The following is a 69,811-nucleotide window of genomic DNA, read 5'->3' on the forward strand; positions in this document are numbered from 1 at the left end:
AACTTCTTCTAATTTCTTGTTGAAGCAGTCAGTTGACGAGAGGAAAAGGCGGCCTAAAACAGCAGAGAACGGCAGTGTGAGCGGACGACATCATGGAGCCCCGGCGGCGGAAGGCATAAAAGATGACAACATAGGCTGTGGAGGAGGAGGAGGAGGAGGATGTGGATGAAGAAAAGAGATGCGACATGGAGCTGCGAAGGGGGTCGTTAAGATTGGCGACCAGGGACCTAAGAGAGCAAAGAGAAAAGACCGGTAGAGGGTCAAGCATCGTAGCGAGGGATTGTCTTATGCTTGGAAAGCACCCTCGAAATATAAGTGGAGAGAAATCGGTAGATATCGAGTTTTGAGAGAGAGAGAGAGAGTACGCGGGCGCACGGCACCAAAACCACGAATATGCGCAATCTCATACCTAAAAAAGGACTAACGACCAACAATGACAACTCTTGTTTTCTCCTTGTACTCAACCATCTATACTCCCAAAACGGGAAAATTACCAAATAGTTATAAACTTATTGCAATTTTTCTAATTCAGTCCTAAATTTTTATTTTTGTCAATTCAATTATAAATCTTTTGTATTTATGCAAATTCAATCCATTCAGCCAATTTTATCTGACCATTACTAACATAGACACCATTAATGCCATTTTGTCCGACCAAAGCTGACATGTCAATATTTAATACTTTTTATATTTTTATATTTATTTTTCATCTCTCTCTCTCTCTATCTCATTTCCTATTTTCTTCTTCCTCTCGACGATCGCGGCAACCAACCAAAGGCTAAGGTCGCAAGGTCAATCTCGCTGGCCATTAGGGAGGCTCATCCTTCGACAATCTCTCTCTCTCTCTCTCTCTTTAATTTCCTCTTTTCTTCTTCCTCTCGCCGATCTAGCAACTGGCCAAAGGCTAAAGTCAACAAGGTCAACCTTGTTGGCCATTAGGGAGGCTCATCCTTGCTAGCATTGCCGAAAGTGAGCCTTGGCCACCCGTGGCAAGGACTCGCCGTCACAAGTGAGGGCAATTGGCGCTGGTTGAGGCTCGCCCAACCCAAATCTAGCGAGGGCGAGGGTGAGCCTCATCATTCGCAAGCCTCAACCACCCCAAGCAAGGAATCACCGTCACAGGTTACGTCAAGCTACGTTGGCCAAGGCTCACCTAGCCCAGATTTGCCGAGGGCAAGGGCAAGGACGAGTGTCTGTGAGCCTTGGCCACCCCTGGCAAGGAATCACCATCCTAGGCGAGGGTGAGCGACATTGGCTGAGGCTTGCCCAGCCTAAATCTGGTGAGGGCGAGGGCAAGCCTCAACCACCTCTGACGAGGACTTGCCATTACAAGCAAGGGTCACTAGGCGAGGTGGAGCTTGCCTAAAGCCATGACAACAAGGGCAAGCAACGCTAGGTGAAGGCGAGCCTCATCGTCCATGAGCCTCACCATGGCTAGGCAAGGTCATTGGGAGGCTCACCTTCGCCCAACCCTCACTGTTGCGGCACTGGGCGAGGTCAACCTTGCCCTACAACCTTCACTTGCAACGGCAAGTCCTCACTAGGGGTGGTCGAGGCTCGCCCTCGCCAGTGTCAGCAAGGGGGAGCCTCCCCCTCTAGCCGATTGTTGGATAGGCCAAAAGAAGAAGAAAAGAGAGAAAAAAAAGGAAACAATAAAAAAAAATTGAAAAAAAAATATTAAAAATTGACACGTCAACGTTGGCCAGATGGCTAGCGCCAGCTAGTGTCCACATCGACACCGATCAGCGCTCACGTCAATGCCGGCTAACCAATATTAACCTGATGGACTGAATTAACACAAATACAAAAGTTTTAGAATTGGACTAGCAAAAAAAATGTCTATAATTGAACTAAAAAAATTGCAATAAGTTTAGTACTATTTTGATTGGTAATGTTCCCCTCCCAAAACCCCCTGGTCCATTAAGAACAGGAAGTGATCATTGAGACAAAGAGGTCCAAACAATGAGGGGTTCTTAATAGCATCTAAGATGGTGAAAAAAATAACTCGAATTGCACACCAAAACACGAAGAAGCATTCTATGATTCTATATGCAAAATTATAATTTATTCAAAAAATGTGCATTTTGATATAACAGCATCATTTAGCGTTAGAACTTTCATGCTAAGCATGCTTAGATGAGAGTATTATTACATTGGAAATATTTTAAGAAACTACTTACCTATACGCCAAAAAATTGTGAGACTTGATATAGAACAAATCAAAACGGATAATACTACAAGTGAATGACTCCAAGAATGTCCCAATAGATAATAGAGTGGGATCATCTCTAATAGGTGTGTGGTTTGAGAATGAAACATGCAAAAGTTGGTGAGCCTATAACAACTCGGTTGAACAAGTGCGGGAAGTGATTGTTGGGGCAGAGGATCTAGACAAAGAGAAGCTTCTGGTAGCCTCTAAGGATGGCAAAAAGGAACCAAATTGACACCAAATATGGGGAAATGCTTCTAAATTATTTATAAAACTAGAATTGACTTACATAAGACGTTTTTTTAAAGTAAGGACATTGTTTAGCTTTGAAAATCCCATGCTAACTATACTCGGGTGAAAGCACTATTAGAATGGATAACCTTCTAAAAAAGCGCTTACATGCATGCCAAATCAGAAAATTGCAAAACTCGATTTGGAATCGATCAAAATGGATAATATCTCTATTCAATTGATCTAGTGATGTCATAATATGATATCAAAGTTCAACTCCCTCTAATAGGTATATAGGTTTGAAATGAACCACACAAAATCTAGTGAGCTATAATGACCCCATTCGCTAAGGGCAAAGAGTGATCACCGAGGTGAGATGGCTTAGACAAGAAATGGATCCTAGAAAACCTTTAGAATGGTGATTGGAAGGGAAGCAGGAAGAACCAAATTACACACCAAGCAGGAGGAGGTGTTGCTAGATTATATATGTAAAACTGAGTCGGCCCACAAAAGTTGCCTTTTGACATAACAACATTATTTAGCATTGAAATTCCAATATTATGCATACTTAGGTGAAAGCCTGGTTAAGATCGATAACGTCATGAGAAAGTACAATATCATGAGATTCAAGATAAGAAAATCCAAAATGGACAATATTTCAAGTGAATTAATTTAGGGATGTCACACTCTTGTTGATGGACGTTCATGATTGCTTTTAGAAATATACTCCATTCATCTTCAAGTAATTTCGCTTTTAAAACATATATTACCAGTGCAAACACTTCAACTACAATATGGCTACAAGAGTAGCAAGCAGGTAGAGGTCTTGAAACGCACTTGACACCTCAAGAGGGACTATGACCTGCTTTGGACTTTCAGCATTCCAAATGCTAGCATTCCCCCAAGTATACCTCCAAATGTTGAACCAAATGATTCCACAGCATTCCAAATGCTAGCATTCCCTCAAGTATACCTCCAAATGCTGAACCAAACGGCTGAAATTTTTCCAATGCTGAACCAAACAACCCCCTTGTCTTCCTTGTTTCTTCAAGATCAAAGCTCAGCCGGCAGAGCTCAACCAGCTAGAGCTGGTCGCCCACGCATCGCCGTCGCCACACACCGCCGTTGCCACGCACCACCGTCGCCATGCACTGCCGTCGCCACGCACCACCATCGCGTGGGTTGCGGCCTCAAGTGGCGTCACCTGGGTCGCGTGACCCACGCGACGGGCTAAGCGGTGCTTAGCCGACCAGATTCGGTCGCCACGCACCACCGTCGTGTGGGTCGCAGCCTCAGGCGGCGTCGCGCAACCCACGCGACGAGCTAAGCGATGCTCAGCCAGCCAGATCCGGTCACCACGCACTGCCGTCACATGGGTCGCGGCCTCAGGTGGCATCGCGCGACCCACGCGACAGGCTCAACGATGCTCAGCCGGCTAGATCCGATTGCCACGCAACGGGCCGAGCGATGCTCAGCCGGCCAAATCCGGTCGCCACGCACCGCCGTCGCATGGGTCGCGGCCTCAAGCGGTGTCGCGCAACCCACGCGACGGGCTGAGCGGTGCTCAGCCGGCCAAATTAGGTTGCCACGCACTACCGTTATCACGCACCGCCAGTGCGTGGGTCGCACGGCCCCAAACGGCGTCGCCCTGAGGCTGCGCGACCCACGCGCGACGGTGCGTGGGTCACGCGACCCGGGCGATGCCGCGAGGCCGCGACCCACATGACGGCGTGCGTGGGTCGTCGCCCGAGGCCGCGACCCACACGACGGCGGTGCGTGGGTTGCGCGACCTGCCGCCTCCCCACCACCACAGCCACCAGCCGCCTCCCCCACCAGCTCCGATTGCCTCCCACTCACTCTCTCCTCTGCGTCAAACATCTCCTCCTCCTTTTTCCTTTTCTTTTTTTCCTTTTTCTTTTCACCTCAAAGCTATTTTGCAAAATGCTGCACCAAAATAATAGTTCCCAAACACTTCACCATTCATCAAATGCCCATTCTTCTAAAGATACTTGGGGAAATGGCTTTGCATTTCTCCAAAGTTGAACTAAACGGGCCCTACGTTTTAATATTCAACTCTAGAAGCACTTACATTGCTAAAAGTAACTACACTGATTAGGACAATTTCTGAAGTATGTACATACAATTTCTTATGCATTGATGACCAAACCCGTTTCATAATCCCAAAATCATAGCACAACACAACATGGCTGAAACGCTAAGAAGTTACATTGAAAACCCAAAGGACAAAGTTCCTTTCTGGGAAAGGGGATTGGCTTGTAAATCAAGCATTCGGGGCATGTTACCACTTTTTAATTGGAATCCGACAGTTGGGGTTTTGTCTCTTTCTTTTCTTGCCGTGATGAAGTCTTCCAACAAAAGAACTCTGCACAGTGAGATCAAGGGTGCGGCGATCTCTGGTGCCCCCATCAACGTTTGAAAAGAAAAGTAGGAAGAATAAGATGCTCCTCTAAATATAATATACAAGCTAATCGTGATTAATTAACCCTTTCATCTTTAGTCGATTACAGAATAATTAGGTCGTGTAGTAATGACAATTAGCAGCAGAATATATGACGCAAGAATATTTGATAAACAGTCTAAATAATCCAAAGTTAATCCATGCACTTTACGGGTATAATTTACCTAAATAAAGGGAATAGGGCTTTTCATTGATCTTTATTCGATGCATTTTGCGGCTGCTGATTTGGCTTTTAATTGCCTAAGAAAAGATGGAATAATACATACATTTCGTTGGGATTTCCCTAGAAAAAAAGAACATTCTTACTATTTCGTATGCAAGATATTCAACCTATCTAAATAGAAGTTAATGATTGTATTTATACTTGTCGTGTCCTTTATATGGAAATCAAAGGACAGGGGCCATTCTCTCGGCGCATACCAATGAGAATTTGATTAGTAAGCTTAAAAGTTTTGTACAACCCAATTAGGGATCCGTTTATCTCAAAATAAATCTTCTCTATTAAATGTCATTAGGTCCTTTACATCACATCTAATCTCTAATCTATCCTAATGTATCTTATACTTAAGGATGAGTGCTCGCAATATATATATATATACACAATTAACAAATATCGAAAGTTAAGAGAAATCCAACATTAAATAATAGATACAAAATACAAAGTTGACGTACGGAAACAACGGGACCGCTAGTGTGCCAAGCACTTGCATAGAAATCGACGTGCCCCCACAGAACAAATTCATGCACTATTCGAAGAAGAGAGGTTTCAATCATCAGCATCGGAGGTGATGATCAGTTAGGTAAAGTCTTCCAACATCTGTTAAATAACCCTAATTAAATAGCGTATCATAGCGCACATGAAAGCTTTATATGAAGATTAACTTTATCCTCTTCTTGTCGAGATCCTTTCGCTATTGCTACAATACAACGAGCGCCATCGCACTACCACAATGCATGTGCAAAAATACTTAATTGAACGGGCCATACTTTATACCTTAATAATGTAAAGGATATCCGTACATACATTTTCATCGGAAACATCGGATGTAGATCACTTTATAATCCATAAAGTGAGAAGTTAGGCCCTTGCCTCCACAATGGTTAGTAACTATCTTACATCGAATGTAGACAACTTCTAGTATTTTTTTCCCTGAACGAGTTCGATTAGATTAAGGAAAATGGACGCGTGGTCCCGCACCTTCAATAGGAGTAATGATGATCTACACAAAAGTTAGCTATAAAGCTAGGATAATTGTTAATCATTTTACCCATTAACCTCTATTCCAAGCTCTTGTTTTGTTCGACCGCCGGTCTAATGAAATTCTTGCATGCTCATCGTTAGAGAATCGACGTGTGTATTGAAAGATAAATAGGTAGTTCGAATCTTCCGTATGCCAATTATCCAATGGTGTGTAAATCAATCCTCACACTAAAAAGTGGTGCAAATTATGATTTGCGCACAAAGCCGATTCCTTTTATCGCTCAAAGTATAGGGGCCTTTGGAATCATTTTTCTTAAAAAGTTAATTGGTGTGAATTCTTTAATGTGAATCTCAAAGTTTTCATGTAGAGCAACCCAATTTAATTAACTCAAAAGTAATAAAAATTCATCTTAATTATTGATTAAGGTCTAAAAAGACTAATTGTTTATCCATAGGACTCAAATGAAAATGGAAAGCTCATTGGGGAGTGTACTTAAGGACTTGTTTGCAAACAAAAAGGTACCTTTTAATCCTCCATCGTGCATACAACAAGGCCTCGAGCCCACAAACCCCTTTAATCCAGGAACTGGTCCCAAAAGGCCACCATCGCAAGCAACTCTGGTCTATCAAATCACCTTTCCATCAAGCATATAATTGGTGATTAAAGAAACCAGTCCGCTCGCGTGGCTTAAATGCACGATACAGGCAAAGAGTTTCCCACGGGATCAAGTGCGAATAATTTTTAGGCTTCGGCCGGCTACTCCGGTTCGGACACACGTGGTGCCCGATCTATGGAGATAGTGAGGTATTTCATGGGCCGAAGGCATGCGTCGGGGTGGAAAACAAAATGCTCCCACTAAACATTGGCAGACTATGCTTGTGGATGAAATTGCGACAGCGTTATTCTCTCCGCCAAGCTTCCAATTTACTATTACTTTAGATGATCAGATCTTCTAACTTGTGCCGTGATAGTGCTCTCCTTCCGGCAATCAATCAAGGCAGGGATCTCCGATAATGATAGTGTTGGGAATAAAAGTCATGATCTTGTTTTTCATGTGCAATTTCCTCATTGCTCATGGCTAACTCCACTATCCGCGGATTGGACAAAAAAACACCCAAAGTACCAAAACTTTATATAATGAGACACTTAGGCAGCGTTTGTTTGTGTTCTTTTCTTCTGATCATGAACGCAATTTATGTTTTTTTGTTCCGAGGAACAAAAAAAGAACAGAAACGTGTTTGTTTAGGGGTTGAAAGTACCAAAACTTTATATAATGAGACACTTAGCGCGTTTGTTTGTGTTCTTTTCTTACATTCATGAACTAATTTATGTTTTTTGTTAGGAGCAAAAAAGAATAAACGCGTTTGTTTAGGCTGTGTTTGTTTGTGTTCTTTTTTTGTTTTTAAACACTTTTTCATTTTTTGTTCGAACAAAAAAGAAATAAACGCGTTTGGATACGTTTTGTTTTTTTTGTTCTTTTGTTCCGAACAAAAAAAAACCAAAAACAAGAAACACAAATTTTGTGTTTCTTGTTTCTGAAACACATTTTGAAGGGCCGGAAAGAACAAAAACGAAACAAAAGAACAAAAACGAAACACTTCCGTTCGTACCCTACGCAGCGACGCTCTCCCTTTTCCGGCGTCTCTCACAGGTGCACCACCGTCAAGCGATCCGGCGCCTCCCGCTTGGCTGACTCTCCGGCGCCGACAGCTGCTGCTCCTTCACCGGCTGAAGCTTCTGATTCGAGGTAGGTTTCTGCGCTCACCAGCTGCTGCTCCTCCTTCACCGTGTTTCTAAGGCTTCGGCGAGAGCCACCCCTCGCAGATCTGGGTGACGGCTGCTCGGGGCCCGACCGCGACAGCTCGCTCGAGCCAGCGCTTGCCCAGATCTGCGAGACGCTCGCTCGAGCGAGCCCTCGCGCTCGAGCCCCGAGTGATCGTTGCTCGCCCAGATCTGTGGCAGCGTCTGCTCGCTTGAGCGAGCGTGGCTGCTTTGCTCGCTTGAGCGAGCGTCGCTGATTTTTGTGTAGGTTTGCATTTCGTCGTCTTAATTTTTGTGCGAGGTTCTGCAATGTGATTGTGGCTGGTCCGCCTTAAGCTCGATGTTTGGTTTTGAATTTTATGGTCAGTTTCGTGATTGTATACGGTGTGCGGTCGAATGGGAGTGGAAGAATTTTCGGGGAGGAGCTTCCTCGGCTTGCGAAAGAGGTGCAGCGCATCACGAACATTCACGGATATGTCGGTGAGCTTTGATCCCTTCTTCGAGCCGTTGTGTTCAGTTGTTCATTATCTAGCGGCGGGATGCAGTTTCTGTTGATCTCGGAGTCATGACTTTGTTGCCAATCCGCCTTTCGAGTGATCGTGAATTACTGTTATTAAGTTCTCTGAGACTCATTCAATTCTCAATTCTGCGACTGATTGGCATCGAGGAGATTAGACTCGAGATTTTTTTTTATTGGTTGTAGAACTTCTTAAGGTTTAGTCGTCTCTAATCGTTACTTTACTAGGAAATGTTGTATATATGCTCTCTATGAAAAGCCATGACTAATTTATGGTGATAAATATTCAAGGGACTGCATTACAGCTTGAAGTGCTGGTTGGAGATCTGGAAGATTTAGTTATCTTCATACATCAGCAAGCGATAAATGTCTTGTCCAAAAAAATTTCTGCTTCATCTGTTCTGATGGTAATGACCGTAGTCTTTGCCCTTCCTTTTCATGGTAGTTCTTTAGATGTTAATTTTCCTGCAGGTTATGAACCCGATGTGATTCCTCCTTTTCAATTCAGGAAACCGGACAGAGTAGAGAGAAGTTACTTCGAGCGATAAAAACCATGAACGATATCGAGGATCTAGTTGTGAAATTACAGAAATGGGTTAGAGGTGCGGATTTATCTGCTTGCTCGAGCGAGCGTCGCTGCTCTGCTCGCTCGAGCGAGCGTCGTGAGCAGAGCAGCAACGCTCTCCTCGCTCGAGCTCTGATTCTGATAACTCACACCATTGCCCCATCCCCGATCGAAGCCCTAAGGCAGGAGATCGCCATTCTCCACGAGATGCCCAATCTGATTCAGTTAATCAAAAGAAACTAGGAACTCGCATTGCGGATCTGGAATCTCAGCTTGGCCAAGCTCAAGAAGAGCTGAAGAATCTGAAAGAGCAATTGGTCTCAGCTGAGGCTGCAAAGAAAGTAGCTCAAGAAAAGCTTGAGAAGAAAACCAAGATAAAGTTTGTACCAGACTCGGTTGATGTCCCTAAGAAGCATCATGCAAAAGAAGTTCAAGAATCAAACAATCCAAAGAGCAACCCTTTAAATGATGTTCCTGATGAGAACCAGCAGGAGACTGATGTATTTGAAGTACCAGTCAAGAAGGTTGCTTTGGAGACTCAAATAGAGGTTAGCCAACTGAACAATGAGATAGAGAAGGAAACAAAAGCAATTGACTTACCAGTAGAGCCACCTGTATTTGTGTAGCCACCCCCGCACTTGCTTCAGTTGGCTGAGAAGAAGGATGAGATAAATTTGCTTAAAGGTAAGTTACTAGAAAAGGAGAAGGAACTTGAAGTAGCTGGTCAGCAAACTGAAAACCTGAGAAAGCAACTAGACGGGGCAACAATGACGATATCTTCTGCTCGGAGCAAAGAAGAAGAAATGGCCTCAAAGCTGAGTCAGCTAGAAGAGGAACTTAAAGCGAGCAAAGAAAACAACATCCAATTAAAGGAGAAATTAGAAGCTGTGGAAGGAGGTAAAGAAGAACTAGAAGCGGAGATGAAGAAGCTGAGGGTGCAGATCGAGCAGTGGAGGAAAGCAGCAGCTGCTGTTCTTGCTGGTGGTGTTGAAATGAATGGGAGAATTCCTGGAAGATGCGGTTCCATGGATAAGCATTTCGGAGGAGTTTTTGAGGTGCCTCATCCAGGTTATGCTGATTTTGTGGGTTCACCAGGAAATATTGATGATCTAGACGATGGCTTTGGAGGTGGGAAGCGAAAGAACTCTGGGATCAGAATGTTCGAAGATTAGTGGAAGAGGAAGGGCCAGAAGTGATCCATCATCTCTGTGCTCCATTACCCTATATGGTTTTGGTGTCATTAATGGTTGAAAACGAGGAAAATTGGCGCCTGTTATTAGTCTTTTGGGTTTCGAAGTGCTAGTGCTTTTTGTTCTCTTTTGCTAGGATGAGTGGCACACTATATGCATGTATATGTCTAGTAGCAAAACTAAATCTAAACCACTAAGGCACTGCTCAATTTGTTTGAGAGTTCTGATATCCGTCTTGATCGTTTGTTTTGTTTCTAAGGTGCAACTTTGATCCACAGGCAGATATTGCTATCTGCAAGTTTAGATTCCTGCTGACTTGAGAAAATAAATTGAGACTATACAGAGTGTGGGAAAGAACGTATTCGAGAAAGTTGAACATCAAGACTTTGATATCTTGGCTATCGACATGAGCAGCTGGTTGTAGATGAAATTGCATATTCCATGTTTTAATATTCTTCAATCCTCAGTGCACAAGCTCATGTTTGCAGAATCCCCATCTAAGTATACTCGTGATGGAATGCTGTTCTAACGATCCTTTGGTTTGATTCCAAGAAACCAATCTCTCGTTATGAATGAATGTGATTCCCACTGAATAAGGCGGCAAATATCACTACCATACATATAGTTATTCAATGGGAATTACCCAGAGAAATTGGGGACAATTACTTGGGACAAGTATGAATTGTCGATGGGCAATTGTCTTCTTTTAAGTATGCACATATGATCATGTTTAGAAGTTTGTCTTCACTCATCATGAACAAAATTAAATTAATGAGCATTTCAATATCAAATTTACACTTTATTAAAAAAAAAGCATTTTTTTAAAAATTTAAAACATAAATTTTATATAGTTACCAAACGTGTTTCTATTCTTTTTTTTATTCTAGGAACAGAAATTGAGTGCGATTCCAAACGTGTTTTGTTCTTTTTTATTCCAAAACAAATTTTTTACACTACCAAACGCGTTTTTGTTTAAAAACTGTTCCCTGAACGCAGAAATAATTTTTTATTTGCATTTCCAGAACAATTTTTGAACAAACGTTACCAAACGCGCCTTAGGGGTTGCATAGTAATGTTCTTTTCTTTTGTTTATGAACAAAAATTTTATTTTTGTTCTAGGAGCAAAAAAAGAATAGAAACGAGTTTGTTTTGCGTTTTCGTTCAAAAACTATTTTTGTTCCGAGAACAAAATTGGAATGAAAAAAGAAACAAAAAAGTTACTTTTTTGTTCCAGAAACACTTCTTGAAGAACAATTCTCTCTTTTTCTTTTCTTCTCTTTTTTTCTTCTTCTTTTTTTCTTTGGCTGGTCGCCGACCTCGGCCATGGCCGGCGATCGGTCGGGCGAGGGCCTAAGCAACGCCGTCGAGGGTCGGCGACCTCGTCGGAGCGTTGCCGGCCCCCGGCGAGGCCGAGCGTCGCCAAATCTAAGCAAGGCCAAGCGTCGCCGGGGCCAACGACACTCGGCCTCGCCGGATCCGGGCGAGGCCGAGCTCGCCCGGCCAGGCGGCGAGCCTTGCCGTGGCTAGGTGAGGCTGCTAGGCCAAAAAAAGAAGAAAAAAGAAAGGAAAAAAGGAAAAATAAAATAAAAATATTAAAAAAATAAAACAAAAAATATATATAAATTTACCAAACGTGTTTTTATTCATTTTTATTAGGAACAAGTTTACCAAACGCGTCTTTCGGTCAAAAATTGTTCCCTGGAACAGAAATAGTTTTTCTATTTGCATTCCCTAAAACAATTTTGAACGAAAACGTTACCAAACACGCCCTTATATTTTTGTTCTAGGACTTATTTCTGTTATAAGGAACAAATTTGGAACAGAAACAAAAAATAAGAAAAACTTGTTTCTTGTTCCTGGAACACTTCCGAAAAATAAATTTTCTCTCTTATATTTTTTCCTTTTTTTTCTTTTCTTCTTCTTTTCTTCTTCTTTTTTCTTTGGCCAGTTGCCGACCTCGACCATGGTTAGCGACCTCATTTGGAGCGTTGCTTTGGCCCCTAGCAAGGCCACCAACCCTCGTTAACCGGTCGCCGGCCATGGCCGAGGTTGGCGACTAGTGAAAAGGAAGAAAAAAATAAATAAAATAATATATGTTAAAAAATTAAAAGAAACATAAAAATTATACAAGTTTATCAAACATGTTTTGTTCTTTTTCTATTCCAGAATAAATTTACCAAACGCGTTCTTGTTCAAAATTATTCCTCGGAACAAAAATATTTTTCTATTTATGTTCCTTGAAACAATTTTTGAACGAAACGTTACTAAACACACCCTTAAGTGCCAAAAATAAGGAAAGTAATACTTAAATGCCACTTTTTTTTGGAAAATTAGACACTTATGATGCATATGACAAAATTTCTGGAACAAAAATTGATTTCTAGCTAGAAATGAATTTCTCAATTTCTATTTCAAAAATTGAGAAGTTAAAAATTTTAGCTTTTGACTTCTTCTTCAAATCTATTTCCATAATAAAAATCTATTCCAGAAATAGAAAAATCAAATTGTGTTATCAAACAAATTTATGTTCTAAATCTGTTTTGGGGAACAAAGAAATAGAGAAATAGAAAAGTAGAAATTTTATCATAAGCGTCCTTAAGTGCCACGTCCGGCGAACCTCACTGGAAATCTTATGTGACAATTTTTTATTTGCTCGCTTAAATGGCTTGCCAGAAAGCTAACTCAGCCAAAAAATACAAAAACAACATCATTTTGGTACGTAATGAATTTTAATATAAATATTAATTTAATTTAATTTAAAATCAAAATTTAAAAAAAAAAAAAAAGGACAAAGATGAATAGCTGCCGGCGGCTGAGGGCTCAACCCTCTTCGTTGCCTCTCCACCGTCACTGAGAAGGTAGGGGGAGGGTCGGCTATCGTCAAGCTCTAGCCAGGGGCTGGTGACCCTAACTGATCCGTGATGAGGGCCTGCAAGCCCTCGCCTGGCCAAGCCAAGGGCCATCGCCCATTGGGGCCGACACGGCGATGGCGACGATGAGGGTTGAGCCCTCAACCACCGACTACTGTTCATCTTCCTCCTTCCCTTTTTTTTTTTAATTTGATTTAAAATTTAATTTAATTAATTTTTATATTAATTATTTACCTACGTCGGTAGTAAAACAACATTGTTTTGGCACTTGTCTTGTCACAATAACGTGCAAAACGATGTCGTTTTGCATTTAGTATGCCAGACAATCGTCACGTTAGTATTTTGGTTGAATTTTTTTGTCATTAGTACTTAATTGATCTATTTTATTTCGATTTTGACACTTAAATATTATTTTCCTAACTTTTGATATTTAAATATCCCATCGTGCCAAGTTTTAGCAATCCAAGTATCCCAGACTCTTGTAGACTATTACTCCTAAACTTTATGTTAGGGTACTTGTTTTTTTTTTTTTTTTGGTCGAAATATTAGGGTACTTTGCACCCTAAATTTCAACATAGTTTAGCTCTGAAGCTTCAAAAAATGACAATATAATGTCGTTGATGATCCATATTTGTTTACCCAAAAAATGAATGCCGTCCCTTTACTCTTCTTCTTTTTCAAAATTCAAACCATTTGTATACTTTTTTAAAGGTGTCATAGGTCGTCCATGAGGTGGTTCAGTGATTTGCGACATTGACTTGAGGCTCTTAAATACTTGCCAATGTGAACTTTTTCTTATAAAGAAAAATGAGATAATGATACAAATGTTCAATGATCTTTGGTCCAATGTATAATATGGTCCATGAATTTTTAAATTGTTTAAAACTTTAGCCTAATATTCAATATGGTCCCTAAATCTTTTTGTACATGTTTAATGTAGTTCTTGGACTAGTCCTTCCATTAATTTAATATCAGAGATAATATTAAACATTTTGATATAGTTTAGGGATTAAAATGAACATATACCAAAAGTTCATTTATTACATTAGACAAATTAAAAGTTCAAGGATTATACGACAAATTGGATTAAATTTCAAGGATCACATTGAACAAATTAAAAATTCATGTATCATGTTACATATTGAGTTAAAGTTCTAGAACCATTTATATCATTTTCCTTTAACAAAAAAAAACAACCTCTCTATGTGCAACTCTCTCATTCTCTCCCAGTGGTTATTCGAGCAAGAGCTAGCGGCCAAGGGCATCAATTCAAAGCGAGACTCCATTGGTCGGCATGTCGATGTTAGTCTCGACATCGGTGAGGTAGTCCAAGTGCCCAATGGTGGGAGGAGGGCGGTGACCAATGCTGGGAAGGATTCGGATGGGGTTGATTTAGGATTAGGGTACTATTTATTATTTAAATTTCGTATGATCTGAGACCTTTTGTAGCCCCAAATGAAAAGTTTCAAGCATATCTTGACACAGCATTTGCAATCCAACGGCCCATGTCAGCAATCCGACGATCCTGTTCAGCAAAAATAAACCGACAGCAGAGAAAGTAAAATGGAAGGACCAACAGTGGAAGCTTTTAAAAGGAAGCTCTTTTGAACAAAAGAAAAAAGAAAAAAGTAGAGATAATGTTTTGATCCTGCGCGAAAGTATACAGATCACCGGTGACGTGAACTCATGACTGATGATTGACCTGTTAAACTTTGAGGCCTAAACCATATCCGTCGAGGAATGTTTTGATTTTTCAATGAAACACAAAATAAACAGTGCATAAAAATGAGCTATTAAAGCGGGGGCCTCGACAATAGGTTGCTGAGCCAATTTCTCCCGAGATATAAAAATCGGCATAAACCGATAAGAATAGGCTCCGGTAGATTCTCGATCACAAAAATAAATAAATAAGTACATAAAAATGACAAACTTTTCTTAAAGGACACTATTTAAGTAAAATTACGCAAGTCTCTAAATATTGGCCAATATGATTTCTAAACTTTTAACTTATTTAATGTAATTCCTAAACTTTAGTCTAATATTTAATATCGTCCATAATCTTTTAATTTGTCCAATGTAATAATCGATGTACTTTTATACATGTTTAACTCTATGTATTTTGATTATGTAAAAATGTTTAATATTATCATTGAAATTGAATTAATGGAAGAACCATTTTAAACATTCTCAAATAATTCAAAAAATAAATTGAACATGTACAAATAATTTCTAAACCATATTAAACAAATTAAAAGTTCAAGAACCATGTTATACATTAGGTCAAAGTTCAGGGACCATTGATGTAATTATCATTACTTGTTAATAAGATCCTTTTTAGGATAGTATATTTTAGAACCCTATAACTGTATAGAATGTTCAAAAACTTATCACAATAGTACAATTGAATCATAAACTTTTAAAAAGTACAATCAAATCATAAAATTCGTAAATTTTGTGCTATTAAGTGTTTTCATTAACCCCAATCAATTTGATTATGTGGAAAATGCTAATGTTGTTTTTTTTCCCTATATATTTATCAATTTCTCTCTCCTACTTGGCTTTAATGTTACTAGGATTGATATATAAGATGAAAACAATGTCCTTATAGTCCAAATCATTTTTGTTTTTCACGTCAGCTACTTTCTAACAAAATCATAACAAAAGGTAAATCTATTATATGAATATAAATTTAATGTCTTTCATGTTACAAAAAAAAAAAATTGAGGATGAATGTATTAAAGTAGACATAATTTAGAGTTTTTGGTAGCTTTTTTTTTTTTACTTTTTACTTTTATGAGTAAAATCGTTATGAGATTGATTTGGAATTGAATTGGCATAATTATTTATTTTGGGTAAAAAATTGGTATAATTAGTTTTTTTTTTTTTTTGTTGGACTAATTATAATAGTTGGGTGGGGGAGAAGCGACGGCCGATCCTTAAACCCTGGACGCTCTCGAAGCCCCTGTTCTTGCATAAACCTCAGCCTCTTCCTCAAGAACACCCACCATCTTCTTGCCGCGAAGCGACCCCGATCTCCTTCCGCGCCTAATCTAGCCATGAGATCGGCTCTCCCGAAGCGCATCGGCAGATCCTCTCTCGACGGCCACCCCCTCTCGCCGGCCCCGGGCCGAGCCCCTCCCGGCGGTGGCGGCGCCGGCGACGCCGCAGCAGTAACCCCCGTCGTGTGCGTCCGCGACCGCGGCCTCGACCACGCCGTCGAGAGAGAGAAGTTCTTGATACCCGTCGTCAACCTCAAGAACCTCCTCAAGTCGGAGCCCTCGAAGTCGCTCCCCATTTCCGCCATCGCCGAGGGCAGAGACGACCTCCGCATCCCGATCCGCCCCATCGACTTCGTCCGCCGGTACCCGTCGGTGTTCGCGGAGTTCTTGCCCGGGAACGTCGGGGTCCACCCCCATTTCAAGCTCACGGATGAGGTCTTGGAGCTGGATGCGGAGGAGCAGCTGGTTTATCAGAGGGAGAGCTACCGGCAGGAGGCTGCGGATAGGGTTTTGAAGCTGCTGATGATATCGAAGGTCCTCAAGATGCCGTTGGACGTGATTGATGGGCTGAAATGGGACATGGGTTTGCCCCAAGATTTTGTCCAGAGCATAGTTCCGGAGTTCCCTGATTGTTTTCGAGTAGTGGATGGCGAGGGAGTTCGAGTTCTTGAATTAGTTTGTTGGAGCAGCGACTTGGCGAAATCGGTCATGGAAAAGAGAGCGGTTAATCATACGAAAGGTAAGCCAATCGAGTTCACTATGCATCCTTCAAAAGGTTTTGAGATGGATAAAAAGCTAAAGAAGTGGATTGACGAGTGGCAGAGGCTCCCTTACATTTCCCCTTATGAAAATGGGTTGCATTTATCGCAAAGTAGCGAGGAATCTGATAAATGGGCCGTTGCCGTCTTACATGAGCTTCTAAATCTCTTTATTTCCAAGAAGACAGATAGGGATGATATGTTTGGTTTAGGGGAGTATTTGGGGATTCGGTCGAGGTTTAAGAGAGCACTGCTTGATCATCCGGGCATATTTTATGTTTCGAGTAAGAATAGAACCCACACTGTGGTTTTGAAAGAGGCATTTAAAAGGGGTTCCTTAATTGAGCAGCATCCTTTGATGGATATGAGGAATAGATATATTCACCTGATGAACAAGGTGAAGGAAGAGAAGAAAGTGATTGCTACCTCTGGTTCTAAGCAAACGAAGAAGGTCTCTGATGGTTCTGACCATCAAAGAGAAGTCGAGGATGAAAATGGGGATGAGGATGATGCTGAAAGTATGTCAGGTTCTGAGGTCGAGGATGGTGATGAAGATGAAGATGACGATTTTGAAGGTGATGAAGAAAATGGCAATGTTAGACAGACTCGAACTAGAGCTCATAGAAATGCCTCACCAAGAGGAAATGGGATTAGGGAGTCAAATTTGTCTCCGAAGTACAATTCTAGAAGAAGTCGTCCTGGGGACAAGTCAGCTGGAGAATCGCATAGTAAGAAAACTAAAAGAGTTTTGGCCAAACTTTCTACAAGGAACATCTAAAGATGATTCCACAGGAGATCCTGGAAGAGTCAAATGTTTCTGAAGGCAGTAGCCAGTCAAAATTTCTATGAGGAGGACATATGTGCAGGTTCCCTTCTCACTTGAGTCTGCCTTCTCAAGTTGTCATATGACTAGGAATTTTCAGCTATTAGACAAATTTCTTTGTCGTTTGTTCCACCCATGGATGATTATGCTTGCTCATACTCCATCTAGGCATAGCCATTTTGTGGTTTAGGTAGTGGTTGTGCTTCAACAATGATAAATAGAGTAAAAGACAGAAACAGTTAAGACGAGAAATGGAGTTATCATGTAACATTGTGGATTTCCATCGGAGGCACATGTCATCATCTGGTTCTAGCTTCATTTATCTGGAAACTAAAGACATGGATCACCTTTGTTCTTTGAGATTCAATGCAACATAGTCAGACTCAAGTTCTTTGCTTGTGGAGCTATCGTTGCCTCCTCTGGCTCTAAGCCTTCTTCCTCTCTCTTCTTCTTCTTCTTCTTCTTCTTCTCATTGTATGTCTGCAAGAAAGTTCACAGGTGCTCTTTGGGAGTGCATCACTATCTGTCCTATTTCAGAATGCACCACTACAATGCCAATCTTGGTAATTTCCCCCCCGGGCCGCGCTGCCTTTAGGTCAAAAGATGGCAGCAGCCGTGGTGGTGGTTGCAGGTTTGGGCTCTCTCACTTTTTGGCTGATCCTCCTCCAAGTTCTCCTGATCAGGTGTATGTTGGTTTCTTGTTTAGCTTTTATGATCTAGGTTTGTGATGATTTGATCTTTGTTTCCTGTCCGTTCTGGTTTATCTGTTAGAGAATTATCTACAGTGTTTTTAATTTGAATGTTTGTGTTTTGCTTCGTGATCATGGCCATTCTTGCATCGCTGTTGTTAAGGTGAGTCCTCCGAGGTTTTGTGTGAATGGACCATTTTTGTTATCTGTGTGCAGAGATACTCTGATGAGTGTATTATGGTCATCTCTTTATGATTCTAAAACGGCATCATTATGGTCTCGAGCAGCTCCAGATTTTTCAAAGTTTCATTGATGCTCGACCCATCTGTGCAGTACTTTTGTGTGTTGAATGGGAAAAATTGACGGAAAGAACAATCTATCTTTTGGACATGTCCTTGGGAATTCTTGTCAAGGTTGCCCTCCTTGTTAGTCCGGACGCATGAATCAGTTTCAGCCAAGGTCTAACTCAGCTAATTGCAGTTCAGAAGCTTTTATTGAGTATGGATATGTCTGCTTCTTCTCCTATTTTCTCCGACATCTGAAAGAAATTATGCCAATGCCATATGAATCTGTATCACTGGATACCTGCATGCTTTTCCTCTATATTAATCATGCTTATATATACTGGTGTCGCATATACGTCATTCTCAAAAAGATTGCATCAGTTGATGTACCTTTTGGATTTGCGGAGTTGAGATGTCACATAGATTTTTCTCATAAAATTAAGACAAACAGATCTGGTAATTGTTGATCAAACTGTTCTCTCCCCAGCAAACCAGTCAACTAACTTAAAGCCAACTGACCAAGAAAACGAGAAGAAACCTAATTGAAAGCCAAGAAAACATCAAGACAGCCTGTCTTAACACGAAATTTCTAACCATCTGGGGACTAAAATCTTCATACAAGAGCGGACAAAAGGAAGCTGACATAACTACGCTTCAGCGAGACGTTTGACATTGATGGGATAAACTTCGGTTCTGCGGGCAGATAGGAAAGCCTTGGTTGCTATCTGAACGTTCACGGCCTCCGTCGGATGCAGCCCGTCGAAGAAGACGTGGGAGCTCCTGTTCGCGCACGCTCGTCCCCCGGTTTTGCACAGCACTCCATTCCCTCCTTCCGCAAACGATAGCACTTCGCAACACGGCGTAGTACTGTCATTGAATCCTGAAAGAACTATTATGCAAGTGTTGGATTATCAACTAGCAAGGAACCTTGTAAACCAATCCACGAGAAAAATTTGTTGTATTATTTGCTTTGATGGTCCAGTGATTTTGCGCCGTTCATGCTAGTGTGTGTAAAGTAACCTATCACAAAAGATCTGACAGAAATTGAGTGCCGGACACCTGGAGTGTTAAAGGATGGACAGGAGTGTTAAAGGATGGACATTTAACTGCCAAAAGTTAGGATAGTGATACTTAAATGCCAAAATCATAGCAAAATGGATCGGTGCCAACGGCGAGAATATCCAATCAAAATGTTGACATAACGATTTTATAATGAGGTAAATGCAAAACGGAATCATTTTGCACTCTTACGTGACTAGACAAGTGAAAAAATACCGTCGTTTTGCTACTGACGTGGATAAGTAATTAATATAAAAATTAATTTAAATTAATTTAAAAAACTAAAAAAAAAAAAGAGAAGAGAAAAGAGAGATGGAGATTGCAGGTGGCCCAGGTAAATAATTGATATAAAAATTAATTAAATTAAATTTAAAAATAAATTTATTTAAAAAACAAAAATAAAAAGAGAGCGAGAGAGATGGAGATTGTAGGCGGCGAGGGTTGAGCCCTTAGCCGCCTGCAACTATTCATCTTCTTCCTTCCTCCTCTTCTTCTTTCTCTTTTTAAATTTTAAATTTTAAATTTTTTATAATTTAATTTATTAAATTTTTATATTAAAATTCAAATCTATATCAAAACGACGTTGTTTTGCATTTCTTTACTTAGTTATCTCTGGCGAGCCACGTAAGCGAGCAAAATCAATAAAAATTACGATCTAAGATTTCCGATGAGGTTTGTCAGAAGTGGCATTCAAGTGTCATACTTTTCAAAAAAAGTGGCATTATTTCAAGTGTAATTTTGCCGAAAAGTGAGGTCAAATGTTGAAGTTGTTCGATTTGTGCATTAAATGTAAGTTTGGTCTAGCATCTCGTGCCAGTGCTGATACACTCGTACTACGGTTTTTTCTAGTAGGCACCAAAACCTTTAATTCCGCTAATGTCCCGAGTGCTTCTTATACCCCCATATGTGCAATTTACCTACTTTACTGCAAAAATAAGATTTTTATGAAAATGATGAGGACGGCGATAAGAAATTAGCACGTACCTTTGGAGGCGGGGTTCTTGATGATGTCCCTAACGATCTTGTAAGAGTTGACGACGACGAAACGAGAATCGGGTAGCTTCGCATTCAGGTCATCCACAAGCGACTTCAACTCGACATTGAAGAGACGAACCGCCCGGTTCAAGACTTGCACGCAACCGATGCGCGTCAGCACCCTCGCCTTCGCCGAGGGGCTACACCCTATCGGGTTGATTCCCATCAACACGAACTTCCTCCCTCCTAATCCGTGCAGCTTCTGCTCTCCCCCAAAAGAGAGAAGAAAAGAAGGAAGGAAGGAAGGAAGGAAGCTTAGATCGGCCATGTAGAGGACGACAAAATGTGGCGATCTCAAATTTATTACTATAGACAAAGTCGCCGACTAGGCATCCATGTGATTTGCCTCATTATTTTTCAAATCCTGGATCGTCGCCGACAGTACATAACTTGTGCCATCAAGTCTCAATGGAGAGCAACTACTACATGTTCTTAGATGCAGCCCCGTCAGCGTCGATTGGGGTCCTAGCGCTGGCGTCTCAACTCGGAGGAAAACTAAATGTTATTTTAATTGTTCAGGAAAAATTAAAGAATCATTTCATGTCGAGAAAGCTAAAATGATAGACCAAGGTCAACTTTGACCGCCCCGATTGATGTGCATCGAGTATTTTAATCGGGCATAATAAATGCATGGCTACATTTTCCAATCGCGCCCACGCCCCATACTTCACTTCACAAGACAACACGAGCATCCCATTGCTCTAGTTCCACAATTACCGATAATGAAGTGATAAGGTAGCCTTTATCAAGTGCAAGGGAAAATTACCAAAAGTACCGATAATGAAGTGACAAGTAGCTTTTACCGAGTGCAAGGGAAAATTACTCAAAAAAGTCTTGAATGTATTGCATTTCTACTATTTCAATCATAAATTTTTAATTATGCTAATTAAATTATAAATATTTTTACATTTTATCAATTGAGTTCATCCAGTCAATTTTAATTAAAAATTACTGTCGTGGAAGTCGGTTATACCATATAGGATTATCAATATCTATATCAACAATTTCTAGCCAGATTGACCAGATGGATTTCAATTGGCAAAACGTGAAAATATTTGACTCAATTGACATAATTAAAATGTTTATGACTAAATTGATAAAAGCACAATAGATTTAGGACTTTTTTAGTATTTTCCCTTGAAGTGGAAGTTCTTTTGAGCTCGAGACGTGAAATTCTATCGTCTTTTGTGCAAAATTCTCTCTTACATTCGATTTTTCTTATTTTCCCAAACAAAGCTGGGGAAAAATTACCACAATAATAATTTTCCATAGACCTATGTCGACTAATTATCTATGTCTATATACATAAAGGCCACGTGTTTGCCTCCAACCCTGATGGGAAGAAGCTCCATTTAATTTTGGATGAGTTTGTATGGGGGTGACGTTGATATCGATAAATGCGACTCCCCTCCCCTCCGACATTAACTACGAGAAAACTACAGCTCCATGCAAGCAAGGAAAAAAATGGGGGAATATGGTACGGAGTCGATAATAGGCTACAGTAGAGTGTGAGAATTGAATGCACCTGGAGCTGCAGAGACAGAGAGGAGATGAGATTGGCAGTGAAGGATTGAAGAGTGAGGTTGGCGTTGGCGCTCAAGTAGTAGTTGTAAGTGTAGTCATTGCTTCCGGCCCCCACCAAGAACACGTAGTTGTCCGGCAGCAACTCGCCGCTCCGGCAACCCACCTGGGCTTCCAGCTCCGGCAACGTCGATCCCTCGAAGTTCCTGATCTGTTGGCTCAGGCTCGTCACTTGTCCCTGATTGATCAGTTGCACCAGAAGATTAGGAACTCGACGACCGAAAGCTAAGCCGGCAGACGACTGGTTAGTTCTAATAGCTAAGCCTATAGGGCTGGACCTGCAAGGGCATGTTCTTCCTTAAAGGGAAGGAAATGCGATTTTCTTCATTCTTACCAAGCGTGCCATCGTGTGAAAGAGATCGCAATCAAACCCCTACTTAGCTCTTACATCTAAGCGACGTGAGACTCTCAGCATGCTTCCTTTTGCTAAACGAAATCACGGAGATGGTAGATCTTAATACGAGGAGTCATCACACGAGGAGGTCGGGAGCGATCGACTAATGTCTCTTACCACAATCGAGCCGGTGTCATCCAGTATGCCGGAGCCGCCGGATGCGAAGTCGACGCCGTGGACTACCTTAAGCCCCTTGGTCGAGGGGTCGTTGAAGGGCGGGATCAGTGAGGGGAGCGCGAGGTACTCCCCGAGGAGGTCGACCACGTTCCTGCCGTTGGTGAACCGGCCTGACGGGCCGAGGGGGAAGTCGATGCCGTAGGGCGAGTAGTTGGCTTTAGCCATGTTGTCGAGGAAGTTGTTGTTGCCGTTGTCCACCAGTGAGCTCCCGAACACGAACATGCCCTTCACCTTCGAGTTGCGGCGGCGGTCGTCGCTCCTCCCTTGGAAGTTGCAATTTGCGCGGACATGGGGCGGATAGGGACAAGTTACGAGGAGGAGGAGGAGGAGGAGGAGGTGGGATGGTGGGGGAGAGCGTTGTTTGGCCATGTTTAGTGAATGACGATGAAGAGGAAAAATATGTCATTTATAGGTGCTCGAGATCTGCGTCGAAAGAGACCGTCAGCTGTCTCTATTTTGTTTTTAGTTTCGAATGATAACCATTATGTTCCAAAAATAGGTGAGAAGAAAAATAGAGTTTATAAGCAAAAACAACCATTTGATAACTCTAAAAATAGAATAATGACACAAAATTTCTACCATAAAAATAAAAATTCGTTTGATAACGACACAAATTTTTTTCTTTTCGAACAATGGTAGACTGACGACCGACAACAGGCGGCGGTCGGCGACCGGCAACCGGCGGCGGCTGGCGGGCAACCGATGAACGATGGTCGACGGCAACAAATGAAGGATCGGTTGCCGTTGTCCACTAGTGAGCTCCCGAACACGAACATGCTCTTCACCTTCGAGTTGCGGCGGTGGTCGTCGCTCCTCCCTTGGAAGTTGCAATTTGCGCGGACATGGGGCGGATAGGGACAAGTTACGAGGAGGAGGAGGAGGAGGAGGAGGAGGTGGGATGGTGGGGAGAGCGTTGTTTGGCCATGTTTAGTGAATGACGATGAAGAGGAAAAATATGTCATTTATAGGTGCTCGAGATCTGCGTCGAAAGAGACCGTCAGCTGTCCCTATTTTGTTTTTAGTTTCGAATGATAACCATTATGTTCCAAAAATAGGTGAGAAGAAAAATAGAGTTTATAAGCAAAAATAACCATTTGATAACTCTAAAAATAGAATAATGACACAAAATTTCTATCCTAAAAATAAAAATCCGTTTGATAACGACACAATTTTTTTTCTTTTCGAACGATGGTAGACTGACGACCGACAACAGGCGGCGGTCGGCGACCGGCAACCGGCGGCGGCTGGCGGGCAACCAATGAACGGTGGTCGACGGCAACAAATGAAGGATCGGTTGCCGTTGTCCACTAGTGAGCTCCCGAACACGAACATGCCCTTCACCTTCGAGTTGCGGCGGTGGTCGTCGCTCCTCCCTTGGAAGTTGCAATTTGCGCGAACATGGGGCGGATAGGGACAAGTTACGAGGAGGAGGAGGAGGAGGAGGAGGTGGGACGGTGGGGGAGAGCGTTGTTTGGCCATGTTTAGTGAATGACGATGAAGAGGAAAAATATGTCATTTATAGGTGCCCGAGATCAGGCATCGAAAGAGACCGTTAGCTGTCCCTATTTTGTTTTTAGTTTCCTAAGAATGAATGATAATCATTCTGTTCCAGAAATAGGTTAGAAGAAACATAAATTTTTCTATTTCTATTTCTATAAGAGTTTATAAGTAAAAATAATCATTTGATAATTCTAAAAATAGAATAATGATACAAAATTTCTACCCTAAAAATAAAAATTCGTTTGATAATAACACAAATTTTTTTCTTTTCGGACGATGGTAGACTCGACGACGGCGTGATAGGCGGCGGTCGGCGACCGGCAACCGGCGGGCGGCGGGCGGCGACCGACGACGGTGGTCGACGGCAACAAATGAAGGATCGTTGACGAATAATGAGAAGAGTTTTTATTTCTTATTTCTATTACAAGAATAGAGAAGTAGAAAATTTATACTTGTGATTTCTATTCCAAATCTAAATCTAGAATAAAAATCTAATTCAGAAATAGAAAAATAAAATATATTTATCAAACGGATTTTATTTTAGAAACATGTCTAAAATAGAAAAATTATTTTTTGCAATAAAAATAGGCAGTTGTGATGTATCTCTAATGGTCCTTGAAAACGCCATCTTTAGTTCACGAAACTAAAAATGTTCGATGCGAACTTAAAGCCATAGAAACAGGTCATTAGAAAACTGACATCAGTTTCCAAACGTATTAACTCGATCATTACAAAAATGAACCTTGACTTGAATCCTAAGACACCCTTCCCGCTCTCTCTCTCTCTCTCTCTCTCGAAGTCGAGCTCGATGACAGGGTCGCATTTTGGCATATACGGAGCTCGACGTTGCCTCAATCTCCACGCGTGAGGTTCGTGTAGGGCATACAGGCACACCTTCCTTCTTGTTCTCGTACTACGTGTGACGAGAATAGCATTGTAATCCAAAACATCGTCGACAACGAGGGACTCCTGGAGGTGAGGTAGGCTTTTTTTTTTTTTACCCTTATTGTAATATTAGGTGAATGATTTATAGATGGGCTGGGTTGGACTTTCACCACCATTCTCAAGCGCCCTCCACCTAACCCCCGAGCTCTTTCACTAACTCGATAAATTGTCCATGAAATTGTCCATTCTTCAAAAACAATAATTTAAGAAGAAAATATGCTTAAAATAGATTCTAGATTAGGTCGGCTATGGGTCGCAAAAAATAAAATTACCTTAAATAAATGTATCAACCCGGGTCGGGTCAAGTCGGCCCACACATCTAATGGGTCTAAGTAACATTCATAAGAGTTCGGCTAGCTCTTTAGATAGATTCTTGTCAAAAATCGAACTAGTACTTGGTACCTTAATCAAGTCCAAAATCATCGTTGGATCACCAACTCAACCGGAAAATCGGCTGCATAGATGCTACGGTCTGCGACAAGAAAGGCCAACTTTGCGTACGACTGTCCAAAAGCCAGGGGAGCCGAAATGTGCTCGGTTTGGAAACTAACCACGTCAAAAAGGCTCATGGAAGGACCTGGAACTTATAAGCAAGTGGCCTGACACCATTAAAATGCTTGCTTCTGGCTAGGTGATGGCCCACGCACATTCAAGGCTTCGAAATATAATTTTGCTTAACGAATGTTAGCTAAATAGAGGCAGGTGTGGGGGTATTAATGAGCATGCCACGTTGTCCGTACTTCTTCTGCGAGAGGGCCAGCCGTATGGCCAACCGTTTCCGGCCATGTAAAAAATCGGCCATAACTCGGCCCGGCCCCCCTACCGCTCGAGCCCTTGTGTTCCCTCCCCACGGGAGAAGCATATGCATACGAATCGGTACCACGCCAATTCTATCGTTAACTCTACGCACCACAAGACCAAAATTGGTACTGACACAAGGCACCCCCGCAATCCGCGGGTGGTGTTGTGTATGATCAATGGGCAGGTCGAGGCTCGTCATCGAGCTTACAAGCTTGCTTCGCTCGTGATGGGAAAAATTGATTAGGGCTTGTACGAAGCTGGCTAGATATAGGTGGCGAGGCGGAGCTCGAAGGAATCGTCTTTTACTAGGCCCGCCCGGAACGTGCATCGGGCCTGGCGGCCCACCTCAGTCTATGCCGGCGGTGCTTGCTCGCCTCAGTCTCTTTACTAACCAAGGTCTTTTCTTTTATAGGCAAAGGACCTTGACTCCAACGATTTCCATTGTACGTAGTATTTGATATCGTGTAGTGGCCGCGAACCGTGGCTAATGGAACATACATGTTACAAAGCAATTTGTAAAATGAGAATTGAATTATCTAAATAAGATGGAGAAGAGCAAACAGAGATGGGAAATCGGAGAACTAGTCCGCGTCCGGGACAGGCGACCAACCTTAGGTGACACGATGCCGAGCCCAAACAGCCCAACCAAGCCCAGCGCCGCCGCGGCATGAATTTTAGTTGGCCAAGCTAGATGTTAGATCTCTTAGGCGTCCAATCGGGCCAAATCTTAAAGGCACGATTCGTAGGCGTCTAATCTTCTACTTTGACTCGGGCAACCCTGGACGAGATCTTCTTCAGAGTCGGGCGACCCTTGGCAAAAAGAGTCGGGCGACCCTTGGCAAAAAGTAATGAGCTAGATCTCATGGGAAAATTGTCCAAAAAATGCTAAATCTCTTACACTTTTACCAATTTAATTCTAAACTTTTTTAATTTTGTCAATATAGTCATAAACCTTTTGATTTCTTGCCATTTGAGTCCGTTCGATCAGTTTTGGTCGAAAAATGCTAACATGAATACCGGCGGTGCTAGTAGGACCATCGGCGTTAACATGGATAATTTTTTTCTTTCTTTTCTTTCCAGCCACCGGAAAAGGCAAAGAACAAAGCCAAAGAGAAAAGAAAAAAAAAAAAGGAAAAAATAATAAAAATTCAAAAATTATTAGATATTATTAAATATTGTCCACGTCAGCACTATCGGTCCTACGTGGCACCGCCAGCATCTACCTCATTATTTTTTGACCAAAATTGGCCGGATAGACTTAATTGGCAAGAAGTGAAAATGTTTATAACTGAATTAGTAAAGTTAAAAAGTTTATGACTGAATTGGTAAAAATGTAATAAGTTTAGGATTTTTTTGGATAATTTTCTCCATATCTCACATGCGCCCAACTAGGGCAAATCTTGAAGGTGCATCTCTCGGCAGCAAGATCTTGTTGGCATCGTGCGAGCCTCAACAATGTTTCATAAGCATTACGGGATCCTCAAGAAAGCTTCACTAAAGAGTTATGTGATCCCCATAAAGTCCCAAAAGATGGTTCTAAGGTATTTTGTAATCCGTGATCACTGGTTGTCTCACCAAGTAAAACGTATTTTGTGTGCAAGTCGTATCACATAGTAGTGTCAATCGAAGAGATTGTGATCAATCCCATACTTAGCTCTTACATTTAAGTGAGGTTTGCGCACGGGGTGAGGGCAAGTAGCCCCTCGTTTGCACACGGGGGCGGCCTGTGGCCTTCACTAGTGGTGGTGTGGAGAACCATTCGCCCTCGTGCAGACCCCAAAAAAGGGTGGCTGGCACTTGCGGTCGCCTATGCCTCTCTCCTCCCATCTTAATGTGCCTTCAAATGTATTTTTGTATTTTCCTTTTTATCCCTTAGTCTATGTAACTGATGTCAAGCTGAATTATTGTCATATCAGAACTTATACTCCGTTCGTTTAATAAAAAATAATTTTAAAAAAAAACATTTTCCTGATTTTTCACATTTATTTCATGGAAAATAAGCCGATTGCACCCTCTTTCTTTCACTTCTAAACCAAACATTTTTTTCACCAAACACATTTTCCTTCTTTATTTTTTATTTTATTATTTAAAAAATTCGAATTTTCCATTTTTTATTTTTTTTTTTCGTTTTTGTTCTTCCTCAATCAGTTGCTAGCTACCCATAGGCGAGCTTGCTTGGGCTCGACCTTTGTCAGGCTCTAATGGCAAGCGAGGCTCAACCTTGTTAATATCTAGCAAGCTGGAGTTTTGCCAACTTGTGGCGAGGCTTGAGCTTAGTTGTAGCTAGTTGTCAACCATTGTCATAGCTAGTGACTAGCCAAGGGAAAAAAACAAAAAACAAAACAATAAAGAAATTATTGAAAGAATCTATGAAATAAAAGATTTTCTTTATTAAATAATATATTTTCTTTAGACTTCAATCGAATATCGAAAAATATTATCAATTTCCTTGAAAAATGAATTTACAAAAAATATTTTCTAAAAACATCATATTTTTTGCAAAGCGAACGAAATTTTAGTGTCGTCAAAACTATATAATAAGACAGCAAAAGCACTCAAAAAGATCTCATTAAAATTCTCATTCATCCGAAACGGAGGGTGTTAATTAAAGCATTCGGTCACTTTAATTTGATCGATCTGAAAATTTAATCATACTCCTATAAAATTTGCACAATAATTGCACCTTCACTATGTTTCTCAGTGGAAGTGTCTCACTACTACACAACCTATTGTTATCCGGCGACACGACAATTTCGGTTTAATTAACGTTGGACTTAGAGCAGTGCCGCCGGCCTTTACTTTACATAGACGCCTTCTCCTTCGTCGGCGCTTCGTCAGCGAGAGCGAAACGATCACCGGATGCCTCTCAAGAACACCGCCACCGCCGGCGCCGGCGGCATCCTCCATCCCTCGACCCTCAGGCCTCTCTGCTCCGTCCCTTCGCTCCTCCTCTCCCTCGCGCTCGCCACCGTCCTCCTCTCCTCCCTCTTCTTCCTCCGCTCCGCCCCTCCCCTCCTCCGCTCCTCCTCTTCCTCTTCCTCTTCCGAAATTCCTCCGTCGCCCTCCGCCGACCGCATCAGGGTCCACGTCGCCGAGCTCCCCAGATCGCTCAACTATGGCCTCCTCGAGCGCTACTGGTCCTCGCCGCACCCCGATTCCCGGATCCCCGCCGACCCGGACCACCCGTCCCGGCCGACCCACCTGCGGAAACCCGCCGACTACCCGCCGTACCCGGAGAACCCGCTGATCAAGCAGTACAGCGCCGAGTACTGGATCCTGGGCGACCTCGAGACGCCGCCCGGGGCGAGGGGCGGGTCCTTCGCGGAGAGGGTCGCGAGCTGGGAGGAGGCGGACGTGGTGTTCGTGCCCTTCTTCGCGACGCTGAGCGCGGAGATGCAGCTCGGGAGGGACAAGGGGAAGTTCCGGAGGAAGGAGGGGAACGAGGATTACGCGAGGCAGAGGGAGGCGGTGGATCTCGTGAAGGGTTCCGAGGCGTGGAGGCGGTCGGGCGGGCGGGATCACGTCTTCGTTCTCACAGGTATTGGTTCGATCTCCGATCGTTTGTTGTTTTACGATCCGTGTTGAACTGAATTTGATGCTAGGTTTTGGCGATTCTTGGCAATTTACGCTGAATGATGTGACCCTTGGTTAGATTTGTAGCTAGAATTCTGCTTTTCTGAGTATCCCCATGGATGCGTGCAGAACTCTGCTGAAGATAATCAATGTAGTAATTTACTAATTCGGCAAAGTTTACATTTTGCATAGCGGTCGTGCAGATAGAGCAATGCTAGTCCGAAGGGGTAATGCGTGTCTTTAGGAACTTATCCTGTATCTCTGATTGTCAGGTTATGTTAAACGTTGAGGCATTGTTTCGCAGACCCGGTCGCAATGTGGCATGTGAGAGATGAGATCGCGCCAGCGATACTCCTCGTGGTCGATTTTGGTGGATGGTACAGGCTCGACTCTAAGTCTTCGAACGGCAGTTCGTCTGACATGGTACACCACACGCAAGTTTCACTGCTCAAGGATGTCGTCGTGCCATACACCCATCTGCTTCCTAGGTTACATCTATCGGAGAATCAGAAACGTCAAACCCTTCTTTACTTTAAAGGGGCGAAGCATAGGCATCGGGTAAGTTATGCTTTAATCGATTACAAGAGAAATGGTGACTTAAGTTGATATCTACTTCCTTTTATGGCTTCCCACGAAGCTAGTGCCATCCTAGGGTGATTCACAAATTTGGCTGTAGTTTCGATCACTTTTTTTTATCTTCTTAATTTTGATCTGTGTTTGCGTTTTGTTTAATTAAGATGTAATAGTTGTCAGCAATGGTCTCTCTCTCTCTCTCTCTCTCTCTCTCTCTCTCAGACAATATAAATACTTACACAATTATCAACTTTCATGTGCATTTACTGAGAATGGTGTCTTGCAAGCAGATGGATTAGTGTGCAATATAAGGGCAAGCTTTTCTTTTCATAAGAAGTCATTGAGGAAAAATTGCCAGCTAATTCATGATAGCGATCAAACCTACAAGTTCCTTCCGTAACTCGGAACTTCTTTATGATGCTTTATTGCTAAAAGTTGTGTAACAGGGTGGTGTAGTACGAGAGAAGCTGTGGGACTTGCTGGTTGAGGTGCCTAGTGTGATCATGGAAGAAGGCTTCCCTAATGCCACTGGGAGAGAGCAGTCCATTAAAGGGATGAGTTCTTCTGAATTCTGCTTGCATCCTGCTGGGGACACACCCACTTCCTGCCGACTTTTTGATGCCATACAAAGTCTTTGTATTCCTGTCATCATCAGCGATGACATCGAACTCCCATTCGAGGGGATATTGGATTATTCAGACTTTTCTGTTTTCGTGGCTACTGCAGATGCCTTGAGGCCTAACTGGCTCATAGACCGTCTCAGGAGCTTTTCTGAAGAGCAAAAGGATAGATTTCGTCGAAACATGGCAAAAGTTCAGCCAAACTTTGAGTACGATAGTGGCCATCAGGGTGGCATTGGGCCTATCCCTCCAGATGGTGCGGTGAACTATATTTGGAAAAAGGTGTATCAAAAATTGCCTATGATAAAAGAAGCCATTGTCCGGGAGAGAAGAAAGCCGCCTGGGGTTTCAATCCCCCTTCGGTGCCATTGTACGTAAGACCTCTTCCAATTTATTTATTTTTTCCATGTTTGAAATTTCATGAGAGAAATGGGTTTAACACGATTTTGATAAGTTAGATAGTTTGGGGATGACTGATCTGTGTTACCGGTGGAATTGAAAATCAAGGAAGTAAAATTTATTGGAGTTCCTTCACCTCGTCACTTGTTGATTGCTTCTAAAGATATTGAGACATTTGCAATTATTGCTACATTCGTGGGCGATATATGGCCAGGATTATCGATCTTTTCTTCTTTGCCGGAGAAGCATATACATGTCATGTACTAGAACTTAAAAGAAGTGCTGAGGGCACAGTATGGCAGTGGTTACAATGATCGAGTGAAATCTGCCATTTATCGTAAAAAGAACAGCTTGATACATGAGAACGAGGTGTCCGTCAACGCCTGGAGTAGAAGGCGTCTCTCTGTAGAAGGAAAGGATACCCTATTCCTCTTCTTTTAGATGGAAACAGGACGAACAGAGCACTCACGACGAACCCTACCACAAGCGGAACGACATTGGTCACCTTCTTAGGCAATCCCGGGTAATAGCACCCCACGACATCACTGTGCAATGCGGCAAAAGTAAGAAATGCAAACAGGGAAAGCGATGCATGGAAGAGATCCATCCACCTTAGCCTGTAATCCGAAGGCACGCATGGCCTTTTCCTGCTGCCGTTAAAGGTCCATATGCCTCTAAATGTTGCAATCCCGTAATATAACCTGCCGGTAGCTGTTCGAAAGCTGTCGGTGAATGTAAAGAAGAGACACGAAGCTGCAGAGAGGACCAAGAAGAAACCCATCAGCCAGCGATTCAACGGCGTGCACTTGCCATCATTCGTCAAGATTGGCACGAAAATAGCGAAGGCAAGGATGGTGGCCGATGGCAAGAGAACATTGAGTCGAGCAGTGCCGCTTAAGATCAAATTCATCAGGTGTATGCAATGGGATTCATCAGGATCGTCGTCTTTGAGGTAGGATCCATCGCTCTCGTGCTTATCAATTTCTATGAGCGATTCGTCGAGTGAGTCATCCATCTATTATCAGCTCTCAACCTTCAAATTCTCGTTAAGAGGGAAGGGAAGACAATGTGAAGCTGCCACCCCACCATAGATTTAAAGCGGCAGGGGATGGCACACGAGAGGAGAGATTCCTCGCTGAAATGGGAGAATAAAGGAAAACTCTGGTCCTCTGGGCTTTCCTGTGGCAAACTATATTCTCCATAATGACTTTTGGCATTTGCTTTTCTCTGATTCTTCCCGTGAGGGACTCCTGAGATCAATTATCAAGAAATTGCGCCAGTACGAACTACCGTATTTTCCACTCAATCTACTAAAATTGGTTGTAAGTCTGCAGACCCAAAAAAACCAATTTTGGTTTGCGTCTGGCGAAAGATCTCAGAATTCCCAGGCTAGTGTGCATCTGTAATGATCGCTAGATGTACTTTGCAATTTCATTGCTTTTTTAGAACAAGTTGTGAGGTCCTTTGCGCTTTAGAGTGCAATCTAGGCTACCTTTGATCCCGGAGGAGGAGCAACATGGTTTGACGAGTTCTTGAGTTAGCAAAAGCAACGGGGAAAATTCGCCAAAATTGATTAAATGATGAGCTACCGTAGTCTGTACCGATGGTTCATAGCATCCTGTACCAGGACAACCAACTTGCCAGCACTACAAATCGGACACCCGATATGCGGTAAAGCATAATGAAGTAGACTTTTATTCTCTGAAATGAGCACAGGAGGTATGATACAGAATGTACCCGACCAGACAAAAATTTGCTTGTAAACAACTTTTGACTTTCATTGATTCCAAACAATAGCATGCCTCAACAACCTGGACTCTTTACACTTACCTCAACACTGACCAAAAAAGATGTTATCCCATGTTGGATACTGAAACCTATGGAAATGAAACTTTCCCCGGAAATTTGCTAAAAATTGCACAATGACGGGGTGAAGCATATACACTGCAGACGGCATATTTACACTGCAAATAAGAAGAAAACGAGAGCCAAAATGGACATGATCTATGCAGAATCCATTCATGTCCCCACGCATTGGGATTCCGACTTGGAAGAGTCATCATTAATGGTGCAAATCTCACAAGTATCAGTAGAACCTTGTGAGCACCAATTGTCTGGGACGCACAAGAAATGTGCGGACATGAACTTTCTGAATCTCTTCTTATACTCCTTTGGAGAGATGACAGTTGGTAACTGATTTTTAGGGACATAGAGCGAGGACTTAACCCATGTCTCCAACTGCTTGTCCCAGGTATACTGCCGAAGATAATCAATTATCCCACAAACAAGCTCTTGCTTCTGCTGATCGACTACCACAAGCAACGAATAGTCCATCACATTAATCAACTGTACCACAGAAAGAAAGTGGAGTAAGATAACTGCCATTAAAATCTCATTTCTATGCAGATGCACTAAAATTATGACTACAGATCAAAGAATAGTGCATGTTCAACAGCAAACCCATGGCAAGTGCCATCACCACAATATAGTATGTAAAATGATTTCTTCCTGATGCGATATATATAATAACATGACCAGAAGATATTTCAACTTACTACTTACATTGAGAAAACTTGTATCATTCCACACAGCCCGTTGCAGAAGATGCTTTGCTTTGTTACTCACGTACAATGGTGATGAGTTCATGTCATTGACAAAATTCTGATCCAAGAGAACATCTCCTGCTCCATCAGTAGCTGAAGTGAATCGAGCATGTAGAGCCCCTTTCAGATCGTACTGTCGAGTAATATTCCGACCAAAAGTAAGGTTCTCCATCACCATCAGATCATGCCTAGCTTCTTTTCCACTTTTATTTAGCCTTAAGGTCACCTACATAAGAAGCGGAAATGCTAAGAACGTACAATGTAAATGACGCAGAGGAAATGGTATGGTTCAAGAGACAAACCTGGTAGATTCCTAAAACTTTTGCAAGACAAGTCTGGTTCCCAGACTCAAATGACAGTTTCATGTACTTGAAATAATGGGGGGCAAACTTCTCAAAGGAATCAAATTCAGTCTTCTTAATTTCCTTGATAATGAACCTATTGTCCAAAGTCTTAGCAAAGACAGATTTGCTCTTTCCACCTTTTGCATCCCAGTTCCTACACCGGCTTAATGAAGCAATAAAATCAACCTCGGATGGGCAACAATAGCTCCTGAGGTCACGGAACTCATTAGCATACAAACAAACTACTGAGTATTTACCCTTCATCAGTGACTTTGTTACTCCCAAAGATACTTCTGCTTTACAATTTTCCGATGGGAACAAAGAATCCAACAAGCCCAACCCATCAAAGCTGGATAACCGTGACTCTTCTGAGAAAGTGCTTCTCGTTGAATGAACACTATCCGAGTCCAACGAACCATTTGAAGAAGAATAAGAAGTGCTTGAAGATACCCGAATCAGGTTCTGCATATTCTCAGCCACTTTACCAGCACCCCAACTGTCTGAACAACCATCATCAGTAATAAGATCTGTCATTGCAGACTGACCATTCAACACGGCCAAAGCACAAGCAATGATGCTCGAAAGTTCACCCTCATAGTCCGACACAAAATAATTATCATTTGCAAGAGGAATGCGCAGCCTTGAGCCTTCCTCGGAAATTAACTGATGAGTTTTGACCAAGTACTCAGAATTTTGGCTACTAACAAACTCAAATCGTGGCGAGTAGCCTCTTAGAAGTTTAGTTACATAGAACTCCTTAATCTCTGTAAACGGTTTCCAGAACCATCCATTCACACTTTGACATGTGGAGAAGAGTGAACTCTGCAAAGTAAGACCTTGACTTTCCCTAACGCTGACAAAGGAACCTGGTTTCAGGAGACTCATGGATTTCTGATTGGTTCTATCTATATCGGAATGATCAGGAGATAATTGATTCTCTGCTTTGCCAGAGTGATCGTAAGATAAGACATCCGATCTTGAAAGGAGATTCTGGTCAGATGATATACTCGAACTTAAATTGTCAGCTGTTGCTCTGTGAAGATCCTCAGAAGCTGTGATTACTTTGGATGAATCATCCTGCTCATGTTCTCTCATGGGATTTTCAATAGGGATATCCTTGACTGAAAATTCTCTTTCAACCTCAGGAGGTTCCTTTATTGGAATCTCTCTAACAGAAAAGGCGTTTGCTCCCAAATCTGTCCCTTCATTTCCTTTACCTGCATCACTGTCCATAGTTGATTCAGGTTGTTGATCTGCTTTTCCAGAAGAAACAGCAGCCACCTTTGGAGGATCAGCAGAGGAGAGATGATGGAGACGTCTATCCCAAATGAATGATTCAAGTAAAAGCTCCCACAACAACCGGTTCAGAACAAGCAAATTATAAGCGTTCTGGTCTGGATTCTCATTCTTGACAGCATTCCGAATGCTCAACTGATCCCACCAAGAAAAGAGAGTGTCAGTCTGAGATAACAGCTCTTATAGTATAGAGAAAAAGGGTAAGAAATTAAAAGGAAAGACGACTGTCCAGTGAGACTCAGAAAGCAGAGACGTACTACATACTAAAGAGACCAGTGTCCTCTTTCTAATGATCCTACAGAAGTAACCTGTGCAACACCAATGCAGGACCACCCTACTTGAACAAATGTTAAAAATATAAATCTACATCCAAGAAAACAGCAAGACAGACTAGGGGAAGTAATGCACCTACTCAGCACAGGCATATATTTGTAGCTTAAGAGGAGCTAATCTGTTGTCCTATTGAGGAAACATACCTAAACTAGGACAAGCCACAAGAACAAAACAAGTATAACATTCAGAAGCAATGATCTATAGATCCAGACATGCTGAGTAGTAAGAATAGGAAGACTGAAAATGGGCATGTCTAAAATGCTAAAACAAAATTTATGACATTAAAGAGAAAAACCTAGAACACTTCCTATGGAGCATTTCCATAACAGGAAACGGCCCATATATAGAAAACCTTTGAGTTTAGCTCCTCATGCATATATATCAGAAGAGCAAGGAGACTAACCTCAAAATCATGGCTTTCCTGCTTAAACATCTCTTCAATGTCAGAGAATACCTTCGGTGAATCCATTAGATGCAAAACAGATCCTGCAAATTGGGGTCCTATCTTCTTCAAGTTGCACTCAACTTCTGCAAATAGCAGCATCCTTTTCTTGGATACCTTAATGCAAAAGAAAGTGAAATTATTACTTTTGAGTCGGTATATGAAATAAGGACAACAAGAGTGCCCAAGCACCACCAAAGTGAAGTGAAGTGTCCAGTGTTGGGGTGAACATGCACTTGCTTTGGAAACCCTGCGTACGCGCAAGTGCATGCACCTTCTTAACCATAGCAACTCATGATAACAGGTTAAGTAAGATACCGTACTTTCTCAATTTCTTTTGCAAACCAATCTGATCTGATTGAACTATTAAACTCCAGTTTCTGGGGTGGCATTGATATGGTGTATGTTGTGACCGGGGAATATCTGAACATCGCAACAACTGGGCCTAATCTGCATCAGCATGAACAAGCTCATCAGTCTCTCACTTTAAAAGAAGAAAACCAACACAAATGAAAAAAGATGCAACAGAACTAAAATTGAACTAGACTCCCATGTTAACCCACTACACAGTCAAAAAGATAACTCTCAAATGCAAATAGCATTGTGCTTAAGACTGCAGTGTAGTTGCCAACTGCTTGGTAAAGCCCATCTAGGACATCAGCATATACTTTTTACAGCATAATCAAAACATAATCTTATTAACTATCCCCAGCCAAGGCATCGCTTGTTCACCTATCTAATACTAGAATGTATAAAATTAATGCTTTTCCAACCAAATAAGAGAATAGGATCACCACTGAGGCAGTTTTGCATACCCAAAGAAGTAGAGGAAGTCTCTTTGAAGAGAATGCCCACAGCTTGCCAATCTCGCAAACAGTGAGTGGTGAGAAAAACTGAGCTCAAGGAACTTTCCAAATGACAGGCACCGGGCAGCAGTAGAAATTAAAACTCTTTTCGTTGATCTTGTAGATCCATTGAAAGGTTTACATTTACCACATCGACTCCACATCCAAAGCTTTCCTTCTCCTTCTCCTGGTAATTCCTTTTCTTTTGGAAGCCGCTTCACTTGGATGGTTAACTGCTCATTATGATGTGCATAGTAATAGAAATGAGCTTCTGGCAGTCCACCACATGTAGTGCACAGGCTTCCCTGCACCACCAGAAGCCTCTGTAAGTGCAATTTTAAAAGAACACTTCTTATGACTCATGTTAACAATGCAATTTTCCCAGCAACTTTACTCTAATCTTAACAAAATAGGAAAAGAGGGGCAATGGCCTCTTCAAATTCAAAGCTATAGATATTTTGTTTAATCAAAACTAATTAATTTCTCAGAAGTAGAAGATCATGATGAAATTCAAAGAGCATTTAACAGACTATCCAGGTAGACAGAATTACAATATACCTGATTGAGTATCTTATCTCGGAGAAACTTCCCTAGGGGAACATCAAAATTCTTGTAGAACGTAATACGAGAAAAATGGCTTTGCTCACACACAACTCCCCTAAAGGCATTACGACGTGACATCAGAACTAAAATACTCTGTGTATCAATAACTGTCGTCATGGCACTCTTGTTTTCTATTGAGTCATTTTCATGAGCATCTTCCACCGATTCCGGAAGGACCTCAGAGGAAGCTAATAAAGCCTGGGGTTCTCCTTCATCAGGTGACTTTGCATCATCAATACAATCTTTTATGGCCACTGCATCTGAGCTTACTGACAAGGAAGCAGGACTTTCATTATGACCATCTGGTTCCTTTCTAGTAAATCCAAAATAAGAAGAAGCGAGAGGAAATTTGCCCCCTATGACTTTCTTCAGTGATGCTGACAGGCTTGAGAATCCGGAAAAAACAACCGGATTATATGGCTCATAAGAAAATGGTGAACTTGCCCCTAATTCTGACATCACATGACACGAATCCCCATCATGGAATCCATTCGAAATGGGAACATCAATTGCACATGCGCTATGATCAGGAGTAGCCTCCCGAACACTGGGATCATGAATACCATTGGATACCGAGGTAGGGGATGATCGGTCATTTTGTGATGAATCTGCTGTTCCAGCAAAAGGAATGGTCGAGAACATTGCTCTTTGATCAACAAGGAAAGCCGTCTCAAGGATCAGATGATAGGCCACACCAACAGAACACTGCACTATAGACTTGATCTTTTTCAGCTCGTCACTATGACTTCCTTTCAGCAAAATCTGCAACAAAGAATTGGTACAAGGTCAAGCAGGAATTTATCTCCCACAACATGACAAAAGAAGTCAGCAAAAAGTAAACTGCCCACAAAGGCATTAAGTGTTTACAATGTAGCAAGAGTAGAAAGGCACACGACCTCTCTGTAAGCAGCACTAGGCATACGTAGCTTACCTATGTTGAGAATGTATGATCTCTAAAACTGCATCCATAAAAGGTGCCCAAACTAAATAAATTGTGTAAGTATTCAGATATCTTTACCTCGAAAGCTAATCAAAACAACTTAACATAATCACAAAGAAACTTAATGTATAAGAGCATATCTGGCCAACCAACAACTAAATGAACTTGTGTCAATCATCCTAATGCAAGAAACATAATTTAAACTAAAGATTGTAGGTGTCACAAGTCACCTTTCATACTTCAACCAGGTAAGTCGATCAAGAAAAATCTCTTGTTCTTATCATCAGATTGGTATTGGATACACAGATGTCACCACTAATTTAGGCTGGCAGTATCTAATAGCATAGCTCTGTTTTATTTCATATAACGAAATGCATAAGATGTATGCATAAGATGTGGGCTTATTTCAAGTTGCAGACGAAACTTCCATGTCCCACTCATCAGAATAAAAGTACATGGACCTCCAAATGTATGCATGTCCAGAGAATGGATCTACTCTCCAGTTAAAAGGGAGCCCAGGCAGGTTTTTTCCACCATAAGAGAAATTCTGATTACTGATTCCGATCATTATTGTCAACTAAATTCAAAGATATAAGAAGAAAGAAAGATCACATTAAATAAATAAATAAAAGCTAAAAAGAAAAGACTTACTGTACAACCAAGTCTTGTTGGACAGCCATCAAGAAACATCAAAGTTTTGCTCGGTTTCTTCCCTCCTTCAACAAAACCAGCATGCTCCTCCACAAACTTTTCAATACGGAAGGATTCACATTGTTTTAGCTTCTGAATTGCCAAAGTATCAGTTGAGACAATTGATGAGCCAGTGCAACGAGCTATTCTCTCCAAGCGATGGAGCTTCATATCGAAGACTAACGTCATTCCTTTTGCGAGAATAGATTCTTGAATATCACGAGAGACTGATTTTTCTACTAGAATTACATTCGGGTGGCACATTTCAATCATCTCAACAATGGGTTTGAGATAATCCTCCTGTAAACTTTGAATGTCAATAAAGACAGAAAATATCAATAAAATCTAATGTACAGATTGTTGGGCGTAACAGACATCCCGACATTTTACCTGCTGCATTGCATTAAATGATGACAAAACACTCAATGATTGTCCAAGCATACCCCGAATCAACAGCAACTTTGGATTCTTATAGCTCGTGGGCATGTGCTTGTGAGCAGCATGCTTTTTGAAAACAAGACCTCTAATTACTTGACTGCAAAACCAAAAGCGGCATTATAAACATACGATATTTTAGTCGCAAGTATGCACACAAACATACATCAGTCTATGGTAAAATAATTGCAAGATGAAAACATATTTGAGCATGAATTAATTCTTTTCCAAGTTAGAGTCTCAGTTTGGAAATGTGTTATAAAGCAGAAGATACATGCAGCAAAACTGTAGTTTATCCAACATGTTCATAGCAGATTGAATGAAAACACTTTATGATGATCATAAAAATAAACAAGCTACCTAATGTAACTTAGAAAGTAACAGAACACTCACACATCCTTTGAATAAACAAGCGAATAGAAAATGCAGGCACCATTTGTCCCACAGGAAGAGCATACCCACCTCTGGTCGCGCGTACCAGTTGCTATGCATTTGATTTTTACACAGCCATCTGGACCAATTCCGTTTCCATCAACAGCATCAGGCTTCAAAAAGGAAGCAGCTTCCCATGATAATGAAGTTATTATGTCCGCCCAACTTTCACCACCCTCTACGGAAGGGGCAACACCAAAAGATCTAAGGAGTTGAGTGATAAGGGCCTTAAATTTTCCATTAATCACCTCATCCAGAGCTTTCTGCTTTTCCTCTTTAAATCTGTAGCTCCCACTACCTTCATCTCTGAAGTTACTCAGAGAACTTGAACTGCCCCATCTTGTGCCATCACCACATTCCTCATCATCATCATCATTATAAGCCATACTACCCTGCATGTCATCCTCCGGGTCTTTTGCTTCTGGAGGATCCCAAATTTTGCTCTCTATCTCATCAAGAAAACCACTAGAATTTCCATTGCCTGTTACTCCATTAACAATTCTACTTTCATTTTCAACGCCAGTATTATTTACTTCCTGAAGATGGTTAGCATGCCTAATTTCAATATTGATGCTATTATGTTCATGACCCCTGTTGAACTCTTTAAAATTGTTCTCCATTGCCATATTGGATCCTCCAACTCCACTGCTAGTTGCTTCTGAAATAGAGTCCTTATGCTCCTCTGCTCTATAAAAAGAATCATCTTGACCACGGGGCATATTAGCTTCTTCTTGATTGATTCTGAAATTCGAAGTCCTCAATAATTAATTAACTCGGTAGCAGGTTTTTACATGCAAGAGAAAGGAGAGGCATACCTATCAGTGGGGTTCAGGTCCACTGAAAATTCACCTAAAACAAAAATATTGAAATTAGTGCTTATGTATTAGCCAAAAAGACTAAATCAATGGCTTTCTCAAATAAGTGAACACGCATGAAGCAAACTTGACAGAGACCACAGAAAACTTACTGCAGCTTGAGACAGAGCTGTCATAGCTTGACATTGAAGTTGTTGGACTAATTGTTGGCGTTTCATAAGGGCTCATGACATCCCTCTTTATAGAATCTCGTTCCTTCATCTTATCACAGAATTTACAGTGTGCCCCAACATTCAATTTCAAGATAATTTCATTTTGGTGATTCTTGTTCCCATTAGATACCTTTGATAGTTCCGAACCACAGACATGACACATAGTGCACATCTGATCCTTGTATGTCTCAGCAACCACTTATTTTGCTGCTTCAACTTCAGTCACCTATTAGTTTCAACAAACAAATCCAACGGTTTATAAAGATTGCCAATTTCCTTCCACATGAAGAAAATAATAGTGCATCTGTAATGACTAGCGAAATACAACATCAATTTTATGAGTAATACCAAACAAACCGTTATAAGCAAATCCATCAACGTACAACTAAATCAAGCGTCAATAGAATCCCTAGTATGCAATCACTGTCATCAATATTGACTGACGTGGTCAATTCACAAAGTCCATAATTACTACATACGTAACAGTTCATCCTACTTATTTTAGCACATATACCTATTTAATATATCACATATTACACCTACTAACTGAATCTTAAGCAGGAAAGCTATTCACATCCTCTCATACATATTCCATTAGGATTGATATCAATAAAAAATATAAAAGCTCGCCTGTCCATCTAAGGAAACAGTATAGGCACATATACCAGCCAGTAAAAATGTTTTATTGCCGCTAAAACCAAATGCATCATTTTGCTACAAAATTTGGGAGAGGGATACTACGTAACTCAAGCGAATATGGAGTTGGGACAAAAGTGGGTCCTACCTACTAAACCAAGTCTTATTGTCTGTCTGGAATAGCTTATTTAAGTTACTTACTTAAAATTGTCCCAAGTAAAAAATTAGTCGAAGTCATTGAAATATCAGGATTCAACATGATTTTAAATGTCAACTTCATGGTTTCTAAAAGTTAAGGCGTTTGATATGAAATTCCAAGTATCAGAAGTACAAAGTAAAGTATCTGAAAAGGGTATAAGCAACTCCAAACACATATATTAGTTAAGAAAATAACACCCGTAACCAAACAAAAGATGACAAATTTACACGATGCATTAGTCTAGGGCTTATAGTATGGGATCATGCATAAACTCCAGTGGCAAGAGGAATGTAGCAAGATAGAAGAAAAGTCAGCACTACAACTGGAGGAAAAGAAACCACATCAGATCTCTAAACTAATATGTTATTTTGAAGAAAATAAAGAACGTGCTTGCTGTTTATAAGCACACCCCACAAAATCCTAATAAAAGATCCATTAGGGAGGACGAAAAGCCGCATACATCCTGAAGCCGTTACATATGGAATCCGACATGACAAAATGCGCAACAATAAGCCAATAAGTGCACGACTCAAATAGGCATATAGTGCAACAAACATATGCCGAACTTTACAAGTCCTCCAAAAACAAGATTTCCGATCCTAGTACATATGTTTGGATTAACGCCTAAAACTAGAAGCCCATAACCTGATCAGCTAAATACTCAGATCCACCACGAAGAAATTGAACCCAAATTTTAATCCAAACAGATCAAATTTGAAATCAGGATCAAATCTGATCCGGCACAAACTGCCAGCAAAACATTCAATTCTTACACAATAAAAGGAAAAGGAAAAAAAAAAAACAGAAATTGGAACCGTCAAGATTAAAGAATCAAGGAACAAAAGTACTGATCATTCACCTCTTTCGACGAAACTCATCAGCAAAGTCAAAAAAAAAAAAAAAACGGATAAAACTAGAACAGAATATTCTATTCACAACCCAAAAAAAAAAAAAAAAAAAGTCCACACACGAACCAGGAAAAACGGCGGCCTCCTACGGCTTTTGCGATCAACTGATCAAACCGAATCAACCGATATTATCTTGAATCAATCCACGAATTCCGGAAGCGTCACTATTCAGTAAATCCAGAAACCCAATTTCCACATAAAAAGAAAAAAGAAAAAGAAAAAGCCCGAGATTTAACCAGAAGGAATACCTTGGACGCAGTAAGCTAGCCGAGTTCACAAGAAATGGAGAATCCGAAAAACAAGGAAGAGAAAAAGGAAAAAGAAATGGAAGCGGAAGGAAAGGAATGACGTACTGCCGAAGCGATTGACGAACAGAGATTTGGTCGCGCGGCCACCTCCACCTCCTCTTCCTCCTCCTCCGATTCCGCGCACGAGCATGTCGGAGCGCGACGCAGGATCTCTCTCCCCCTCTCCGCCGCGGCACGGCGGCTCCCTGTCGCCGCAGACAAATGGAAGCTTTGCCGCGCGCGACGCAAAGATCAGAAACCGGAAATCGGATTTGGATTCCGACGACCGAGAAAGAGAGAGAAAGAGTCTTGAGAGAGAGAGGAAGAAGAGAGTCTTGATGAAGTATATAGAGAGAGGGAGACGATGGAGAGACGAAACGAGAAGAAATGAATTTGAAAGCGAGCGACCACTTGCATTGCATTAGTCGCAAAGGATTTATTTATTTATTTATTTATTTTTCCGTATTTTGATTTTGTTTGTTCTTTTTTATTCTGCTCTATTTTATATTTTATCTACCTTCGCGGTAGATAAATTCCGGTTGCGGAGCGTACAGTACCCCCGCGTCGGTAGATTTCAGTAGATCCTGTCCTTGTACGGCCCCCCCATGGTATCCTCGGCGTTCGCGTCCCGGAGGTGCTGAACTACTCCGATTTCACGGTCTGGCCCCGCGAAAAAAGCCGATTTGTTTCATTTACGTCCCTGCTTTTGTCGCCTTCGTCACGCCCAGGACCTTCAATTCCTCCCCCCCCTTTTTCTTGGCCCGCTTCGATTATTTCCACTAAAGCCCGACAACATCCACAGCCATTTTTTGACTAGAACCTATACCGCCCTCATTCGGGAGAAAAAAAAAGAAGAAAGGGAATTTGCAAGTATGAATGGATTTTTCCTCTTTTATTTGACTTTTACTTTTTGGGTGTTCTAGATTATTCAAAATCGACTGTTTAAACTCGTTGAATTTCTTGTTGTCTAGAGTTTCAGAAACTCTTATTGTTGACTAGAGGATCCACGTGCCTCTAGTACAAAAATGGGATGATCAGGTGCTTATTGAGATAGATGTAAGGTTTTTTTTTTAAAAAATCTAGTATTTAGTTGAAGCGACCGTTTTAATTACTTATGGAATCACATTAAAATTTTCATTTTCATAAGAAAAAAAGGCCAAATCTATAACTCCAGTCCAACGACATTCATGAGAGAGACAAATCAATTTTCCTCCACAATTTCCGTAAATCGAATACAATCCAACATCGCCCACAAAATTAAAAAAAAATTCATCTATCGATGACGTTCTTAATAAAAACCTGCGGATTCATGTATCGGGTCCTATGATCGAGCTGGCTCGTCTTCACCAATTACCATCGGCTCAAAATGAACGAATGAATTGTCGGGGACCTCGCCCGGACGAAAACATGTCTCTTTTGCCAAGAGAGGAAAAACGAAACAGGTAATTCATTGCTGTAAAGCATTGCATCTCTCGGCATTAAAGTGCACGTACCATATTATGCATTAATTACGGATTAACTATGGATATGGTTATTAAAATTTGCCAATTTCTCTGCATACAGTTGTGTAGAAATTTCTAGACATGAATACAAAGAAACCCATCCATACATTTAATATTTTTTATTTTCTTACTTTATCTCTAGTTTCATGAGTCCACGATTAGGGTTTTATTAGGGGTCACATCACTCTACGATAACGCTAATTTAAAATTTGTACGCCTTTCGTCAGATCCTACGTCAAGCTCGAATCTACGCACGGAAGGCCACCAATAGCACTTTGAATTCACCTCACCGTGCACGAATCTTTCTGGAAGAACAGATCAAGAGCTTTTTAAACGAAAGGACCGACATGTTCTGTGGAGACATGGATCATGGATGCATGCGAGTGCGTACCGAGGAATCGGTCTCCCGAAATTATAAACTTCAGACGTGACGATGATAATACCCCAATAATTTATACGTAAATGGTATCGGGAGCTTACTAAATTGGGGTCATTATTATTAATTAATGAGTGCTTCCCCGGTCATTGGATGCGAGGGAATAGATATAAAGTAATAGCAAGAACCGTACCGTGCCTTATTTTTTTAAGATGGGATCGCCTTAAAAAAATGCTTTCCCCTCTCGAGATTTTTCGAGTACAGTTAAACGACCTTCAATTGATGGTCTTTCGAGATTGCTTCTTATTGCCGGCCACATTCTGCTATGGATGAGTGTGCTTTTATTAATGAGTGCTTACTAGAAAGAGAACTAGTTCGCCCATGCGCTTGCCGGTTGCTTTTCGTATTAATTTTTAAGATATTTGCAATGCCAAAACTAGAGATGTATTCATTTCCCATGATATTATCGACTTAAACTAACGATTAACTGAGTCCACATCGACCTTGAATAGTAACCGGGGAAGCTTGGAAAGGTATCACATATGGAGAAACTCGATCGGCCTAAGCCATTTGTAGGGGGGGGAGGGGCATGGCTCTTGTCACAAGCTGAGCATGTCTGGCGAGCAACAATCAACCTGACTTAAGAGTTTAACACTTAACTTTTGGCTTGAACGTTAATGCAAGTATAAATGTCAATTGATATCGACCGACATGCATGAATCATGTGGGTGTTGCAAAGATCACCATAAAAGTAAAAGGACGGGCAATAAAATTGAAATTTGAGGTAGTGAAGACCATGCTAATTGCAATCAAGAATTGATAACTAAAGAGGACACAAAATCCCACAAATGATAGGAAAATGTGCTCGTCAACTTAATTATGGTTGATTGAAGTACTTCATCAATTTATGGAGAGATAAAGAGGGAGTTGGCGGGGCCCAATCCCTAACCTTTAGAAATCCCGGCAATTTTTTAAAGTTGTGCATGGTCGTCCATAAACCTAGGACCCACCAAAAATTTCAAATTTCTTCACATCTCTAACTTTAAGAAAAGATTAGCAATGAATCTCCTGTTTCTTCCTAAAAAATCAAAAGCTAGTGATGGAGGGAAAACATAGTTAAGAGACATTATCAATCAAAAGGTTGAGTCACAATCTTACTCCAAGTCCACGCTTGACCACAGTAAAACCAAGTACCGATGGATTTAAGCAAAAGAAGACCTCAAGATCAAGGAAAAATTATTCACTCAATTCTAAACATATCATACGAATTCAAATTCAAGTCATAAATTTATCAATTTTATAAATTTAGTCCTAAACCTTTTTGTAAAATTCAAATATAGTCATTTAAGTTAATTTTTATTAGAAATCGTTGGCATAGTGATTCAATCATCGCTGGGGTGTCTTACGTGGTACACCACCGCGTCAGCGATTTCTAGCGAAATTTGATTGGAAAAATTACATTGGATTTTAAATAAAGTTTTATGACTAAATTGACAAAATGAAAAAGTTTAGGATTGAATCAACGCTTATCTATTAAGCTGATGACCGAACGAACAATTTCCGTCGGGACCACCAATAGTGATTTGGATTAGACCAGACATAACGTTAGAAACGCAAAGGGGTCGTTTTCTCCTTTCACAGCCCCGGTCATCACTTTACGGAAGGGGCCACCAGCGCTCGAGTTCTATATGGCTTTTGGAAGTCTACGGAGCGATCATTAATGGAATGTATGTGACGACGAGGGAGAATCGATTCGCAATAAAGTAACATCCCATTGGGTTTTCCTATGGAAAAATCTAGGCATGCAGTGTTTCCAAAGCAAGAAAGAGGATATTCCCCTGGTACAAGAATGAACCGGAAGGTGGTGATGAATGACCACTATCCCAACCATTTTTAAAAAATAATTATTCCTAAAACGAATTAGTATTTCATAAAACACAACGAAACAATATATGTCTCAACGCTAGTCTTCATTTATATTTGTGCAAGGTTTAATTTTTCTTCTTTAAGGATTCACTAGAATCGCATGAGAAATTAGTCTAGTAATAACATTAGCATGTCCAATAGATGCAGCAACTACACAATAAAATTTAAAATAGACATTTCTTACGATGGAGATTAGATTTCAAATATTTGAGTGATCATCATAAGTATAAGTTTTCACTTGAATTGCCGGAGGGAATGGAGAGAATTTCTCCACCTTTCTAACCTCGCCCCTCCCTTAGAGGGTCGAATTAGCATCATAGGAACTGGGTTCATGCGAATCCGATTCGCCAAAATAAATTACATCATTAGACCCTTGCATGATCACTTGATTTATTGAATTTAGTGAACTGAGTGCTGCACCAAACAAAAATGATCGAAACGATATGTCCAGCCCCAACATCTCTATCCGCCCTTGCTCATAGGTCTTTAATCAATCGGATATTTAGCGTTGACATGGTGCAATTCTATTGGGTAAGGCTATAGGGTAAAAACAGAGTTTGAACTTTTTGGATCACTCGACTTGACTTACCTCTATAAAGACATTATGCAATATATAGGTGAGCCGACGCGACGCCCTTTTGACACTCAATGTATGACAATCATGGAAAATTCAATCGCGAGTTTAATAAGATCAACCTAGGAGGACCCACGTTTGAGAAAAAAATGATTTTGGAAGTCCTTTGAACTTGGTGTGAATGACTTAATTTTTCGCGTGCCTGGAATAATCACCAAGGCAGACCAAACAAAGAGAAATGAGAAGAAAAGTGAAACGTAGAATAATTCAACCCAACTCGAGCATTCGGACTGGATAAGAACCTCCGTGGCAAGGCACGGCGGGCGGAAAAGGAGAGAAGTTGGAATCAAAACCGAATTCGATGCCAAAGGACTTCTGACGATTGGACCGCACCCTCCCTTTGAAGCCAATTTCCACTTGGTCCGGGGTCAAACTGAGAATTATTTTGTTCCCATTTAATCAAGTGATGAGTTTTTCGAGCGTAACGAATGTGCGACTTCATCATACTCGCAAATTCGTCAAAGTAGAGGGGCTGCTTTATAATTAAGAAAGAAATTGCAGCTGTATAATTTACCTTGTTTCTAAAACATCGTCCTTATCTCTACAAGACCTACATAGACGGCCTTTTGTCTTTTGCAATTTGTAAGGCATATGTAGCGATATAATTTTATACATTACTAGAGAATTGGGCATATTCCTTTTACTATTGTATAATCTGTTGACATCCTTAAATCATTATTTTTTTCTCAGAGGGAGCATGTGTTGCAGACAATGCACAGTTAGATAATATGTCCAAAAAAAAAAAAAAAGGATTGATTTTGAGTTATCTAAAAAGATAAAAAAGATAGTCATTTATTGTGGAACGAGTGAGGTTAGTTATTCTTTGTATTGAATAAGTGAATCCTTTCAATTTTGCCATAAAATTTAATCCTTATTTTTTAAATTTTTTTAAAGGAATGAAAAGTGAGTTAATTGAGTGGTCCAGCTTAATACATATAAGATAATCATCAAATTCATTTTTGTTGCGTTGACAGGCCGCTCGTTTAGGATTTTATTGAATTTGCACTTTCCCATTATACCAGAAAAATATGAAATAAATTAAAATATTAGTCTACGTGTCGATATTTATGTCGTGAAAATATCATATATCTTGAGTAAAATAAAGCTAAGAGTGTGTGAATCGCAAAAAATTTGGTTGAGCAAAATGTTCAAAGCAAAAAAATTCAATTCAGACACATTTAGATTGACTAGTCATGATAAATTCAAAAAAATTCACAAAAATATCAATTTTTTTAGTACCCACTAGGAGGAATGATTTTCATATAAAAGAATCACGTATGCTTTCTTAATTTTCTCTTTGACTCTCTCTCTCTCTCTATTTTTTTGTTATTATTATTTTCCACTTTGATTTTGACGGCCTCCTTAGAAATTTATCCTCTTTCCAATTGGAGGCCGGAGATCTCCCCTCCTACCCCCCGGCCGTTCATCCAGCGCCAGCTAGTCCGACGGCATCTAGATCAGCCGCACAGTTCCCCCCGTCCACGATACCGACGCGTGTCCAAGGCCAGGGGCGCCCGACACGTGGGCGAATCCCAGCGTCGCTCGTGCCCATAATGGAGGGAGGTGGAGATCTCCGATGGGACACTCAATGATGCAGGAACCGGGGCCAGGCCATCGCGCTGTTCGCGCGCCACGTGGGAGATCGGGCGGCCAAGGGCGCCCGTCGCGTCGTTGCGTGAACCGGATGAAACACGCTCCGTTGTCGACGTGGCGAGCCGCGGTTGGCTCCGAGGGAAGGAAAATCATCCGAGGAACGGGAACGGGGGTCCGTGGATCGAACGGAAAGCAATGATTAAGCTCTTGATTGAAATCACGTGTCATCGAAATTCAAAAAATTGCTCGACAAACATCGTTTTCAATCATATTCTTGGCTGCTCATGTTCTCGTCGGGTTTTGTAATTTTTCAAAAGTTTTGGTCTCTTCGAGAGGGAGAGAAGGAAAGAGATCAATTGTTAAACTCAATTTCTACTTTGCATATTTTAATTTGGAAAATTCTCTGATGAAGAGGTTTTATGGCCAAGGAAAATGTTTTGACTTCGTCGAGGAGTTCCTATTCATAAAGGTAGGTACGGTTCCGAAGACCTGTAAATTCAACAAAAGCGATTTGATTTCAAATGTAAATGGGTTTGATCTCAACTTTCGGTTTAGACAAATCTAATTGATTTTGACATTCGTAAAAAAGGCAATAGATTTATGGAGTTTGATGACTTTGCAGGTCTATCATTCACCATTGATGGAACTGAAATCCCAAGCTTGACATGCCTGATTAACATGGTTGGTAGAGAAAAAGGGTTACGTGTCCACATGAAGGTGCAAATAATACATGCGCAAGGGCAATTTCACGAGGGTAAATATTATAGGGCGTGACGTTTGTGTCTTTCTTTTTTTCTTCCACTACAATATGTTTTCGTTATAAGTCACGTCGAACAACTCTCCCGATGAATGGCGATAGATGTGGTTTTAGGAAATTTTTCTTTCTTAGAATTCTTCCCCAAAAAGAAAACATCACCAACAGATTAACGCACTGCTCCTTATGTCCGTTTTTCTAATCACGTGCCCGCCCTTCTCTTCTCAGTGAGTGGCTAGAGAAAACGCGCACGCAAAGAACAGCAGAAGAGTGCGCTACTAAACCAAACCACCAAGCGGAAAGGCCCAAGCGACATTGGAAAAAGGAGGTGGTGGCCTAGGATAATGGAGGCCCATCAAAACCAAAACCGAACGCAATTTAGAATGGGGGTTTTCTCATTGGGAAAAAAGATGGTAAAAAGCTCGCTCCAAGTAATTTACATGGGCACACGTTTTCTTGAGTCGATTACGAGAGCAATTCTTAGCGAATCGAACGGAGCCGGAACTATCCGAACCCGAGAAAAAAGAAAGGGGACATGGAACTTCGATTGTCTCGATGCCTCCCGCCCTAGCCCTTGATCAATGGGAAGGGACGTGGTAATACTTGCCCTTGCACATGCACCGGTAGACCACCGGGCACGACTCGATCGAGCACTTGTAGCTCACTATCACCCTCTTGCACGGCACGCACGGCCCGCATGCGTGCGAGCAGTCCGGCAAGCTCGACCCAGTCGGGAACAGCTCTGCCCCGGTTTCTCCCTTCCTCTTTTCCTGCACCAACAGACGTCGAACATCAGCAGCTCTGTAAGATTCCGCGCCAAAACGCCATTTGTCTAATGAAATTTCAAATTAAGACCTGGTGTTTATGTAGATAATGCACCTTTAAGATGTCATCGATACGGTCTCCATTGATGTCCGCCTGTCCCCGGGAGCTCGCTACATCGAATTGAATTAAGAAAGAAATGGTGAGACCGCTTTATAAATGGGGCGATTGCGACGTCGTCAGAAAACGAAACGCATTGCGATTTCGATCTAAGAAAGGGGCACTTGAACAACATGCTAAAACTTGGGTGAGACATGGTCGTGGGGTTCGTGCTGAAAGGACAAGCTTCATTCATCTAAACCGTGTACGTCACGAAGGTATAAACTAGAACTGAAGGAGAGCATTGATAAATGCACTTACAAGGATGAGGATTCATCCGAAGCCCGTCGCAACCCAACACCGCCGCCGACAATAGGAGGAGAACGGTGAAAGCAACGTGGGCTCCGAATGGAAAGATCTTCGTCATTCGATCCGGCTCTCGTTCTTCCTGCAGTACAGAGATCGAGGAAACTGAGGAAAAGGGGGGTTATTGCGCGCTGGGGTGATGCGTTAAAGGACGAGGTGGGGGTGACGTTATATACCGGGGGGCGGGGAGGGAGCGAGAGGGAAGGAGGGGTTATAAATGAGGAAGCAGAGGTAACACGTACACACCTGATGAAACTCACATGATCCACGGCCATCTTCTGAAGATCTAGATTGGGTCCGTGAGTCGCCCTGGAAATTTGAATTTTACCAATTTAATAAGTTCAGACAAGTCTGCTTGCTAATGGCCCGAAGATGGTGCGAATTCCTCTCGTGTCATTTTATAATTGGTGTGCGCATTCATGGAAGATAGAGACCGATTTAAAGAAGATCGAGTCGGGTGATGTCCTGTATTGCTCGGTCGTGTTTTCTTTCGGCCGATGGGGACGTAATTTGTGCCTTAGAAGACGGATATATGTGTTGAGGGGAATAAAATAACTTCTTCATGAGATATCCTCACATCAATTGATTTGATTTACTAATAATCTCGAAATTTCCTTTTTGATTACTCCCTTATTTCAAAGAGAACTCTGTACAAACTTGTGCTACTCGAATCATTCTAAACGAATAGAGGACACATTGACCATAATGTAGCCTGAGGACCTTTATAAGTTTCTCCCTATATCTTTCTTTTTTTGGTTGAATGTTTCTCCCTATATCTACAGCGCCCTTAAAAACCCAATTTTCAAAAGCGTGGTTAAAATGTTATTTCGTCAGTGGAATTCATTTGCAAAATGATGACACGTGAAAATACTTCAAGCTGTCACAAAAGGGAATAAAGAAGAAGAAGCTTTTCTGGCTTCGTGGGAAAACAGAAGTTGTAGAGGAAAATTATTTTTTCTCTATTGATTGTAAACTCTGTACAATGTAATGTATTTAATTACAAAGAAAGAATCAATAAAAGGAAATTGAATATTCTTGTATCTTTTCTATCTTTCTAATCCTAAAATAACAAAGAAAGAATATTGATACAAACATATCTTCCAACACTCTTTCTCAAGCTGCTGGCTTGTATATGTCTAAGACACCTAGCTTATTCAGAAGATATGTGTGTTGTCTTTGACAAAGAGGTTTAGTGAATATATTCGCGGGCTACTCCGAGATTCTAACACCTTTTGTCTCAACAACTCATTCTTGAATCTTTTCTTGAGTAAAGTGACAATCGATTTCTATATGCTTTGTTCTCTTATGTAGTACATGATTTGCTGCAAGTTTGAGTGTTGAGTCGTTGTCATAGAAGAGTAAAGTCGGTCCTTTAACTTGTGCCCTAAGATCTAGAAGCAAACCCCTTAACCAGACAATCTCACAAACAGTCTTGGCCATAGATCGATATTTGGCTTCAGCTGAAGATAAGGATACGGTAGACTGCTTCTTTGTCTTCCATGAAAGTAATGACTCCCCGAATTTGATACAGAAGCCAATGATAGATCTCCTACTCATAGGACATGTGGCAAAGTCTGCATCGCAGTAGGCTATCATTTCCATGTTACACTTTCGAGAAAGAAGTATCCTAAGCCTGGACATGTCTTCAAGTATCTCACAATCTTCAAAGCAGCATTCATGTGAGATTGTTTCAGACTATGCATAAATTGACTAAGGGTCTGTACCGCATAGCAGATGTTTGGCCTAGTCATGGTGAGATATATCAGTTTCCCTACGAGTCTCTGATATCCCGAGGGATCCTTCAACAATGGATCATCAGAAGAAGAAGATATGCCAGTATCATAGTTGATAGAAGTCAATTTGGCATTATGCTTGATAGGAACGACTGATGGTCTACAACCCGATAGTCTTGCTTCTAATATGATCTCCATTATGAATTTTGCTGACTTAGTGAGATTCCCTAATCTAAACGAGCTATCTCAATTCTAAGAAAATGCTTAGGTGGCCCTAGGTCTTTGATATGAAAAGTTGAATGCAAATACCCCTTAAGTTTCTTCATAGCGGAATCATCATTTCCCATAATGAATATGTTATCAACATATATCATCAAATAAATAGATGACATACCTTTTGTCTAGGTGAATAAAGTATAGTCATATTTGGACTATTTGAACCCAGCAGCCATAAGTGCATTGGTGAACTTAATATACCATTATTGAGAGGCTTGCTTTAGTCCATAAAGAGATTTGCGGAGACGACATACCATAGACTCCCCTTGTCTCTGTAATCCTAGTGGAAGCTCCATGTATATCTCTTTGTCTAGATCACCACGTAAGAAGGCATTATGGACATCCATTTGATGCAGTGTCCAGTCATGAAAAGCAGCAACAGATAAAAAAGTACGAACTATGACATCCTCGCTACAAGTGGAAAAGTTTCATGATAGTTGAAACATTCCCGCTATGTGAATCATTTTGCTACCAACCGGCCTTTATACCTTTCGACAGAGCCATCTGCTTTGTATTTGATCTTGTATATCCATTTACATCCAATTGGCTTGCGATGTGCAGGTAGTGACACAACATCCCAAGTATGATTCTCCATCAAGGCACGTAATTCAGACTCCATGGCCTTTTGCCAACAAGGATCATTCTTTGCCTCGTTATAATTAGAAGGCTCTTGTTCTTCAGAAATATGACTTATACAACATAGATGTTTTGGAGATAACCTATTGAATGAAATATAAGACGAGAAAGGATAGCAGGTACCTGACGATTTTGAAGAACCATAGATATAATCTTTCGTCCAAGTGGGTGGATGAGTAGCCCGACTAGATCGTCTCGTGGGCTCTTGTTGTGTCAAGGATGATTCTTCCCTAATGCTTTCTTCTGAAAGATTCCTCAATTGTGCTGTCTCTTCTACAAGACCCGTTTCAATGGAGTCTTCGATAACATTCTCAATAGGAGGAGGTATATTAGACAATACACCAGCTGGTCTTGGAGAAGAAGTAATAATGAATGTTTCGTCAGAAGATAAATCCTCTTCCAATAAGAATTGCCTATTCCCTGTCTTCTCTTCTTCAGATAAGAGAGTGGAATTTGAGAAAGAAAAATATCTTCATGAAAGACAACATCCCTACTTACAAAGAAATCTCCTATAGATGGTGCATAAAGCCGATATCCCTTTTATAGGGTTGGATAACCCATGAATATGCATTGTCTAGCCCGAGGTGCCATCTTATCTCTATGCCCCATTGTAGTCACATAACATAGACACCCAAAGATTCTAAGATGACTCAGATCCGGTTTCTTCCAATATAATAACTCGAAAGGTGCCTTCCCTTTTAGAATGCGTGATGGCATGCAATTGATTAGATATGTTGTTGTGACCACATAATCTCCCAAAAAAAAATTCAGGAATAGAAACTTGGAATTTAAGTGCTCGTGCTACTTCTAAGAGATGACAATGTTTTCTTTTAACAACTCCATTTTGCTGTGGTATATATGTGCATGAACTCTCATGCAAGATTCCATGTAGAGAAAAGAGAGAGGCACACTCAACATTGAAAAACTCTCTCCCATTATCAGTGCATATTCGACGGATTGTTTTTTTAAATTGGGTCTTGGATAAGGAAAGGAAAGTCTTTAGATGGGAAAAGACCTGATTTTTGGATTGCATGAGAAATATCCATGTTGCACAAGAGTAATCATCTACGATTGTAAGAAAGAACCGAGACCCATCATGATTCAAAGTATGATAAGGCCCCCAAAATCAGCATGAATTAAAGAAAAAATGTCATCTGTTCGAGAAGTATTATTTTGGAAAGGAGAACGTGTTTGTTTTGCTAGTGGACAAATGTGACATGCAGGACAAGGAAAGGATGCACTGTGACCCAATCTTTTATAATTAAGAAAATTCATATAACTGGTAGTAGTATTACACAATGATTTATTGAATTCAACAGGAGGTAATTTTGAAAGATGTGGAAATTCCATCCAAAAATATAGCCCTTGATTGACTCTACCCAAGCCCATCAGTTTGCCAGTCGAAAGGGCCTGAAAGAAACATTTATCAGAATAAAAAGAATTTGGTATGAATTTTCTTCACAAGCTCGGGCGACTGAGATTAGATTGAATTGAAAATCAAGAACATAAAGCACATTTCGAAGGGTGATGAGGGAACTAAGGTTCACAGTGCCAGTAATGGTGACCTTAGTGGTGTTTCCATTCGGAAGTTGTATTGATGTGGGGAAAGATAATTTAGTAATGTTGGAAAGGAAAGCTTTATCACAAACTATGTGGTCACTAGCACTTGAATCAATAATCCATGCATTCTTCGATATTTAGTTCATTAAACAATAAGATGTACTTGTGAAACTTCCACCCTTATTTGTAGCATCCAATTTCTTTAATGCTTTTATCAGCTCGTGATATTGCTCATGGGTAATTGATTTTCCTATGGGTTGGCCCGACACCTGAAAGATTGAAGAAAATTTCCCTTTTTCTTTTTCTCTTGATTTTCCATGCAATTTCCAACAGTTTTCAATTGTATGGTATGAGTGTTTACAATAATCACAATACATTTTACCTTTCTCTTTTGGCCCATTAATTTTTGCACCGGATGAAGGCCTAGTTGTGGGTTGAAGAGCTTGGGCCGAAATAGGCCCATACGGACCATATGATCCGACAAAGGAATTTCCGTGCGAAATAGGCCCATTTGGCCCATGGAAGTGCGCTGATCTTGAGCCATCCGATCCAACAAGGTTGAAGTTGCGTGGACCATCGGATCCTGTTGCTCCCAGGAAGAGATGATGGTCATCCGATTGCTGGAAATAATTTCCACCGTTTGCCGTCTTCCTTATAAACGATCTAGGGTTTTCACCGAACCCTAGATCCGCCTCTCTTCCTCTCCCTGTGTTCTTTGAGGGGCGGATCTGGCTCCTTGCCGCCAGGGCCATTCCGTCTCCTCCTTTGCCATGGTCCGCCGATCTCTGTTGGCTCTCCTCTTGTATGGTGAGTTTATAGGTTCGGCCGAAACTTGGCATGGATTCCATGGTTAGTATTTGAGATCGAAACGATAGGTACGTTTTGTTGAGGATGAGGAGAAACCTCATCGCCTTCTCTCTTTCTCGCATTTTCTTATACCGTTGCTGGATGTGATTGAGCCAGTCGAACTTTTCTTCGGCTGCCTCCAATTCGTTCCACAGAGTCGAAAGCTTGTTGTATACCGTCGCTATGATCATATTTCCCTGTTTCAGATCTGAGATCTATTGTGTGAGTGAAATTTTTTTTAACCTGATCGAGTTTTTCATACATCTCTTGTATGTTTTTCCACATTTTCTTCGAATCATCCTCCGTCGGAGAAGCCTGGTCACGACTTCGGGTGCGATGCAGTTGCCAATCTAAGTTTTGACCAATTGGTTGCATCGCCTCAAAAGCCGTGCCATTCGCTCGTCGGATGGAATCGGGAACGTTCCATTCCCGATTCCATCGATGAAAACTTCTTTATCATTTGTTACTAGTGCTTGCCAAAATTCGCGAGACCAACTCAAATAGTTATCAACACCTATTAGCTGCTGATTGATGATCTTTAACTCTAGTCCGTCGCCGTTTGTTGTGTGGAGAGGGTCGCCGGGTTCCGGCCGGCCACTAGTAGCGAGGATTTGATATGGAAAAAAATCGGGTGCAGGGTTCTGGTAGGGATTTGTGCCCTGACCCGAACCGCTCAACCCAAATCTGTGACTCGCATTGTGAAAACCCGGTAGGGATTCGTTCCCATACCCAATCCCGTCTGCTTCGGGCCGATGGTTGGGTTTGCCCCTTCGTTGGCTGGTAGACCTCCATCGGCTCGCACGTTGCTCTGGTAGCCAGGCGATGATGCACTGGGAATCGGCCTATGGTACCATGGATGCGACATCCATTAGTAAGGGTAGCCCGCGAAGGGTTGCCCCATATTGGCTTGAGCCTGAAGCTGCCACTGTGCGTGTTGAGGTTGAGTTTGGATCTAGCTTTGTTGTTCTGATGTAGGTATCACTACGGATGAATCCTGGTCACCCATTGTTTGCAGCGATGCCTCTCCTATGGATTGATCGACTGGAATTGAGGTAGGGTCTTGTGATTTGGTCATGGTTAATAGGAAATTGATTCCTTTGGTAACTCCTTTGCAGATGATGTTCCTTTCTCAGGCAATCAAGACTTTGATTCCTATGGCAACACTTTATGGAGATTGAAGTTCCTTGCGAGGTGATCGGAGCGGAAGCAAGAAATTTAGGTCAGAACCATCTGCAGCTCTAATACCATGTCACAAAAGGGAATAAAGAAGAAGAAGCTTTTCTGGGTTCGTGGGAAAACAGAAGTTGTAGAGGAAAATTGTTTTTTCTCGATTGATTGTAAACTCTGTACAATGTAATGTATTTAATTACAAAGAAAGAATCAATAAAAGGAAATTTAATATTCTTGTATCTTTTCCTATCTTTCTAATCCTAAAATAACAAAGAAAGAATATTGATACAAACATATCTTCTAACACAAGCTGTAGAATCTCGATACCACTTTTAAGTTTCCATTAAGAACAAATTCTCAATGGATCGAAGAAGCAAGGAGAAAGTAATGTTAAGCATTCATGATGCCAAGTGTCTCTAGTTAAGGTGATATGACCCATAAGACGACTAGGACATTACGACAATGTGATAACTGGATCCTTCAACATGTATAGGATAAGAGTTTTTGATATTTTGTAAGTGCAGCATGAAGCTATCCTAAATTGAGGTGAGGAGTGTTCTAAATATGCTTTGGGATCCGCTTGTTTTGCAAAAATTGAATAATTTGGGAAATATATAAATATAAATTACTATCGATAACGATAACATTTCTATTGACTAATTATTTCAATTGATATAATCAATTATTTTAGAATTTTATTTATTTATTCATTTTTTCAAGCGAAAAATGCTTTAAGGTCCATTTGTTTCACAGAAAATAAATGATTTAAAAAATATCATCATGAAATGATTTGGAAAAAATCTCCTAAAAATACACATAGGATGAGTCATTAAAACAAGTGACGCTTATATTGGATGTAAAAATAAATGAACAAAAAAAAAATTCTCATTCTTCATGAAGATATTTAAATATAAATTATTGTTGATGATGAAAATATTTCTATTAATCAATTATTTTAAGTAATAAAAGTTTTTATTTATTATTTATTTTTAAATTATTTATGTTTCGCAAAATGGAGGCACCTATGATGACGGCATTATGGGATGCGAATGAGGAGGTTCACGTGGATAAAGTTAAAAGGGCGACGAGACACGAGACGTGATCTGTCAAACAGCAATTGAAGGAGACAAAAACAGCAGCCAATGCCACAAACGTGAACATCGGTCTCCGACTTAAATGAACTGCAAGCTCTTCTTCCCTGCCCTTTTTGGGCGAGACATGCACAGTCGCCCTCCATTTTTCAAACTACTTCAATCTACGTGCGTGATCTATTTTATGATCCAATGCACGTGCGTTCATGTTTTCTTAAGAGGGATAGCGATAGTGCCAATCTTTCCTTGCCGCCGCATGAACCGATTAGATTTAGGGTTTTGGTTCCTACAAATAGCTTCGGCCTAGAATATTTTATATACGGTTGGTGGGATTTAAATGAATGGCGTTTAATTTCTTAAATGGAAACTCCCTAACTCAATTAACCGCGCACCTATATAAGGTTATATTTTGGTGAAAAATGCTAATGAAATACCTTTCAAAGTATGGAATGACGAGCGAATCAACAAATATGCAAAGGATTCTTTTTGTTAATTCTTAGACAGGAAACTCAAACAATGAGAACATTAATAATATCGAGATTGAAGACGATCATATCGAGCCATGTACCGGTGCTAAAATGTAAAGACGGATAGCGAGATAAAAGTGAATGATTAGTGTTCTTTGATTGATTGGCGTCTCTTTTTGTTAGCCACGATTCAAGTATTTATACCCATGATCAAATATTAACAATAGTTACAGAGTAAACATTAGCATTCTACATGGCTACTTTAATTTAATGAATCCTATTTAGATAGGATTACACAACAATAAATCGATTCCACTACTCGACGGTTATGCCATCTCTACTTCAACAGTTGTCCCTCCTTCTCTTCCCCACAACCGCTACTAACAATTGCTCACGAACTTCTCGACTCCATTATTTAACGGTTGAGTTGAATTTTTCTTTCGTGAATGTTTCTCCAACAATTGCACCTGAGGTTATCAAACTCCAACACCTGGATGGATACTTCATCCTTACTATGTCGACAATTATGTCAACCGGGGCCTTTTGTCACTTGAGTCGGCCTTCCTTCATCCACATTCTACTTCCTAGACTTGGCTATTTTCACTTATATCCTGTTGGTTAAAACCAGTATTTTTGTCTACTAACGGCATTGCTGACTAAGAGCTTTCGACACTTAGCCAGTTCTCCTCTATCGCACCTTGCTCGGTCTCTTCCAGTCCAAGTCGACGGTCAAAGACTTAGGCACCGGTTATAATGAAAAGCATCTATTTGGAGCAGCTAGGAGTTTAACTATTTACCTGTTACTTCGTCAAATGCTGCAGCGTCTGAGTCGGTGATGACTAAACCTTTCAGTTTGAACCTTATTTGGCCGTTGGACATCTTCAAAGCGCATGGTGGGAATGAAGCCCATGGCCGGTCCAGGTGGAAAGAGAGGTCTTTTTTAAGCGAAGTAGATTTTATTATGTATATACAGATTATCATGCATAGCCGGCCGGTCAGGATCAACCTAACCTTGCAAAAAAACATATTTTGTTATTTAGTTTTCCGGTTCAACCTTGGCCTTCTAGGAAATAATATATAAGTGAAGCTTGGTCGGATTTAATCATTTCAAAATCAAATTTCATATCCGGAAACCAAAAATTGCAAAAATCATCTATGTTGCATGCCACGTTGGATGGCCTAGATCCACATCAGGGATTTTTTTTATCAACATTGGCAGAAAAGACTATGTTAGCAAATTGTCAAAAGATTTAAAACTAAATTTGACTAAATTGAAAATTTTATAACTGAGTTGACAATCATATAATAGGTTTAAGACATTCTTGGTAATTTGCCATATTGATGGCCTTTCTTCTTATGAAAAAGCAATGGCACCTCACGTCCTTGAACTGATATTTCTTTTAATTATGCATTTTTTTAAAAATGAATAACAAGAAAAACAATAAATTTTTAGAAAATAGGAAAGATCAAGCTATTAGAGCATGTCTTCGTAAGTGACCAAGTTGAAAGTTTAGGACTGAGTTAGCCATTGTACAATATATTTAAAATAGTCTTGGTAATTTGCCCTGTTGATAGCTTTTCTTATGACGAAAAAGAAATGGCACCTTGTGTCCTTAAACTGATATTTCTTTTGATTATGCATAATTTTTGGAAAGGAATATCACCAAAAACATGAAATTTTTAGGGAAGGAAAGATGAAGCTATTAGAGCATGTCTTCGTGCGTGGTAAAACTATATTCTTGGCACGTTGGTTGATTAAATACGTTAACATTTTGGATCACTTAGTTTATATCATAATTCTTGGTATTTTGACGACTTGATCGCAAAGCCGAAAGTTTATCCTCCCTTGAAGCTTTCTGCAAGTGTTTCTTCTTCGTGAAGTTAATATATATCGTACGCTTGGATGAAGATTCATTTTTCTCCTTGTTCTTCTTCCGTGCGTTCTTCTTAAGCATCTTCGAACGCCATCGATTTAATGCTACATCCAGTTTCAAATTATCATATAATTGAATGGTCGTATGAAATGTTTTTCAATCAGAAATTAGTTTTCTCTTCCCTTGCTAATGTGATTATTGCACTAAGCTCTAGAGAGGGTTAGGAAGAGAGTCTTTTTCCATTGTTTCAAGTATTTGATGATATAATCGAGCAGGAACCTCAAATTACAATCGTCAATCTCTTATTGATCTAATGATAAGGATTCCATTTCCTTTAATGTGCCTCGGAACATTCTACAATGTGCAAGAAAATTCTAAACCTCCAAAAGTTTTCAAACACCTTGAAGTCATCTCGTTACTCTCCTTAGCGTATTGGGTCATGAGTCCTTCACATCTGTAGCTGTACAAACTAGAGGTGTCAGAATTGAATTGAAATCAGAATTGATCCTACCCAAATCAAATTTTCGTACATTTTTTGTTTGGTTCGGATAATGAAAAATAATTGATTATTTTTTTTATTTTTTATTTTTTATTTCGGTTTGGTGATTAATCGAACCAAACTGAAAATCGTTCATTTTCTTAATATTATAATTTACACAATCTCTCATTTTTCACTAGATCCTTTTTAATAGTTCAAAAAAGAAAATTGGAAAACGAATCAAACTGAGTTTTCAGTTCGAAGCACATGCACACCCAAACACTTGGATGGGTTTGGGTTTCGCGAAAATTCAAACTAAACCGTTGACCCACCTAGTACAAATTGTATATCGAGTCTAGATTGGCTTTTGCTTTTATTTACGTTTTGCTTAACGATAAGTCGGTGTCGCGTCGCTGGAAAGGAGAGGGTTCGGTAGGGAGGCGATTAGGACTTTATGGTGCAATGAGCAGAGGACGAATCTCCAATCAAATGGAGTTTTTAATTGGAGTATAGTTGGATCTTGGATCTACGAAAGACGAGGACTGATCCGACAGATCTCAGTTCCGGGTTCGTATTTCCCACTCGATAATATAAACAAGGCATTAGGTGGCATAAGGATAAGCAGACAAGGTCGAGGATGACATATGACTGATGATCCGACCACGTTGAACCACTAGTCAACGGTTCCTAAACAGATCACCGAAACAATGGCAAGCACAATGACGCTTGAACCCCCCGTGACCAAAGTTACATGGTTTGGGCGTTCAAATGATAGAGAAAAAATCACGCAAAAAGAGAAAAGAATAACACAAATTATATTGACCGTGACGCATCTATTTTAATTTTTTTGTGACATCAAAATTCTTAAATTTACACTCGTATCACTCATTTACCCTTTGTTAAGGAGCATGATTAAAAATTTGCCTACATAGACAAATGTCAAATGGTATCGACAGGATGTAAGTATAACACAATGTCGTTTTTGTTGGAAAATCTTTTAACGAAACCTTAAAATAAGGTAAATGTGTCATGGGGATATATCATATGAAAAATTTTAGTATAAATATATCACAATGAATATAATTTAGAGTTTCGGTGGTTTTTCCCTCAAAAAATATGTGTGTGCATCCATACAAATGAAGAGTTTTGTTAAGGAATACTTGCAATATTTATTAAAATATTTAATAGGGAATAGTTCAATTTTCAATGCGTTGATTATATATAATGCAAGAAAAATAGCATATGGGAAATTACAGAACTTATTTTAAATATTTCTCACATAACATATATGGAAATAATTAGCGAATCGGTCATAAATCTATTGTATAAATATTATTTCAGTCATAATTTTTTTAATTTTTCTAATGTAGTGTTAAACCTCCATGCGGAGTTCTAATCTAGTCATTTCCTAGAAATTTGCTAACGTTGAGTCAAGTCATCATCGGCTATTTATGTGGCACGCTGATATGAATGATTTTATTTGAAATAATGTCTCACATGAATCGCCACACCCGCAATTTCTAGTGCCAATTGGCTAGGAGGACTAGATTGGAACTTTGCACAAATGTAAGGACTAGACCGTTAGAATTCAATTAGGTCTGATCTGGTAACTGGGATGAACACTTGCAACGGGAGGGCAGAGAAAAATGGTAATTTTTCCCCCTTTACGGGCGGTGGACGCGATCAAATTACTGATTTGGTCGTGAAGAGAGGGGGCATGACGGTCTGTTCACAACGAAGAACGCCATGTGACTTGGTCAACTCTCTCTCTCTCTCTCCTGGCACAATTTGGACTCCTTTTTGTGTCGACGGGAATAGGGGAAGACCGCTCTACCTGCTTTCAATTACATCAGAAGGAACCGCAGTCCATTTATTACACAGGAAAGACACGTCCCTAAGATTTCACTTCCAATTCAATTCAACTCACCTACTCCTACCATCACTGAAACATTGCATTGCAACATACACAGAGAGAGAGAGAGAGAGAGAGAGAGAGAGATGGAGGGGAGTGGAGGAACACCCGCACACGCTCCGTTGCATCCGTGGGTTCTTGTTCAAGAAGCTGTGAAGGTCATACTCAGGTGCTTAGGTCTAGAAACAACACATGATCATCCTGATGTTCCTCCACTAAAGCCACAAGACTCTTCTCCTCCTCCTTCCACCGTAGAAGCTGATGATCCGCCATCATCCACTGCGGCCGAACTGGATCCACCATCGAAACCGTCGGACCCCATCGGAGATGATGATCCGCCAACTACAGCAGAAGTAGTCTCACTCTCTCTCTCTCTCTCTCTCTCTCTCACTATCATAAATATGTCGTTGGCATCATCAGGCTCGTGAACCGATTTCGAGTTACCACTACTTGATTTTTAATGAGTAAATGTTGATTTTTAATGAGTAAATGGTGTTAATAATGGTAGGTTATCGCGTCCTCAACTAAAGTCTACAGTCAACTATGTCCACTGATCCTATACCTCATAACCAACGAAAATAAAAACTTTAATCCAACATCGCATGGTGCATTTCCGCTCCGTTCATACGAGTTTCGATCATTGAAAGTCAAGCATTTTTAGCATTTGCAATTGGATATCATTTTATAAGCTTCTTTCCCCCTCTGACCACCCAGCAAAAGCCAACTTCATGTTTGGCAGAGAAACTTACTCAAGTAACTCTTTTCTCTCGAAGATGATTCGAGAAAACCGGTCTATACAATGCTAGACCTAAACTGGTCAGTACCGTATTGCTTAGTAGTTGGTTTTGGAATGCTCGCGCGTCACTTGTCGAGCCAAAAACCAAATGATGGCGACCGGGCTATAGTTGTTGGTTCTGTAACTTGTTCATTGTAAACACAGCTTCGCTTATCATAAGCCTTGACGAGGATCGCTTTTGTACGCAGGGCGACAGTCCGGACACATTTGCACAATCCGCAGTTTCCAGGCCACCAATAAACACGGGATCGGGTGCTCAAACTAATTAAAATTCGTCCACAGTGGGTGAATAAGCTCCTTTTTGGTGTTTTTTTTTTAGTGTTTTTTTCGGAGTCAGCTGTTTTTCTATCTGTTGAATCTAAATCCAACTGCCAATTCTTAATTTATTGCTTCGCTTGTGTGTTATGTGTGTGCACGACCAGATAGTTACCGACCCTGTAGACATGCTTCCTCTCTGCAGAACATCACTTTGTTGGAACGTGATTTGTATTGATAATTATGAGTTTCTTAATGTGAAATTGATGCTATAGCTTCTTTCTTTACCTGGTCATGTAGATACTTTGAATTTTCGACCTTGGCGATGAGATTGTGAGCAATTGCCGAATTACGCGGTTGGAGCTAACTTTGTTGCCCCAGCCTACTCCACCCATTTCCAGTTAATTCATATTATAAATAAAGACTAGATACACATCGCATGTTAAAGTCGGTTGGGTATTTGGATGCAGGATGATTTTTCTAGGCCTACCCATTTGTACTTTGGGCCTGAGCGGCCTTAAAATTCCAACGACCCATCTAGTCAGCTCCGTTTCTATTTTTTTTTTCGATTGGGCCAGCCCGTGGGTCTTCATTATGCGGCCCGATAACTCTCTCTTCATTATGCGGCCCAATAACTCTCTCTCTCTCTCTCTCTCTCTCTCTCTCTCTGAGTTCTGGACCTAAAACTATAAATTTTAACCCCATCGACCTATGACTTATATGGACTAAAAGACTCAAGAGGTGCCATCTCACCTAAATCTTTCAATGGTTGGATGAACCTAGAAATTGAATCAATAACTGTGTCATATGCTGGTATTTTTCCAAATTGGTAAACCTAGGTTAGGGAAGTTACCAAATTAGTTCCTCAAGTTCCATCCATGGAATGAATTTTAGGTGACCCTAATGATAGTCGGATAGGTCTACATATGTAATCTTGTGAGTCGGCCATCAGAGATAATAAGAGTGACATAACTTGGTAACAAGTTTGGGGTCATGATAATAATACAATGATGTCATCTTCTTTTGCTATAGTAGGAAGCAATGCTTGGAAATAGCTGATCCTAATAGTAAGTATTGATTAAGCTAACTCTTGATCACCATTGATTGACACTTACCTAATCCTACTTAGCGTAGGAAATTAGGAATCACTAAAGCACATTGCATCCAACTGTTGCGATCAAGACAATTTCCCCTTATGATGGGTTGCCTCATTCATCAAACTTTGGCAACTTTTCCCCTTTTTTGCGGCACTCCTTTTCTTCTTCTTAAGGCACTTAACCAAGTATAGGATCCCATCAACTGAAGGACAGCAATGGCCTAGTGGAGCGAAGCCTGAGGATCTACATATTGGCGACATTGATGTCACAGCGGTCGATGGTCACTTCAGAAGACGCGTGATATCGATGAAGCTCTGTTCTATGATGTGTTCGTCTGTTACTTTTGAAAGGGAGTCGTGTTCAAATACCTAATCGACCTATGCATGACGTCGAAAGAGGAGATAAGGAGGTGCCGAATGGCGACCTACCAGATCATGTCCTTTCAAGTGCTTTTGTAATTTCTCTTTTGGACAATGACAGGGATTAGGATCCCGGTGGGAAAGGGAGAAGCCATCTCTCTGTCGGTCTCAATTTCAAATAGGTTTCTCTAGAAAAGACTTTCTTCGCGAGTACACGCGTGTAACTAAGCCGCTACGATCTTTCCAAATCTTGCGAATTACGTTTTTCACAGAGTTCTCCGGTTATATCATTTAATTCCCACATGAAAGTCGCTCGACGCACTACAGTCATGTGGGACCACGTTCAGTTTGTTCTTATTGCCTTCCTGCAGTGACGACAAAATTGCAACGCGAAAATAATTAAACTAGCGCTTTCTACGTTATAGGAAGCAGACAAGTATACAAATTTACTAATGGCGATGACAGATTATGTTGATCCTTCGCCCTCCAAGTCCCACGTCGATCATTTACTTTTGACAGAACAATTTTTTTTCTGTACGCAGGAAATATCTTTCACTGCATGACATTCATGGGTTGTGGCAAAGCAAGGCACAGAATGGTCCGAAGCAATTTTTGTTTGGACTTGCATTGGCGCGGAACGGATGCAATAATTCATGAGCTTTCGAAATGGATTTTTTTGGGTCCTGGAGAATCTGCCAATAGTTCCTCCAGGACCCTGTGAAGATTGCCAGAATCCATCTTTATCTTCCCTGTCTCGTACTTACACCCACACACTTATTGAACGCCGTGTGTTCCGTCTCCTTTTTCATGGCTAATCAATCTGCTTTGATACACTTTTTTACATTTTCCAATCCACTAATTAACCCACCTTTCGACCGGGATTGAATTATCTTCTTCAGCCTGTCGTCTGCGCTTCCTCAAACCTACATTTTAAAGAGAATAACCAATACATGGACCCAAATAGCTGGCGCAGGAAAAATTTACTCGGCTTCTGGTTTTATAGAAGTAGATAATCTCAAACCTTAACCTCATAAATCCTTCTTCTCGAGCGAAACCGAAAAGCAAGTTAATGAGCCGGATCATTCAGAAGAGCCACCGCTCTACCTGGTCTCGTGAAACTGGCATGCATCCTGGCTGCCGGGACCCTTTCGCTCCCTAAGATCAGACACAACGCAAATAGGTTTCGTTACTTGGAAAAAATCGTTAGAAATGAAGGGTTCGCGTCCATACACGAGTTAATATAATTTAATGTCCGGAACAACGACCATGACGGAAGACTTTCATCGAGGGCCCTACTCTTGGCATAAACTAAGCAGCACTGAATAGAATAATCAACATAGGATCTTGTGGATCCCGATGGCCGATGAACTTAGAAGTCGGACGATGCTGCTCTTGGGTTCTGATTTAAATAAATAAATAAATAAATAAGATCACAAGGGGCTTATAAATGATGTGGGTGCATGTCATCCAAGCTTAGTGAAGTACACAATGTACTGCAGAAGTTCCTTGTTTCTTGTACTACTAATATCTCTTGAACACACATCACACACACATAAGATATAAGATGAGTGCTTCCTTTGATACCTCCTCAAGTTGAAGCTTCTCTTCTTCCCAAAACCCTTCTTTTAAATCCCATGAAATATTCATCGAAGGATTCACCGGAATTGTTTAGCTACTTGAATCGGGTTCAGGTAGTCCTCTTTTAACTCATCATTCTCTACTCGCTCGCCAATGGGGTCTCTTGCTTTCTGTCGAAAAATTACGGAAAACCGTCCTCATCAACTTTCTTTACACAGACAGTTTGCATTTTCCGGTCTTCAAAATCGACACTTTGTACCGTGAAATTTCAGAAAGCGCACACCTTGCACCTTGGAGTCCAAGAAATTATAGAAATTAGAGGGTCTAAAGTACACCTATATTTTGAACCGACACTTTACCAAATGCAAGATGTCAGTAGATGTCTCAATTTTCATGATTTTGAGAGACTTTCACCTATTGTCGAATTTCTTTCATCATCGAAGGGAACCTTGCTACGAAACTAGATGGCTTATCCACTGTCTTTGCTATTTATATGTCGTAGGGTTTCTTCTTTCGGCAAATATTGAGTATCATTGATTTAAAAACGAATAGAATGGAGTAGCAAATGTCCTTTGATTTGCCGTGGGGTGAACTAGCCTATGCACCAATATGCTTTTCAAATTAAATGATGAAATAGCAAAAAAAAAAAGAAAAGTATTTCGTTTATCCATTTCAGCGTGTATTTCATGCTTGTACGTTCCGGTAATTATTGAAGTTGTCGCTATGCACAAATTGATTATTTATCTATCTACCTGCATCTATTTTATTTGAGAAATGAATTGACCGCATTCAAGAATTGCAATGACAAATCCTGTCGATGAGTAGACAACAGCTGAGCTGCTTTGTCCTTTCAAAGGAGCATTTATTATTATCTGTCTCGATTATTTCAAAAGGTTTTCTGTTCCCCCCTTTTTCCGTGCAAATTGAATTAAATAATAAAAAGGCCCCTCTTTGAGTTTTAATTGATTAGTTGGATGTGATCTAATTATGATAAACATTTGATAAGTCGATGTGAAAGTATACGAGTCTCGGCGTCTCATTTGTTGCGATATTTAGTCAGAGTTATTTTATCAACAATGTTTGTTAACGAGAGAATCTTTCCATGAAGTTGAAAATTTCGAAGAATATATATTCTTTTTTCCAAAATTTAAATTATTGTTCCGGGACAATAATTAAATGACTAATCAAGAAAACATCAAAGTTTGCAATGCTTAACTGTTTTTTCAGTAAAGTTTGCACAATATACTATAATCAATGTTCGGTGGCATTTGTAGAATATATTTATATGTCTGCAACATTTGAGGGATTTTTTTTTTTTTGTCACCTGTGATGATTGATGAGTGTAATGATGAGAGGAGTCTGTTGAAAGAAACAAAACAATTTGCTCTTAGAGAAAGACCGAAATCTAGCCCAACAAATATTGATATAAACCAATCACGAAAAGTATGATTAAAATATGGATGGAAGAAAAGAAAATCAAGTTATTGCAAAATTTAAACCTTACGACTTTTCAAAAGTAGTGATTTACTAAAAAAAAATAGTAAAATGTAAGATCTACGCATATCATGCATCTGCTACTTTTATTTATTATACAATTTAGCAAAGTGGTTTTGTTAACAAACATCAGTTGTTTTTTGGGACCGCTAAAATAATCTAAAGAAACGATTATTTCCTCCTCTTTTTTTTTTTTTGAATAATCATGTTTTGTTTTTATTAATTAATTTATTTGATGATTCTAGGATATCATCAAGTTTGGCATGTCCTAATCACCAAATAGAAGAACGCTGCAAAGAACACGATGTGGCCTTTTATCATAGACCGAGGCCAATGCAAAAGTTAGTAATGTGACCTTCGACGATTCACCTAATACAGTCTTATGCCAGTAATTACGTGATGTTTCATGTTAAGACATCGGGTGCTAAATTGTCAATTACCTATAAAGAAGATGGACAGAGCCATACTTCTTGGGCAATGGTAATTTCCTTGAATTTTGTTATTATATGAAATCACGTAAAAGATGAACGATGAAAAAGAATGAGCGCACAATTGGATCTCGATTCAATCAAACGGGATAAATAATCCAAACGATCTCGCCTCGCATGAGATAATCCACTAACATATAATATGATCAATACATGATTCAATTATTATTTAGCCTATGTCTCCGACATGCCGAATCATACACGAGAGGTGAGGCACAGCCTAGCCACTTTAAGGCCTCCGCTGAGTGCTAGGGTCACTGGTCACCATCACCTTTGGCGAGAGGAGAATAAGTTTGAATAAAAAAGGTTAAGGAGAGACTTAATTGCACTAAAAGGGAAAAAAAAATGAATGGACCGAACCGAACATATAACAACCGTTAAAAGTTAAGTACGTAAGCAAATCCTAAATAATTATTTGGTTTGTTAATGGAAAGA

General features: G+C 40.6%; 7 protein-coding genes and 2 long non-coding RNA genes across 12 annotated transcripts; 5 read left to right on the forward strand and 4 right to left on the reverse strand.

Moving 5' to 3' along the window:
- The first annotated feature begins 7,705 nt into the window (after positions 1-7,705).
- Positions 7,706-10,455, forward strand: LOC104430116 (interactor of constitutive active ROPs 4). Of its 3 annotated transcripts, none has more exons than XR_005551787.1 (4): positions 7,706-7,868; positions 8,250-8,362; positions 8,691-8,806; positions 8,871-10,455. XR_005551787.1 is itself a non-coding variant. In XM_039314773.1 (3 exons), exon 3 carries the CDS (start codon positions 9,732-9,734, stop codon positions 10,134-10,136), a length of 405 nt encoding a protein of 134 aa, XP_039170707.1. In that variant the 5' UTR covers positions 7,706-7,868; positions 8,250-8,362; positions 8,871-9,731; the 3' UTR covers positions 10,137-10,455. The 3 variants fall into 3 exon arrangements, 1 of the variants encoding a protein (XP_039170707.1); XR_005551786.1 differs by lacking the exon at positions 7,706-7,868 and adding an exon at positions 7,878-8,146 and having other exon boundaries at positions 8,908-10,455; XM_039314773.1 differs by lacking the exon at positions 8,691-8,806.
- Positions 10,456-15,972: 5,517 nt separating this feature from the next.
- Positions 15,973-18,572, forward strand: LOC104449536 (protein WHAT'S THIS FACTOR 9, mitochondrial). Its single transcript, XM_010063720.3, has one exon. The coding sequence runs from the start codon at positions 16,081-16,083 to the stop codon at positions 17,557-17,559; it is 1,479 nt and encodes a 492-aa protein (XP_010062022.2). The 5' UTR covers positions 15,973-16,080; the 3' UTR covers positions 17,560-18,572.
- A 308-nt stretch (positions 18,573-18,880) lies between these two features.
- LOC104449537 (GDSL esterase/lipase At1g29670) lies at positions 18,881-23,192 on the reverse strand. Its single transcript, XM_010063721.2, has 4 exons — positions 22,764-23,192; positions 22,197-22,430; positions 20,621-20,873; positions 18,881-19,457 (listed from the first exon to the last, which is right to left on the reverse strand). Exons 1-4 carry the CDS (start codon positions 23,190-23,192, stop codon positions 19,225-19,227), a joined length of 1,149 nt encoding a protein of 382 aa, XP_010062023.2. The 3' UTR covers positions 18,881-19,224.
- Positions 23,193-28,822: 5,630 nt separating this feature from the next.
- Positions 28,823-31,377, forward strand: LOC104449540 (probable arabinosyltransferase ARAD1). Its single transcript, XM_010063723.3, has 3 exons — positions 28,823-29,607; positions 29,947-30,200; positions 30,662-31,377. The coding sequence occupies exons 1-3, from the start codon at positions 28,929-28,931 to the stop codon at positions 31,211-31,213; spliced, it is 1,485 nt and encodes a 494-aa protein (XP_010062025.2). The 5' UTR covers positions 28,823-28,928; the 3' UTR covers positions 31,214-31,377.
- Positions 31,378-31,586: 209 nt separating this feature from the next.
- On the reverse strand, positions 31,587-32,767 carry LOC104451952 (protein DMP2). Its single transcript, XM_010066496.3, has one exon. The coding sequence runs from the start codon at positions 32,247-32,249 to the stop codon at positions 31,611-31,613; it is 639 nt and encodes a 212-aa protein (XP_010064798.1). The 5' UTR covers positions 32,250-32,767; the 3' UTR covers positions 31,587-31,610.
- A 146-nt stretch (positions 32,768-32,913) lies between these two features.
- On the reverse strand, positions 32,914-43,620 carry LOC104449538 (putative 1-phosphatidylinositol-3-phosphate 5-kinase FAB1D). Of its 2 annotated transcripts, XM_039315521.1 has the most exons (14): positions 43,321-43,620; positions 41,165-41,450; positions 41,013-41,046; positions 40,228-40,938; positions 39,721-39,865; positions 39,292-39,630; positions 37,656-38,462; positions 37,068-37,402; positions 36,576-36,702; positions 36,214-36,369; positions 35,047-35,612; positions 34,140-35,010; positions 33,797-34,063; positions 32,914-33,580 (listed from the first exon to the last, which is right to left on the reverse strand). In XM_039315521.1, exons 2-14 carry the CDS (start codon positions 41,394-41,396, stop codon positions 33,254-33,256), a joined length of 4,917 nt encoding a protein of 1,638 aa, XP_039171455.1. In that variant the 5' UTR covers positions 41,397-41,450; positions 43,321-43,620; the 3' UTR covers positions 32,914-33,253. The 2 variants fall into 2 exon arrangements, with proteins under 2 accessions (XP_039171455.1, XP_010062024.2); XM_010063722.3 differs by having other exon boundaries at positions 34,140-35,612; positions 43,321-43,619.
- A 6,811-nt stretch (positions 43,621-50,431) lies between these two features.
- On the reverse strand, positions 50,432-51,396 carry LOC104449541 (protein EPIDERMAL PATTERNING FACTOR 2). Its single transcript, XM_010063724.3, has 3 exons — positions 51,222-51,396; positions 50,919-50,974; positions 50,432-50,809 (listed from the first exon to the last, which is right to left on the reverse strand). Exons 1-3 carry the CDS (start codon positions 51,325-51,327, stop codon positions 50,618-50,620), a joined length of 354 nt encoding a protein of 117 aa, XP_010062026.2. The 5' UTR covers positions 51,328-51,396; the 3' UTR covers positions 50,432-50,617.
- An 11,804-nt stretch (positions 51,397-63,200) lies between these two features.
- LOC104449542 lies at positions 63,201-64,647 on the forward strand. The gene is made up of 2 exons (XR_726575.3): positions 63,201-63,662; positions 64,294-64,647. It is a non-coding gene; the product is annotated as an uncharacterized LOC104449542 (long non-coding RNA).
- Positions 64,648-67,309: 2,662 nt separating this feature from the next.
- On the forward strand, positions 67,310-69,461 carry LOC104449543. The gene is made up of 2 exons (XR_726576.3): positions 67,310-67,507; positions 69,134-69,461. It is a non-coding gene; the product is annotated as an uncharacterized LOC104449543 (long non-coding RNA).
- Positions 69,462-69,811: the final 350 nt, after the last annotated feature.

This window comes from Eucalyptus grandis, chromosome 6 (assembly GCF_016545825.1).
Source record: "Eucalyptus grandis isolate ANBG69807.140 chromosome 6, ASM1654582v1, whole genome shotgun sequence".
Taxonomy (NCBI): Eukaryota; Viridiplantae; Streptophyta; class Magnoliopsida; order Myrtales; family Myrtaceae; genus Eucalyptus; species Eucalyptus grandis.

What these genes read in the sequence shown, in the direction of transcription:
- LOC104430116 (XM_039314773.1), top strand. Translation starts at nt 9,732, where the DNA reads ATGACGATATCTTCTGCTCGGAGCAAAGAAGAAGAAATGGCCTCAAAG.
- LOC104449536 (XM_010063720.3), top strand. Translation starts at nt 16,081, where the DNA reads ATGAGATCGGCTCTCCCGAAGCGCATCGGCAGATCCTCTCTCGACGGC.
- LOC104449537 (XM_010063721.2), bottom strand. Translation starts at nt 23,192, where the DNA reads ATGGCCAAACAACGCTCTCCCCCACCATCCCACCTCCTCCTCCTCCTC. An exon ending in CTCTGTCTCTGCAGCTCCAG is followed by an intron (nt 20,874 to 22,196) that starts GTGCATTCAATT and finishes GGGGGAGAGCAG; the next exon opens with AAGCTGCACGGATTAGGAGG. An exon ending in CAAGAACCCCGCCTCCAAAG is followed by an intron (nt 19,458 to 20,620) that starts GTACGTGCTAAT and finishes TAGTTCTTTCAG; the next exon opens with GATTCAATGACAGTACTACG.
- LOC104449540 (XM_010063723.3), top strand. Translation starts at nt 28,929, where the DNA reads ATGCCTCTCAAGAACACCGCCACCGCCGGCGCCGGCGGCATCCTCCAT. An exon ending in TCACGTCTTCGTTCTCACAG is followed by an intron (nt 29,608 to 29,946) that starts GTATTGGTTCGA and finishes ATTGTTTCGCAG; the next exon opens with ACCCGGTCGCAATGTGGCAT. An exon ending in GGGCGAAGCATAGGCATCGG is followed by an intron (nt 30,201 to 30,661) that starts GTAAGTTATGCT and finishes GTTGTGTAACAG; the next exon opens with GGTGGTGTAGTACGAGAGAA.
- LOC104451952 (XM_010066496.3), bottom strand. Translation starts at nt 32,249, where the DNA reads ATGGATGACTCACTCGACGAATCGCTCATAGAAATTGATAAGCACGAG.
- LOC104449538 (XM_010063722.3), bottom strand. Translation starts at nt 41,396, where the DNA reads ATGTGCACTATGTGTCATGTCTGTGGTTCGGAACTATCAAAGGTATCT. An exon ending in ACTGGTACGCGCGACCAGAG is followed by an intron (nt 39,866 to 40,227) that starts GTGGGTATGCTC and finishes TTGGTTTTGCAG; the next exon opens with TCAAGTAATTAGAGGTCTTG. An exon ending in TTGCAAAAGAAATTGAGAAA is followed by an intron (nt 36,370 to 36,575) that starts GTACGGTATCTT and finishes TTTTGCATTAAG; the next exon opens with GTATCCAAGAAAAGGATGCT.
- LOC104449541 (XM_010063724.3), bottom strand. Translation starts at nt 51,327, where the DNA reads ATGACGAAGATCTTTCCATTCGGAGCCCACGTTGCTTTCACCGTTCTC. An exon ending in TCGGATGAATCCTCATCCTT is followed by an intron (nt 50,975 to 51,221) that starts GTAAGTGCATTT and finishes AATTCGATGTAG; the next exon opens with CGAGCTCCCGGGGACAGGCG. An exon ending in GTATCGATGACATCTTAAAG is followed by an intron (nt 50,810 to 50,918) that starts GTGCATTATCTA and finishes CTGTTGGTGCAG; the next exon opens with GAAAAGAGGAAGGGAGAAAC.